General features: G+C 42.3%; 1 protein-coding gene across 1 annotated transcript; it reads right to left on the bottom strand.

The window, feature by feature from the left end:
• Positions 1 to 45,118: 45,118 nt before the first annotated feature.
• On the bottom strand, positions 45,119 to 71,169 carry LOC106088553 (probable multidrug resistance-associated protein lethal(2)03659). The gene is made up of 9 exons (XM_059369394.1): positions 71,087 to 71,169; positions 67,178 to 67,263; positions 61,921 to 62,080; positions 61,474 to 61,849; positions 60,686 to 61,416; positions 58,488 to 59,339; positions 57,965 to 58,425; positions 51,332 to 52,110; positions 45,119 to 45,708 (listed from the first exon to the last, which is right to left on the bottom strand). The coding sequence occupies exons 1-9, from the start codon at positions 71,161 to 71,163 to the stop codon at positions 45,253 to 45,255; spliced, it is 3,978 nt and encodes a 1,325-aa protein (XP_059225377.1). The 5' UTR covers positions 71,164 to 71,169; the 3' UTR covers positions 45,119 to 45,252.
• Positions 71,170 to 72,089: the final 920 nt, after the last annotated feature.

Raw genomic sequence — 72,089 nt, 5'->3', positions numbered from 1 at the left:
TTTCCAGTTCTCTGCGTCTTCGATTATCCCCTCTCAAAGTTGACGACATTTGTCCGTGTCCAGACCTTCACATTCATACTCAACGACGCTGCGTCCGTCTTCCTCCTGCGCAGTACTTGTTCGGCGTATCTCATCACCACCTCCCAGTTCTTCTTGGCCTCCAGCATCCTCTGGATTACAGTCCCAGGCGAAACGACGCCAATCTCTATTTCCAGTTCTCTGCGCCTTCGGTTATCCCCTCTCAAAGTTGACGACATTTGTCTGCGTCCAGACCTCGACATTCATACTCAACGACGCTGCGTCCAGTTCTCTGCGTCTTCGGTTATCCCCTCTCAAAGTTGACGACATTTGTCTGCGTCCAGACCTCCACATTCATACTCAACGACGCTGCGTCCGTCTTCTTCCTGCGCAGCACTTGTTCGGCGTATCTCATCACCACCTCCCAGTTCTTCTTGGTCTCCAGCATCCTCTGGATTACAGTCCCAGGCGAATCGTCGCCAATCTCTATTTCCAGTTCTCTGCGTCTTCGGTTATCCCCTCTCAAAGTTGACGACATTTGTCTGCGTCCAGACCTCCACATTCATACTCAACGCCGCTGCGTCCAGGTCCGTCTTCTTCGTGTGCAGTACTTGTTCGGCGTATCTTATCACCACCTCCCAGTTCTTCTTTGCCTCCAGCATCCTCTGGATTACAGTCCCAGGCGAAACGTCGCCAATCTCTATTTCCAGTTCTCTGCGTCTTTCAACCCAGAACTCAGAGTGAAAAAAATTTGTGTTCTACATCGTTTGCTACCTCTAGCTCCTCATAATGACATTTTTAGAAAATAATTTTTCCATTCTATGCCTATCAACATCTGCTTAATATAATATCTGACGTCACCGTGCTTCCTATCTCTCCACATCGGTACATATAGTGTAAGTCGTCGCGTACCCCTTGCCTCATTCTCAATTTGCAAATTTTGCCCATGAACATTCCACTAAGGAACAGGGCCAAACTTCTCACTCATACTCAACCCATACCCATTCTCAATTGTCCACCTTTATTAACATCTCTCAATAGTCTCCACTCGTATAACCAGTGTATGATCAGTTGGAATCTCACCCTGTCCTCTCTGGGTGTTGAACTTAGCGGTGTAGAGTCTGGCGTGCTCCATGGCCTGTGGGGTCAATCAGAACCATTGTGGCTATTAAAAGGGTTGCGGGTCTCTCCACTAGGATTATATGACCCTGAGAATCGCTGTCCTCTGAACCGAGAACAGGAATTTCGCTTGGCATGCAGTCTGCAATGCTATTTCACGTCTCCATTAAGAATCTGCGCCTGCTTCGGAGAGGCCCACCTATGTTGCCATCAGTCGGCTTAGTTGCGGCCTTTGTTGTCTCCTGTCGGATTTGCTATGCATAGGTCAGCTTTGTATCCAGTCGAATCCCTAGATAGATCAGTTGGTCTTCACCAAAATGTCGTCTATCCGCATAGCCACTTCCACTGGGATATTTTGTCGCTAGGAGTAGTGACCCCGTCCTCTGCATGCATGGCAATTTGCAAGTCGTGAGATTTCAGCCAGTCCTTAGCCCTTTACATCACCTTTCATACTTTGCGCTCTGCTTCTTTCGCATCTCTTGCTGTGATCACTGCAGCGATGTCATCAGCATATCCTATGGCAAATTGCAAGTCGTGGGAGTCCATCCAGTCTTTTGCCCTTTACATCACCTCTCATAGTTTGTGCACTGCTTCTTTCGCATCTCTTGCTGTGATGATTGCAGCAATGTCATCAGCATATCCTACTAGAAAGGTTCCATCTGGCCTTTCTGCTCGCAGTATTCCATCATAACTGTCATTCCAAAGATCCGGTTCAAGTATGGAGCCTTGAGCCTCTCCTAATGTGCTGTCATATTCACTCGTTTCATCGTGGCAGTTATATTAGATAGGAGCCCAGGTATGCAAGTAACTTCTCATTATTCTCATCAGAAACTTCTCATTATGCTCATCTGGGTGCTTGGAGGAGGTCAGACCAAATGCGTTCCTTACATCCAGTTTGGCCACAAGGATAATTGTCCTAGAGTAATGCTTTCTTTACCTAACCGCTTCTACTATCTCCACCAAATCTCTCAGAGCTCCAATCGTGGAAATTCCTGCCTAGAAGCCATGTTAGCTCAAACAGAGTCCACCTTCTTCAGTGATGGTGTCCTGAAGCCGTGGCTTTATAAGGAGCTCCAAAAGAAGCCAGCCGTATCCAGCATGCACCGGGCCCTGTTTGTGGATGGGGGATCACTTTTGCCCTTGATTATGATCACCAACTTTTTAAACCATCTGTTAAACCAAACTCTTTAAACCATCTGTTAAACATTCTGAGATGAAATTTAGGTCTGTTTTCAGCTATCTGCCTGATGACCTCCTCCGGTTTTCCGTCGGAATCGGGGGCTTTTTTGCTTGGGAGGCAGAAAATCTAGAAATCGTTTTCTTGATTAAGTCGTCGACATGCCCCATTCTATAGCTCGAGAGATTAATTCACCAGCTACTATGTTATGCCCGTCTAACTTTATGTCTTCGATCTCATCAAGTTTTGCCTCGAAGGGGTCGATACTGTCACTAGGGGTAGGGAGATAGCAGCTAAACAACGTGAAGTGATCTAGCTACACCGAGGTGTTTCCGTTTCCATTTCCGCTGCTTCTTAGTTGGCATCTCACCAGTATAGAATCCAAATAGGAGCTTTCTTTGTGGGAAAGTTAAACTTGGACTCTTGATCAATTGCAAATATTGCGCATGAACATTCCACTAAGGAACAGGGGCAAACTTCTCACATATCAATGAGTGGAGTCCGATTCAAGTTTATGCTCAATGATAAGGGGCCTCCTTTTTATAGCCGAATCCGAACGGCGTGCCGCAATGCGACACTTCTATGAAGAGAAGTTTTACATGGCATAGTACCTCACAAATGTTGCCAGAAACATTTAGCGCTGAAAATTTTTTCTGATGGTCTCATAGGATTTGAACCCAGACGTTCAGCGTCATAGGCGAACATGCTAACCTTTGCGCTACGGTGGCCTCCGATCTCTCTTGATCTCTTCCTCCACATTGTTCGCTTATAACCACGATGTCAGACGACGTTGTTCTGCGACCATTTGCGATAGGAAATCAAATGTGATTTTAATCTTGTGCATGTTGCCCTGCAGTATTCTTAGCATGCCTCCTTTGCATCTTCCTGAGCCAGGAAGGTAATCCATTATGCCTTTTCTTACAGAATTTCAGAGGGCTAGTGCACTCCTATCGGTTCCTTTACATTCCCATTGTAAATGGCCTGCTTGAAAACACCTGAAGCAGCGTTTTCTCTCATACCGATATTTCAGCCGACAATTCGTCATTCCAATCAGGAAACTGCTGGACTTCAGCAGCTCGTTGGCGCATCTAGCTGGTAGAAAGATGTGACGACGAAAATCGGCATACCCATACATTGAAGTAAAACGACGATGGCGCATCTCTATCATGGGTGGAGATGTTGTTGTTGTAACGTCAGTTAGCAACTGTTTGCGTGACGCCCACACAACACGTGGCCGGCGATGAGTATAAAAGGGGGACACCCAAGCAAATGGAGACAGTCAGTGCGCAGCAACGAAGCATCGGACAGCGGAAGGTTCTAACATTCTCATAGTATCCTTGGAGTACTTACACAGGTCTCCATAACACGTAGCCTTTGATCCTTTTCGTACCCTGATTGGAGGCCATACCACGGTCTGCTGGCTATCCTGTAGAATTCATTCATATCCGCACTGGAGTACTTACCACGATCTCCTGTAGAATCCTTGCGTATCCTTGCGGGAGTACTTACCACGTTCTCCTGCCTTTCCTGTAGAATCGCTTTCCTACCCTCACTGGAGTACTTACCACTGTCTCCAGTCTATCTTTTCTTTCATATTCATTCATATCCTTACGGAAGTACTTCCCACGGTCTTCTGCCTTTCCTGTAGAACTCTTTCGTATCCTTGGTGGAGTACTTACCACGGCCTCCTGGCTATGCCGCTAAATTCTAGCATATCCTTGCTGGAGTACAATCCACTGCCTCCTGGCTACCCTATAGAATCCTAGCATATCCTTGTTGGAGTACTCTCCACGGTTTCCTGGCTATCCTGTAGAATCCTTACAGTAGTTCCCCGCATTGTCCTGGCTTGAGTACTTACTAATGTCTCTTGCTGTAGTTTTCCTGATTGTCCTTGCTTGAGTACTTACCAAGGTCTCTTGCCGTAGTTTTCCTCCTTGTCCTTGCTTGAGTACTTATTAAGGTCTCGCGTTGTAGCATTCAACCCTAATGCTCACGGCTTGACCCTACGTTTCCTTTATCCAACGATCGGTTGCATTGACAATCGCCGAGTCGTGGAACCCCGCGCCCTTTCCGAGTTCTACTAGAGTACTTATCAAGGTCTATATTTCCGACAAACCCGAGAGTTCCACCGTCAACCCACCGAAAGGGGCCCTCCGAGATGGAGTACTTACCAAGGCCTCTATAATCAATCTCAGGACATTCCAGGAAGAAAGCTTACCCAATTGACTGGATCAACACCCTAGAGACTTGTTCTATATTTTCTCCTAAAAATAAGTAGCCTTAAGTCATCTCATACCAATAAAGATTATTGGTATGATCTTTCTGTCTCACAATCAATAAATTTCTGTGACGAATCCTCGGCCCCGACGAGCTTACTCCAGCGCTAAGGGAAACTTGTCGTTACAGGGACGAAGGCCCTTCTCTGCTCTCTGGAATTAAGTACAGTTAGCTGCACAGTCACTTTTACAGCTGTTCCCGTTGCCTTGATCATTCTCTCTTCGGCGGTGGAGCGGGAATCCAGGTCGCGGATCTCTATCGGTCCTAAGAGTACCCTTGAGCGACTCGCAACACACTTCCTTATTTCCACCTCTGCCCATCACGAGGAGAATCGTTCCCGTTTTTGTTTTCTGGACGGAGCGGATGGCGACTTCAGCTTCCTCCGCTTTCGCGTTTCGTCTGAAGTCCCTAAGCACGTTTGCGTAGCTATGCCCTTCAGTCAGCATTATTATCACGCCCTCCATCGCTGCTTAGGTTTCCGTGGTTTCCCAGCTCACTGTTTTCGCCGCTGAGTCCTCTTTGTCGCTCTTTTTCTTTTCAGCCACTTTGTCTGGTGGTCTCACCTCTACAGTTTGTCCTGCTACTTTTTGTCAAGGTTTTCATCGACTGGAGTCGGTGTCTTTGCCCTTTTGTTGCTCTTTTTCTTTTCAGCCACTTTGGCTAGTGGTCGCATCTCTCGACTGGACTCTGTGCGCTTCTTTTGTTTTACGCCGTAGAGGGCTTTTACATGTCATTTGAGGTCGTTGGAGCTTCTGCTGTTCTTGGTCTGCTTACCTGCTTCTGCTTCTCGCGGATTTTCCAGTTTGTGCTTTCCAGTCTCGCTTTCTTGAAGTCCAAGAGTTTCTCTATCTCGGACACATCATTTTGTACTTCCCTGCTCATATTTTTTTGCCTTTCTATAGCCAGTCGCATTTGGCGAAGGACTTTCGTGCATTCTCCAAGCGCTTATTATTCTGAAAGCAACATCTTTGAGATGAACTCTTGTCGAGAAGAAATGGTGCTGTTCTCGCATGCTTCTGCCATATTCTCTGCTAGGGTCTAGTCTTACGCCATACTTCTTACTTCCTTTTTTTTCTCGACACTGGACCGAAGGCTGGTGGAACACTCACCGGTGTACTTTCTATTGATTCCATCTCTTCTTGCTGCACAGTCACTTCCTCAGCTTTTGTTCCCGTTGCCTTGATCACTGCATCAGTGATATCTTCGGCGGTGGAGCGGGGTTCCAGGTCTCGGATTTCTATCGTCGCCTTTGGTCTAAGGTTCTGCACGACTGCAGCCACCTTAAGGGTACCATTGAGAGACGCGCAACACACTTTATTTTTTCCACCTCTGCCCAACACGAGAAGAATCGCATCCGTTTTTGTTTTCTGGACGAAGCGCATGGCGATTTCGGCTTCGCCCACTTTCGCGTTTCGCCTGAATTCCCTAAGCACGTCTGCCCTTCTTTCGGCTTTATTATCACGGCCTCCGGCCGATGCTTAGGTTTCAGTCGTTACCGAGCTCACTGTTTTCGCCGCTGGGTCCTCTTTGACGTTTTTGCCTCATTGCCGGTCTTTTTCTTTTCAGCCACTTTGGCTGGTGGTCTCACCTCTACAGCTTTGTCCTTCCACTTCTTGACAAGGTTTTCATCGATTGGACTCGGCGTCTTTGCCCTTTTGTCGGTCTTTTTCTTTTCAGCAACTTTGGCTGGTGGTCTCATCTCTACAGCTTTGTCCTTCTACATCTTACCAAGGATTTCATCGAGTGTACTCAGTACGCTCCTCTTGTTTTGCGCCGTGGAAGGCGTTGACATGTCAAATGATGTCGTGGGAGTCTCTGCTGTTCTTGGCATGATTACCTGCTTTTGCTTCTCTCGGGTTTTCCAGTTTTTGCGGTCGCTTTCTAGAATGTCCAAGAGTTTATCTATCTCGGACACATCATTTTGGACATCCTTGTTGATATTTGTCTGCTTTTCTATGGCCAGTCGCATTTGGCGAAAGATTTTCTTGCACTTTCCAAGCGCTTCTTCCTCTGAAAGTTACATCTCTCAAGGTAAATTCTTGTCCAGAAGAACTGGTGCTGTTCTCGCATGCTTTTGCGTTATTCGATTCGATTCCATCTCCTCTGCTGTTGTGTTGGTTGGTGTCTCCAGTTTGATTAGAGCCGTTATCTGCGTCTGAAAATGTAGTTGCCCTTTATGTTGATATCGAGGTGCCTTCGCAAGCAGTGAGGTCCTCGCGAGGGTTAACGCAAGATCTTATGAGTACTTTCGTTCAGAGCCAGGTCGGGCATTAATCTGGATATCGTGTCAACAGATATGGTATCAATCATGATCAACTTAATGGTTATGAGGCACAGAGAACTCTCTAAGCCCTGCCAGGGGTTTAGCGGCATTAGCCTGAAAGCCATTTCGTGGGGGATGTCACTCCCTCCTACTCAGGACCCAGAATTCCACAGCTGTCAGCTCGTAGCATCAAACCAAATCCGTTATCAGAATCATATTCCAATGAACGCGCTAGGGTTAGTGTCTCCCGGATTGGGTAATCCAGGGGAACATCACTCCCCAGACTACATCTATCTGTAGAGCACCCCTGTGGATGGATTCAACTGGCGGCATCCGTGCACCATGTCGCTAAGACGTCGTCGTGTATAAATGCCTTTTTGTAGCTTGTCCTCGATCTTCGACGCTCGTGGTCGGCGCTAACAGCTGACCTGTAAGTCGTTCAGCTATCCTTCGCCACCTGGTGACCCCGATAGTAGCCTTCGCTCGGCGTTACCTCACATTACATTTTAAATCCCTCTATTGATGGCCGTTTATCCCTCCTTCACCTTATGTCTGATCGCCGATTCAATTGAAATTTTTAACAACCATGGTGGTGAGTGCAGAAAGTTCGGCGACTTAACGCCTTTGTTGACTTGTTTTCGTTTTTCTTTTTTCAGTTTCAAATTGTGAAGGCCTTTGGCGGTTTCGAGAAGATGGCGTTTTGCTTGTATGCAAATATTTTGAAATTTGACCCATAAACCCAGAAAATGTTTATTCCACAAAATATGAATTTGTTCATGTAGTACTTCATTTATCAAAGATTCTTTGTGGATGACTGGCGGGGCTCTCTTCAATCCGGTTTTTTTTTATTCTTTCTCTCTTTTCTTCATAAATCCATGCACACAAATCCTATAGGCTGGGCTTGAGTATGTTTTGTGTTTGAGTGAATGATTGCATGTGCCTGTGTGTGTGTGTGTGCGTATGTGTTTGGTTGTTTGATGGGTAAATAACAATAACAACATTCACATCGACGTCCGTTTTAAACACAAAGCCCACAACATCGTCGGCGCTAAAGAAATGGGCTGTGAAAGGATTTAATGGCCTGTAAATATGCGAGTTGAAACTCGCACTCATACATGCAGGTGCCTTCAAACACACGCATACACCAACACAAAGCACTACATGATCTCAAGTATGCCCGTCTCTATATTTATGCAAAAAAAAAAAAAAATATAAAAAATCCATACTCGTCTGCTTTGCCGCATTATTAATAGGAGGCAACATGTTTTGGGGTTAAGCAGATGAATATTTTTCGAGCTGAATAACAAAATAAAAAAAATAGTGTACAAAGTCTAGCACAAATTGCATTCAGTTATTAAGTATAGCGTTAAAGCAATTCATTGCGAAACTTGAATCCTTCATTTGTTTCGAGAGAAACGTTTTTTAATTAAACCTTCAGTTGATAGTTTGGTCTAAATGGCCAGGAAGCCCAACCACTTGGGTAATAGAAAGTCTAAGAGGTGGTAATTTAACACCAAACCATTGGCATTGGAATAAGCATATACGATTGTACGATAAAGAAGAAATTGCGCTAAACGGTCACGATAGTCTGCACAGGATATGGGAATAGTATCCCGCTGTTCCTAAAGTTCCTAATGGTAAAGTTTAGCTCAGGCACGGGACACTTTAAATTATTTTTTCTAAAGACAAAAAATTAAATTTTTTTATAATGACGGATTAATAAGCGGGTTAATATCTGCATACTCTTTTCAACCTAACCTAATGACAAAATTTCCTATAGGCGTTACTTCAATGAAATTTTCGTTCAAATTACAATAAAACTCAATTTTCTAAAGTCGAAAATGCAAAAATATATAAATTGAATGCAGAAAATTGTAGAAGTCATATATTTCAGTCTATTGGGATAAGAATCGCGCCTTGTAGGGGCTCCAGAAGCAAACTCGGGAGATCGGTTTATATGGGAGCTGTATCAAGCTAATGATCGATTTAGACCATATTGGACACGTATGTTGGTCATAGGAGAAGCTGTTGTACAAAATTTCTGCCAAATCGGATGAGAATTGCGCCCTCTAGAGGCTCAAGAAGTCAAGATCCGAGATCGGTTTATATGGCAGCTATACCAGGTTACAAACCGATTTGAATCATACTAGGCACAGTTGTTGGAAGTGATACTAAAACACCACGTGCAAAATTTCACCCAAATCGGATAAGAATTGTGCCCTCTAGATGCTCAAGAAGTCAAGATCCAAGATCGGTTTATATGGCAGATATATCTGGCTATGTACCGATTTCAAACATACTTAGCACATCTATTGAAAGTCATAATAAAACACATCATGCAAAATTTCAGCCAAATCGGATAAGAATTGCGCCCTCTAGAGGTTCAAGAAGTCTAGACCCCATATCGGTTTATATGGCAGCTATAACAAGTTATTAACCAACTTCAACCATACTTAGCACAGTGGTTGGAAGTGGTACCAAAACACCACGTGCACAATTACAGCCAAATCGGATAAGAGTTTCGCCCTCTAGAGGCTCAAGAAGTCAAGATCCAAGATCGGTTTATATGGCAGATATATTGGGTTATGTACCGATTTCAGTTATTGGAAGTCTTAATAAAACACCTCATGCAAAATTTCAGCCAAATTGGATGAGAATTGCGCCCTCTAGAGGCTCAAGAAGTCAAGACCCAAAATCGGTTTATATGGCAGCTATATCAGGTTATGAACCGATTTCAACCATACTCAGCACAGTAGTTGGAAGTCATAATAGAACACAACGTGCAAAATTTCCGTCAAATCGGACAAGAATTGCGCCCTCTAGTGGCTCAAGAAATCAAGATCCAAGATCGGTTTATATGGCAGATATATCAGGTTATGAACCGATTTCAACCATACTCAGCACAGTTATTGGAAGATATACCAAAACACCAAGTGCAAAATTTCAGTCCAATCGGACAGAATTGCGCCCTCTAGAGGCTCAAGAAGTCAAAATCCAAGATCGGTTTATATGGCAGCTATTCCAGGTTATGAACCGATTTCAACCATGCTCAGCACAGTTGTTGGAAGTCATAATAGAACACCTCATGCAAAATTTCGGTCAAATCGGACAATAATTGCGCCCTTTTGAGGCTCAAGAAGTCAAGATCCGAGATCGGTTGATATGGGAGATATATCAGGTTATGTACCGATTTCAAACATACTTAGCACAGTTGTTGGAAGTGATACCAAAACACCACGTGCAAAATTACAGCCAAATCTGATAAGAATTGCGCCCTCTAGAGGCTCAAGAAGTCTAGACCCCATATCGGTTTATATGGCAGCTATACCAGGTTATACAATTGTGCCCTCTAGAGGCTCAAGAAGTCAAAACCCAAGATCGGTTTATATGGCAGCTATATCAGGTTATAAACCAACTTCAACCATACTTAGCACAGTTATTGGAAGTCATAATAAAACACCTCATGCAAGATTTCAGCCAAATCGGATAAGAATTGCGCCCTCTAGAGGGTCAAGAAGTCAAGATCCAAGATCGGTTTATATGGCAGCTATATCAGGTTATTAACCGACTTCAACCATACTTAGCACAGTTGTTGGAAGTGATACCAAAACACCACGAGCAAAATTTCAGTCAAATCGGACAAGAATTGCGCCCTCTAGATGCTCAAGAAGTCAAGACCCCATATGGGTTTATATGGCAGCTATACCAGGTTATACACCGATTTGAATCATACTTGGCACAGTTGTTAGAAGTCATAACAAAACACCCCATGCAAAATTTCAGCCAATTCGGATAAGAATTGCGCCCTCTAGAGGCTCAAGAAGTCGAGACCCCATATCGGTTTATATGGCAGCTATATTAGGTTATTAACCAACTTCAACCATACTTAGCACAGTTGTTGGAAGTGATACCAAAACACCACGTGCAAAATTTCAGTCAAATCGGACAAGAATTGCGCCTTCTAGAGGCTCAAGTAGTCAAGATCCAAGATCGGTTTATATGGATAACAATGGCGCCCTCTACAAATCTCAAAAAGTAAAGACCCAAGATCGATCATGACAATCAAGATCATGACAATCAAGAAGACATACACTTTATGGGGTCTTAGACGCAAATTTCGAGGTGTTACAAACAGAATAACGAAATTAGTATACCCCCATCCTATGGTGGAGGGTATAAAAATTATATAAAAAGCGGGCCGAACCGGGCCCGCTCTGCTGCGCTTTCTTTATCTTTTTATGGTGTGGACACTTTACCTGGAATGTGGATATGGAATTTGTGCCATTGTAGCCTATGTCCGCCTACGACGCTGAACGCCTGCGTTCGAATCCTGGCGAGAACATAGGAAAAAAATTACAGCTGTGGTTATCCCCTCTTAATGCTGGCGATATATTGGGTTGCCCAAAAAGTAATTGCGGATTTTTCATATAGTCGGCGTTGACAAATTTTTTCACAGCTTGTGACTCTGTAATTGCATTCTTTCTTCTGTCAGTTATCAGCTGTTACTTTTAGCTTGCTTTAGAAAAAAAGTGTAAAAAAGTATATTTGATTAAAGTTCATTCTAAGCTTCATTAAAAATGCATTTACTTTCTTTTAAAAAATCCGCAATTACTTTTTGGGCAACCCAACATGTGAGGTACCATGTAAAAATTCTCGCCAAAACGCTGACCTGAACGCAATATTTAGTTAAAATATTCATTTTATTTTTCTAAGAGCGTTATCTTAAGACAGAAAACAAACAACTTGTTGTTGCCTCTTGCTAAATAAATTCAAGTTATCAAAACTATTTTCAAGTCTCAACTCCAACAGGTCATTTCACAAGTGACCCCTTGGAATCGAGGCATTTCCATCCAATGACTTTACAACCGTGATAACAAGTGAATCAAATCTTAATCAAAATGCATGATGTTCACCAACTCATCCACCAAATACTCATCGTCACTAACATTAATTTGCGTGCGAAAGTTGATGGTACTTTCCAGCAGCTGACAAGTCACCCAGCCAGCCACACTGTTAACATGGAGCAGGACAATCTACAGAGCGAAAGGCTAAGAGGAAGAAAGAACGGCAAATGTCAAACAAGTTTTCTAAAGCATAAACTTGCATACAATTTGAAATTTTACAAACTACGTTTTACTAAAAGCATTCACCCACAACGATGTTATGCTGAGGAAGAATTGTTGTAGTGTAAGATTGCCGGAGTTGTTGAGCAAACTAAGAGTTATGAAGCTAAACTGAGAAGGATATTCAACAATATGAGTTTTTCAGAAAATTGGAAAGGAGAAAAGTTTTCGTATATGACAACCAAAATTGGCTGTAGTGCTATGGCAAGCCAATAAATTTTTAACTATTGCCACAATAGGTCACCTACACTGGACAAACATTTAAAGTGATCACTACACGGGGTACGGATTCATTTGGCGCTGTGGTGTAGGGTTTGAAAATGCATGTATCTATTCCCCAAGGGATAAGGAAGGTTTTAGAAGACATTGTATAAGACCTTATTATACAGGGTAGCTGACACAAAGTGTTAGCAATAGGTTAGGTTAGGATTAAGTGGCAGTCTGCCATCAGATTCACTTAGAAGTTTTTGTCCGTAGTGATACCACAGGAACAGAAGAAGGAAGATGCCTTCTATTGGGTTGCCCAAAAAGTAATTGCGGATTTTTCATATAGTCGGCGTTGACAAATTTTTTCACAGCTTGTGACTCTGTAATTGCATTCTTTCTTCTGTCAGTTATCAGCTGTTACTTTTAGCTTGCTTTAGAAAAAAAAGTGTAAAAAAAGTATATTTGATTAAAAATGCATTTACTTTCTTTTAAAAAATCCGCAATTACTTTTTGGGCAACCAATACTTCCTACCGATGAACCATCCAGATCACTTTAAAAAGCCCAACAACTAAATCACACAGGTTCTCAAAGAAATGAGAACCTAAAGTGGAACTCCCTCTGACTGCTAGTGCGGGACACCCACACAAAGAAGGTGTTCTATTGTCTCTTCCTCTTCGATGTCCTCACAACTTCTGCAAAAGTCGTTACTGGCAACCTTCAGTCTGTCAGCATGTTTTCCGATTAGACAGTGACCTGTCATGACGAACAGGATAACTGAGACGTGTGTTCAAGCCAGTGACAGCAAAGCGGTAGACCTCTTCAAGTCTAGTCACAAAGTCTTGGAATGCTCATAGCCTCCTCTTTGTGACCATCTAACATTCGTTGCCCTTCGAGCCTGGTATTGAAATCTTAGCTTACATGTCGCTAGAGGCATACCCACAGATACCAGTGTCCCTGGAATGTGTAGGGTAAATTCCTAATCTCGCAAGCTCGTCCCCTTTACAATTCCTTGGGATATCTCTGTGGCCCGGCACCCAGAATAGGTGAAGTTCTCGTTGAGAGATCTGCGAGGGACGTGAGAGATCTGTTCAGAAATACGTTCTCCAGGGATTTATTGGCTGCCTGGCTGTCTGAGAAAATATTTATGCCAATCGTCGTAATGGCATTAAATCTTAGCCATTCCACCACTTCCTTAATTGCACGGATCTCCGCTTGATACACACTGCAGTGGTCGGGTAACCTTAATTGCAAGGATCTCCGCTTGATACACACTGCAGTGGTCGGGTAACCCTTTCGATATGACCAGTTCTAGATATTTAGAGTACACCCCAAAGCCCACTTGGTCGTTTAGTTTGGAACCATCTGTATAGAAGTCTATGTAACTTCTGCTACCAGGGAAATGGTAGTTCCAATCGTTTATATCGGGAATAGTGGCACAGTATTTTTTATCAAAAAGCAGCTTAGGTGGGGTGTAATCCACATTGCCTGGAATCGGATATTGTATCAAGGATAAAACAGTGTCCGTAGCCACCACATGACCAATGTGAAAGCTCCCTTAACTTCACGGCAGTGGTAGCTGGAATTTGTCTTGCCACAATGTCCAGAGGCATAAGATGTAGCATTACATTTAGTGCATCAGATGGTGTCGACCTCAGTGCGGCTGTGATGCACAAACAAGTCATCTTTTGGCTTCGGTTAAGTACTGAGCGCCAGGTGGATCTTTGAAGCGCCGTCCACCAGACCACAACACTATATAGCATTATAGGTCTGACAACTGCAGTATATACCCAAGGCATGGCACGCGCTCTAAACCCCCTACTTTTGCCAATGGCTCTCTTGCAGGTGTATAGGGCAAGGGTTGCCTTTCTTGCCCTTTCCAAAATGTTGGAATTGAAGTTCATTCTCCTGTCCAGTAAAACATCCAGGAATTGTGCGCTTTCTGCAAATGGAACATTCTCTCCATCCAAAGAGACAGGATCCACTGTAGGCAACTTGTATCTCCTGCTGTAAAGAACTACTTCTGTCTTGCACGGACCACTTTCGGTAGCCCTCTTTGCTGTTGCACTTAGAGCTTCCTGAAGTATATCTCTTAGAGTGCTGGGAAACTTTCCCCTAAGCGCAATAGCCACGTCATTAGCCTACGCGACCGCTGCAAATTTGGCCATGAACATTCCACTAAGGAACTGGGGCAAACTTCTCGCATATCACTGAGTGCGGTCCTATTAAATTTTTAAGCTCAATGATAAGGGGTCTTCTCTTTATAGCCGAGTCCGATCGGCATGTCGTATGTGGCTCCTCTTTGGAGAGAAGTTTTGAACATGGCATAGTTCCTCACAAAATGTCGGTAGCATTAGGAGAAGATAACCACTGCTGAAAGTTTGTTCTGATGTTCTCGCTAGGATTCGAACCCAGGCGTTCAGCGTCATAGGCGGATATGCTAACCTCTGCGCTACGGTGGCCTCCGCGACCACTTTTACACCTTTTTCTTCCATAGACAATAATATATATTGTTAATGGCTATATGCCAAAGCAGAGGAGACAGTACACCTCCTTGAGGAGTTCCTCTGCTGACCCATCTGTTTAGATCCACAGATCCCAAGCCTGTCGTAATGCATCTTTTAGTAGGAAAGTTACTAATAAACTTTCTTACGGTAGAGTCGGTGCCAAGAAACTCCAACTCCTTCATGGTTGACGTCGGTTTTGTATTATTGAAAGCACCTTCAATGTCAAGACATGCTACCATTCTATATTCCTTGACAGCGAGAGAACCCTCTATGTAGCCGACTAGGTCGTCAAGGGCTGTTTCAGTGGATTTGCCATGCTGCTGCCGCGACAGGCGATCTCCAGGGATCTCTGCCCTAAGATATGTTTCTATCAACTTCTCAATAGTCTTCAGCATAAAGATTGACAGACTAATGGGACGAAAACCTTTCGCCTTCGTGTGGTAGGACTTTCCTGCTTTCGAAATGAAAATGACCTTCGTTTCCCTCCATCCCATAGGTATGTATGACATTCTGATACAAGCAGAGTATATCTCCCTAAGCCAGTAACCAGGCCACAGCTTGTAATTCAACAGGTGATACATCATCCGGGCCTGGTGACTCTTAAAGGAGTCGAAACTTCTTATCGCCCAGTTACTCGGCCTATCAGACACAGCTTGTAATTCAACCGGTGATACATCATCAAGGCCTGGCGACTTAAAGGAGTCGAAACTTCTTATCACCCAGTAACCCGGCCTATCAAACACAGCTTGTAATTCAACAGGTGATACATCATCCGGGCCTGGTGACTCTTAAAGGAGTCGAAACTTCTTATCGCCCAGTAACTCGGCCTATCAGACACAGCTTGTAATTCAATGGGTGATACATCATCCGGGCCTGGTGACTTAAAGGAGTCGAAACTTCTTATCGCCCAGTAACTCGTCCTATCAGACACAGCTTGTAATTCAACCGGTGATACATCATCTAGGCCTGGCGACTTAAAGGAATCAAAACTTCTTGTCGCCCAAAGGATTTTCGGCTCAGACACAATTTCCCTAATAGCCTCCGATGAATGCATATCAGTGACAACCTCTTCTGGCGCCACGTTGTTCGCTGGAGAATTTCCCGGGAAATGTGTACCAATGAGTAGTTCTAGTTTTTCCTCACTAGACATTATATTGGGTTGCCCAAAAAGTAATTGCGGATTTTACTTTTAGCTTGCTTTAGAAAAAAAAAGTGTAAAAAAAGTTCATTCTAAGTTTTATGAAAAATGCATTTACTTTCTTTTAAAAAATCCGCAATTACTTTTTGGGCAACCCAATATTATCCATATATTCTCTGACTTCTGGATATACCCCACCGTAATAGGTTTCGAGGACAGAATCTTCCCTAGCCAAGAGGCCTCAGATGTATTCTCCACGTAGCTATATAATTCTACCCAGGATTTCTTCTGAGCCTTTCTAAGCTCGCCCTTATATTGTCTTAGCTCAGCCTTATAGATGTCCCAATCGTTCGGTGCTCTTGTGGCTTCTCCTCTGTTGGAGTGTTTTCGGCAATCCTTTCTTAGACCAACCAGCTCTGAGTTTCACCATGGCGGTCGCCATTTGCCCCTTGGCACAAGGCATGCAGACGCAAGCGAGTCATTCAGGGCCTTCGTGATCCGCTTGACCACTATGTCTATATCCCCCGTTGTTTTCACTTTTTTTTCTAGTCTAGAGGGGATAGCCGTGCAGAATTTGTGCCAAAACTTATGCCAATCCGCCTTTCTTCTATTTAGCGAGGGACCAATACTTCAGTATTTTTATCCAAGGCTAAAACAAATACAACAATGATCAGGGAAGCAGTGGTCATCCAACACTTAGACCATACTTAGCACAGTTGTTGGAAGTCATTCTTCAACGATATGTGCAAAATTTCAGTCAAATTGGATAAGAATTGCGCCCTCTAGAGGATCAAGAAATCTAATCGGCAGATCGATTTATTGTATATGGCAGCTATATCGGGCTAACATAGACCAAGTATGGTCTATGTTAGCCCATATCTTGTCATTCTTCAACGATATGTGCAAAATTTCAGTCAAATTGGATAAGAAGTTCGCCCTCTAGAGGATCAAGAAATCTAATCGGGAGATCGGTTTATATGGCGGCTATATCAGGTTATGGGCTGACTAAGACCATACTTGGCACAGTTGTTGGAAGTCATACCAAAACACCACGTGCAAATTTTCAGCCAAATCGGATAGGAATTGCGCCCTCTAGAGGCTCAAGAAGTCTAATCGGTAGATCGGTTTATATGGCGACTATACCAGGTTATAGGCTGACTTAGACCACGGTTGTTAAAAGTCATTCTTAAACGATATGTGGAAAATTTCGCTCAAGGAGTCTAATCGGGAAATTGGACTTCTCCCGCAATTCTTGCCCGATCAGCCAGATCGGATAAGAATTGTGCCCTCTAGAGGCTCAAGAAGTCAAGACCCAAGATCGGTTTATATGGCAGCCATATTAAAACATGGACCGATTTGGTTCATTTACATTCCTAACCGACCTACACCAATAAGGAGTATTTGAGCATAATTTCCATCCTATGGTGGAGGGTATACAAATATTTATTATACCCACCACCGACGGATGGGGGTATATTCATTTTGTCATTCCGTTTGCAACACATCGAAATATCCATTTCCGACCCTATAAAGTATATATATTCTTGATCAGCTTAAAAATCTAAGACGATCTAGACATGTCCGTCCGTCTGTCCGTCTGTCTGTTGAAATCACGCTACAGTCTTCAAAAATAGAGATATTGAGCTGAAACTTTGCACAGACTCTTTTTTTGTCCATAAGCAGGTTAAGTTCGAAGATGGGCTAAATCGGACTATATCTTGATATAGCCCCCATATAGACCGATCCGCCGATTTAGGGATTTTGCTGAAATTTGGGACAGTGAGTTGTGTTATGGCCTTCGATATCCTCCGTCAATTTGGCCCCGATCGGTTCAGATTTGGATATATCTGCCATATAGACCGATCCTCCAATTTAGGGTCTTAGGCCCATAAAAGCCACATTTGTTATCTAATTTTGCTGAAATTTGGGACGGTGAGTTGTGTTCGGCCCTTCAACGCCCTTCTTCAATTTGGCCCAGATCGGTTCAGATTTGGATATAGCTGCCATATAGACCGATCCTCCGATTTAGCGTCATACGCCCATAAAAGCTACATTTATTATCCGATTTTGCGGAAATTTGGGACAGTGAGTTGTCTTAGGCCCTTCAACATTCTCCCTCAATTTGGCTTAGATCGGCCCAGATTTGGATATAGCTACCATATAGACCGATCTCTCGGTTTTAGGTTTTGGGGCCATAAAAGGCGCATTTATTGTCCGATTTTGCCGAAATTTGCGACAAAGAGTTAAGTTAAGCCCCTCCACATATTTCTGCAATTTGGTCTAGATCGATCAAGATTTGCATATAAATAGCTGCCATACAGACCGATCTCTCGATTTAAATTCTTGGCCCCATAAAAGGCGCATTTTTAATCCGATTGCACTGAAATTTGACACACTGACTTATGTTATGCTTTTCGACATCCGTGTCGTATGTAGATCAGATCGGTTTTTTTTTAGATATAACAACAAAAAAGACCAATATTTTGTTATACACAATTAAACAATGATTTGTACTTATCAGCATTTGGTCCAAATTGGATTATATTTCGATATAACTGCTGTATGACATAAAATATGCAATTTTCACCGAATTTTGATGAAAGGTGGTTTACATATATACCCGAGGTGGTGGGTATCCAAAGTTCGGCCCGGCCGAACTTAACGCCTTTTTACTTGTTTTTTAAACGTTTTCCCTTGCTTTTTGAAATATTGTTTCCGCTTTAATTTACTTGAACTATTTGTTAACGTTTTGTGTACAACACAAATATAGAATACACATAAACGCATTCATGCTATGTTAAGTGTTTTTTATTCGCAATTCTGTGCCCTTTGGGTTGGTTCATTCATCAGTTTACATGGGAGTGTAATAAAGTATAGCCATGTCTGAAAATATAGCACAATTTTGAATAGGTATCAAAATTACTTTAAAACCAACATAAGTTACAATGGACAATTTTTGTAGAAAATTGAGTCAAGAGCAATAAATTCAGCTCTAGTAGGATTTTTTCAATCGGTTGCAATGTAAGAAAGCGCTTTCTGGTAAGGGGAACATTGCAAATGCAAATTTTGCCCATGAACATTCCACTAAGGAACTGGGGCAATGCACTTTCTGGTAAGGGGAACATTTCAAATGCAAATTTTGCCCATGAACATTCCACTAAGGAACAGGGGCAAACTTCTCACATATCAATGAGTGCAGTCCGATTTAAGTTTTCAGCTCAATGATAAGGGACCTCCTTTTTATAGCCGAGTCCGAACGGCGTGCCGCAGTGCGACACCTCTTTTGGGGAGAAGTTTTACATGGCATAGTTCCTCACAAAATGTCGGCAGCATTAGGAGAAGATAACCAACGCTGAAAATTTTTTCTGATGGTCTCGCCAGGATTCGAACCCAGGCGTTCAGCGTCATAGGCGGACATGCTAACTTCTGCGCTACGGTGGCCTCCAGGGGGAACATTAAAAACGAGAATTTGAGTGAAATTTCGTTCATCTAGACTTATTCGTGCCAAAGTAAGCATGGTGGACGAAGTGAATATAGGAGCGTGATATGGCGAAGGGAGAAAAATAAAATGTTGGCATTTTTTCATTTGCTTCCACATTGCCTCTAAATCATTCCAAATTGCCTTGGCTGCCCTTTTTTTGTTTCACACTGCTCTTTACCATTCATGCAAAAATTCAACTTCAGCTTCTGAGTTCATTCACTTGCAAAAGAAACTCCTTAGCCTCTCTGTTGTTGTCCTATTTACCATTTTATTCCTATTTTGTGTTTCACTCCATTCTTCTCGAGGGTATTTTTTGGTGAAAGTGCATAGCCAACTGCAATGCATATGTGTGAGCAACATGCTAACAGCATCCTTTTACAGTTTATGCTCCGCATCTTGCTATGTTTTTTGATGTTTACGGAAGAGTTTAACAAATGCATATAAACTGTTGGCATTAAGAAGAGCAAACGCAACAGCAAGAACTTCAAACTCATAATAAACAAGCGAAAAGTAAAATAGTAAACAAGTAAAAGAGCGTTAAGTTCGCCCGGGTAGAATCTTATGTACCCTCTCGCCAGGATTACATGTGAAAAGTTCTTTGAATGACTATTTCAAATAAGTTGATCGGTTTGTATAGGATTCAGGGACGTAGCCAGTGGGGGCTATCAGATTATGTTAACTTATTAACCGATTGTCACAGGTATGCATTCGTCGGAGATTATTGGGGAAATTGTGTCTGAGCCGAAAATCATTTGGGCGGTAAGAAGTTTCAACTACATAAAGTCTCCAGTCCCTGATGATGTATCACCGGTTGAATTACAAGCTGTGTCTGATGGACTGGTTCACTGGCTTAGGGAGATATACTCTGCTTGTATCAGAACGTCATGAATGATATCCATTCGTCGGAGGCCATTGGGGAAATTGTGTCTGAGCCGAAAATCCTCTGGGCAATAAGAAGTATCGACTCTTTTAAGTCGCCAGGCCTTGATGACATATCACCGGTTGAATTACAAGCTGTGTCTGATAGACTGGTTCCCTGGCTTAGGCAGATATACTCTGCTTGTATCAGAATGTCATATATACCTGTGGGATGGAGGAACACGAAGGTCATTTGCATTCTGAAAGCATGAAAACCCTACCACACGAAGGCGAAAAATTTCCGTCCTATTAGTCTATCATCCTTTATGCTGCAGACACTTGAGAGGTAGATAGAAACATATCTTAGGGCAGAAATCCCTGGAGATCGCCTGTCGTGGCAGCAGCATGCATATAGTAAAGGGAAATCCAATGAAACAGCCCTTCACGACCTAGACGGCTACATAGAGGGTTCTCTCGCTGTTAAGGAATATACAATGGCAGCATTTCTTGACATTGAAGGTGCTTTCAATAATGCAAAACCGACGTCAATTATGAAGGAGTTGGAGTTTCTAGACATCAACTCTACCATAAGAAAGTTTATTAATAACTTACTTACTAAAAAATGCATTAAGGCAGGCTTGGGATCTGTGGATCTAAAAAATGGGTCAGCAGAGGAACTCCTCAAGGAGGTGTACTGTCTCCTCTACTTTGGAATATAGCCATTAACAATATTTATTGTCTCTGTAAGTAAAATTTGTAAAAGTGTTCGCGGAGGCCACCGTAGCGCAGAGGCTAGCATATCCGCCTATGACGCCGAACGCCTGGGTTCGAATTCAGGCGAGTACATCAGCAGAAATTTCAGCGGTGGTTATCCACTCCTAATGCTGCCGACATTTTGTGAGGGTGCCATGTTCAAAACTTCTCCCCAAAGAGGAGCCACATGCGATATGGCGATCGGACTCGGCTATAAAAAGAAGGCCCCTTATCATTGAGCTTAAAATTTGAATTGGACAGCACTCAGTGATATGCGAGAAGTTTGCTCCAGTTCTTTAGTGGAATGTTCATGGGCAAATTTGCAATGGTCGCTTATGCTGATGATGTGACTATTTCGGTTAGGTAAAAGTTTCCCAGCACTCTAAGAGACATACTTCAGGATGCTCTACGTGCATGGGCAAAGTGGGGTACCGAAAGTGGTCTAGGCAAAAATCAGTGCCAAACAAAATCAGTTTTTTCAGCAGGAGCACTAAAGCACCCCCTAAACTGAACTTCATTTCCTTTGGTAACAAAGAACGAATTCGATATCTATTTTTAGTGCAAAGTGCATTTGGTCGCCCCTGCCCCAAAGCACCCTCCAAACGGTTCATATTTACCGGCCATAGCAATATGGAGCTCAAATTAAAGGGACTTGGAAGTGCAGCACGAATTTTATATCCATATTTGAGTCGAAATGTCTGAGGTGTTATCCTTCCCTTAATGAGAACATTACCCTAAGGAAGAACGTTACCACCAGGATCCGAGAAGGAGCAAATTCTCACACACCAATGAGTGTTTTCCAATTCAAGTTTAAAGTCAATGATAAGGAACCTTTTTTTATAGCCGAGTCCGAACGGCGTCCCGCAGTGCGACACCATTTTGGGGAACATTTTTTTAAATTACCATGCTTGACGTTGTACCTCGCAAATGTCCCGAACATTAAGAGGGGATAAAGACCGCTTTGCCCGATGTTCCCGCCAGGATTCTGGCGCGTTCAGCGTCATAGGCTACAATGGCACGAATTCGATATCCGCATTCAGGGCGGAGTACTCCTATAATGATATTGGAGAATTAAAGAAGGCGCAGCGGATCTTGCCCGGTTCGGCTAGTATGCCATATGCAAGACCCTTTCGGCCCTTCTGTATAGCTCGTTCGGATCCTTGCCCCTTACTTGTATTATAACATCGTGTGCATAGCAGACGGGTTCAAATCCCTCCTCAGTCAGCATCCGGTCATTTATGGTGCTCACCCATAGGAGTGGCGATAAAATGCCACCCTGCGGCGTGCCTTGTGCCACTTTCTCCCTTATTTGTGTGCCATGGGACACGCAATTTATCCACCTATTCCTTAGCATATGGTTTATCCAGTCTCTAAGGACCGGATCCACCCGGTACCGGTCTAAGGATTGGATCAGAGTGTCGTTCTGCACATTGTTAAATGTCCCCTCGATGTCAAGGCATACCGCCAGAGTGTACGTTTTGTCATCGAAGGATTCTTGTATTTTATGCACAACCTCGTGCAGGTCAGTCTCCACCGACCTTCCCTTGACATAGGCCTGCTGTTTGTAGTTGAGCAGTTCGCTGGATGTCCCACTTTTTATCATGATGTCCACAATACGTTCCATGGTTTTGAGTAAAAAGGACGTAAGGCTTATGGGTCTGTAGGCCTTTTGATGTCCATAACTTGCCTTGCCGGGCCTGGGTACAAAACACCACCTTTGCCTCCTGTCAGGCTTTCGCAGTATATGCAAATCCTAGGGACGTTGTGAAAACTCTGCCTCGCCGGAAATATTCCACCAGTTCCTCAATACTTCAAAGGTTTGAAGATCCTCAAGGATTTCTTCACTAAAAAAAATGCAAATTTTGCCCATGAGCATTCCACTAAGGAACATGGGCAAACTTCTCACATATCAATGAGTGCAGTCCGGTTCAATTTTAAGCTCAATGATAAGGGACCTCCTTTTTATAGACGAGTACGAAGGGCGTACCACTGTGCGACAACTCTTTGGAAAGAAGTTTTGCATGGAATAGTACCTCACAAATGTTGCCAGCATTAGGAGAGGAAGACCACCGCTGAAAATTTTTTCGGATGGTCTCGCCAGGATTCGAACCGAGGCGTTCAGCGTCATAGACGAACATGTTAAACTCTGCGCTACGGTAGCTTGAAGCTCCTCGAGGATTCCTTTACTAAAAAAAAATGCAAATTTTGCCCATGAAAATTCCACTAAGGAACAGGGGCAAACTTCTCACATATCAATGAGTGCAGTCCGGTTCAAGTTTTAGCTCAATGATAAGGGACCTCCTTTTTACAACCGAGTCCGAATGGCGTGCCACAGTGCGACACCTCTTTGGAGAGATGTTTTACATGGCAGTTTTGTAGAATGTTGCCAGCATTAGGAGGGGAAAACCACCTCTGAAAATGTTTTCTGATGGTCTCGCCAGGATTCGAACCCAGGCATTCAGCGTCATAGGCGGACATGCTAAACTCTGGGCTACGGTGGCCTTACTTTAAATTCGGTAATTATAAATCTTCGATCAACCTCATTATTCTTAGATTTCAGTGTCTCCGTGAGTCCCGTCATATCCTGTGGAAAATGGGTTTTCATCAAAAGCCTCAACTTATTCTCCATTGTCTCTGTTCTCACTCCAATGTCGTCTACTAAAGTTTCAGTTTGGACATGGTTTTTTGAGAGAAACTTTTTTTATCTTGTCGGCGTCATTAACGCTATCGACCTGTTCGCAGAAGAGCTTCCTAGGGGTAAGTTTTGCCGCTTTGGTAATCTTATTCCTTGAGCCGTGTGCAATACTGTCGTAGACCTTTCTTTTAATTGACATATTATCCCGATCGAACTACAGGTCCTATTAAGGGTATTTAGCGGGTGGACCGGTCCCAGACTCTGTCCTAATTGTAAATACGAGATTCGTAGTCAACCCACAAAGTCCTTTCATTCGATACCCATTTTGTGACGTTGGACATTTATGAACGTTTTGAGGGTTTTTAGGGTTGGGGAGGCCCCGATCTACACACCTTGGACCAAATTCTTATAACAAATTCCAAATATCTTTCGTTTGATACCCATATTGTCTCAATTGCTAAATATAACCTGTTTTGGGGTTTTGGGGGAGGGAGGAGACACCAAGGAATATATATTTACATCAGCATTGGACTCCACCTTTAAATAGCTTTCATTTGATATACATATTGTCCCAATCGGTTAATTTGTCCTGCTGGGTGGGTTTCGGAGTGCGGGGAGGGCCCTCAGACACCAAAAAATAAATTTTTGTGTCAGATTTGTATTCTACTTTTGAATACCTTTTATTTGATACTCATTTTGCTCATAGTGGTTAAAGTGTCCTGTTGTGTGCTGTTTTTTGGGGGGGGGGGGGGGGGGGGGGGGGCACCCACAAAAACAGCACACGACACTTAGGGTAACATTTTAATGCCAAGTTCGTACTCTACTCTTAAATATCTTTCATTTGATACCCATATTGCCCAAAGCGGTGAAAGTGTCCTGTTTGGGTCTTTTTAGTGGGTGGGGTTATCCCCCCGAAAATTGACAGTGAAATTTCTATACCAAATTCGTACTTTACTCTTAAATACATTTCATTTGATACCCATATTGCCTTAATCGGTACACATGTCCGTTCGGTTGGGTTTTGGGATGGGGCGTCCCCCTGGTTATTTGACCCGAAAATTTTTTTATCAATTTCGTGTTTTTGGGGTACCATTAAGAGGCATACAAAATTTCGCTTAAATCGGTGCACGCATCTCCGAGATCTGGCGTTTTTGAAAATTCGGTTATAGGGGAGGGTCCGTCCCCTTCGGATAGTACCCTATTTTCACCTCAAATAGGGTACTCTACCAATTATGAAAATTTCATGAAAATCGGTTCAGCCGTTTTTGAGTCTATACGGAACAGACAAATAAACAAAGCTTAAAGCCTAATAGGTGGGATCTTAGATCAATATTTCGAGGTGTTTCAAATGGATTGACTAGATTAGTATACCCCCATCCTATGGTGATGGGCATAAAAGCAACATTAGGGGGAAATATTCATTTTCGCATTCAGTTTGCAACACATCGAAATATCAATTTCCGACCCTATAAAGTATACATATTCTGGATCGTCATAAAAATCTAAGACGTGCTCTGTTAAAAAGGATATTAGGGGCCTTGTTGTTGTTACCACACAAAATTTCCACACAATGTATAAAAATCTAGTTTTCTGAGCTCACAATTTTTTTCTTACCTTACGTGGACGATGAGAAGTAATCCCATCATTGAACACAAAAAGTGACCAAACATTAAAAATATTTTCCATGGTCTTAAGTATGAACCCAAAATTCTGAAATTTCTTATTTGCCATTGATTTTACCTTCTTCGGAGAAGAAAATAAATGATGGAAGAAAAACGCAACAATGCCAATTTCTTGTAATTGATTTCTTTCACTTTCTCATGGTAAATGAAACTGTCACAATGGCTGCCAGCATATCCTTTCTCCATTGCAAAATGTGACATTTGCGTGTTGAGCGCCCAAAAAAAGATGCCTGCATGTTTCCTTTTATGAAATATGTGCATATTTTGGTTCGTTCCTGCCACCACCACATCAGCCATTTTTCTACAACACTGTCAGCGACAGTTCCCTGTTTCAGTTGGAGACCAGCTGCGAAGCTGGTACCCCAAAGTAAAGTAATGATGAAATTATTTACCATTCATTATGGGAAATTTGCATTTGCCAGCACACTTTTTGGGCGCAATGACAAAGTGTGCAATATTTTGTGCATGCAATCGGGTGTCAGGTTCCCTTTTAGGATGCCTTCGAGAAGGATCTGTAGCAACAAGTTGTTGTGATAAAATTTAACAGTGGCATTACCAAAAGCCCTGCTGCCAGGACTCATTAAAAATACGATGGGTGGGGAAAAAAATGCAAAATATGCAAATGTTGGGGGAATACATGTCGTCATGCAAATAGTAAGGTTTATAGAGGAATAACAACAACAAAAAAACGAGTTCAGCCTTCTTTCAATGTTGCTCAAGATGCAGGAAAATGTGAAGAATTACAATATGTAAGGAGCTCCTAATTGCAACCAATTAGAAACTTTTGTTTCTAAAAACTTAACCCCCAACATAACGAACGAAAGCCATAGACTCTGGCTAAGTTGGCCCATAGCAAAAGGGGTAACAAATTAAGGTCAGATGAACCTATAATTAGTGGCAGCAGCAGCTGGCAATAGCCTGCCTAGTGAAACACTTGGTTGCTTGGCCTGGATTTGTTAGAATAGTGTTATGCCAACTTATTTTGTTACAGCTAATACAAACTTCTCTCTCCCTATATAGAGTTTCAGATCATAACCCACTTCTGCGGTAAAGCGTGGGTCATTTATAGGGTTGCCCAAAAAGTAATTGCGGATTTTTCATATAGTCGGCGTTGACAATTTTTTCACAGCTTGTGACTCTGTAACTGCATTCTTTCTTCTGTCAGTTATCAGCTGTTACTTTTAGCTTGCTTTAGAAAAAAGGTGTAAAAATAGTATATTTGATTAAAGTTCATTCTAAGTTTTATTAAAAATGCATTTACTTTCTTTGAAAAAATCCGCAATTACTTTTTGGGCAACCCAATAATATTACATTGACTTAAAAGTTTCCTTATTGGAATATATTTTAAAACTGCTTCCTTCACGCAATTACCCATTTGCCTTCTCATTTACATTGCTCTTTAGTAAAATTAAATGCTCCTTTTATTTGAATGGCATCCTCAATTGCTTTGAATTTCTGCGAAGAAAATTTCCTTGGTATTTCTTGTAGGGAAGGACGATAGGGCAAAATTACAATGCATCCTTGACAATGAAACCATAGAAAGAAAAACCACAATAAAACGTGCTGGTAAAGGAATTTAATGTCAACTGAGACCCATATCGATGTACTATTGATGTTAATGTTACTTCACAAACGCGAATGCCATGGTCAAAGTTTTGTCTTAAAGGAAACTTTCATTGAAATGTTTTCTTTGAAGAAAATTTCATACAAATTTAACTTTGAAGATGGTTCTATTGAAGATTTTTCTTTGAAGAAAATTTCATTGAAATTTTTCATTTCATTACAACTCTAAAATTCTGATAAAAAATACACTATCGAACTTAGCTATAATGTAGCAATTACTTGCCCAAAAAGTAATTGCGGATTTTTCATATAGTCGGCGTTGACAAATTTTTTCACAGCTTGTGACTCTGTAATTGCATTCTTTCTTCTGTCAGTTATCAGCTGTTACTTCTAGCTTGCTTTAGAAAAAAAGTATAAAAAAGTATATTTGATTAAAGTTCATTCTAAGTTTTATTAAAAATGCATTTACTTTCTTTTAAAAAATCCGCAATTACTTTTTGGGCAACCCAATACGTTGTAGAGGATCTTCTTCACAGAGAAACTGGTCAAATGTAGGTTTAATTTGCAAAAACACCAACCACAGTGGGATAGAATAGAAACCAGTAGGGAAAGACAAAAGTCGGGTGGAGCCCCTACACCACCTTGTGTGCGTTGTACTTTTTATATGTAGAACTTATCTGGAAATCTAGTCAGACTTCAATTTGGATAACTATTGAAATATCGAATAGAACCTTGTAAGATTTTTCTACGATAGGACAACAAATTTGGATTTCCACATCCTTAAAAGGTCTTTTATCCTTAGGATAAAAGATTATATGGTAGATATTGGTTGCCCAAAAAGTAATTGCGGTTTTTTTAAAAGAAAGTAAATACATTTTTAATAAAACTTGGAATGAACTTTAATCAAATATATAATTGCCATTTTGTTCGATAACCTTTTGCCATCTTCCTGGCAAATTTAATATTCCACGCTCATAGAACTTCTGGCCTTTATCTGCAAAAAAACTGAACCAAGTGCGATTTTATAGCCCCATCATTGCCAAAAGTTTTACCATTTAAGGAGTTCTGCAAAGATCGAAATAAATGGTAGTCTGATGGTGCAAGGTCAGGGCTATATGGTGGATGCATCAAAAGTTCCCAGCCAAGCTCACTCAGTTTTTGGCGAGTGACCAAAGATGTGTGCGGTCTAGCGTTGTCCTGGTGGAATATGACACCTTTACGATTGACCAATTCTGGTCGCTTCTCCTTGATGGCTGTATTCAATTTGTCCAATTGTTGACAGTAAACATCCGAATTAATCGTTTGGTTCCTTGGAAGCAGCTCAAAATATACCACACCCTTCCAATCCCACCAAACAGACAGCATAACCTTCTTTTGGTGGATATCAGCCTTTGAAGTGGTTTGAGCTGGTTCACCATGCTTGGACCATGATCGTTTTCGCCTAATGTTGTTGTAAGCAATTCATTTTTCATCTCCAGTTATGATTCGTTTTAAAAACGGATCGAATTCATTGCGTTTAAGGTGCATATCACAAGCGTTGATTCTTCGGTTTGTTAAATGAATTGAAATGTGGTATCCATATTAAAATTGACGCCAAACAAACAACTGTAAACAAAATTTCGCGCACTTTTTTTCTAAGGCAAGCGAAACGTAACAGAAGAAAGAATGCAATTACAGAGTCACAAGGCGTTGAAAAAATTTGTCAACGCCGACTATATGAAAAATCCGCAATTACTTTTTGGGCAACCATAACATCTAAACTTAAACGACCTTAAATCCTCTGAGGAGGGCGTTCAGTGCCTATGACGCTGGGTTTGAATCCTGGCGAGACTATCAGAAAAAATTTTCAGCGGTGGTTTTCCCCTCCTAATGCTGGCAACATTTATGAGGTACTATGCCATGTAAAACTTCTCTCCAAAGAGGTGTCGCACTGCGGCACGCCGTTCGGACTCGGCTATAAAAAGGAGGTCCCTTATCATTGAACTTAAACTTGAATCGGACTGGACTCATTGATATGTGAGAAGTTTGCCCCTGTTCCTTAGTGGAATGTTCATGGGCAAAATTTGCATTTATTTTAGTGAAGAAATCCTTGAGGAGCTTCAACCATTTAAGTAATCCGGACCGGATGGAATATTTCCGGCGAGGCAGACTATCTGGCGCCTCATCAGGCAACTATTTTAAACCAATAGCAATATGGGGTTTAAATAAATGGTATGTGAGAGCTGAGCACGATGCTGATATTTTTTTCGGGGCTAAGTGTCGGGGGGACCTCCTCACCCCAGAAAACACCCTAACTTGAACATAATTGGAGAAAATTTTCTAACCATGGCCATATGGGGCTCAAGTGAAAGGTATTTGGGAGTAGAGCACGAAATTCAACCTCACTTTCGGCCATGTTTTTGGGGGTCCACACCACCCCTTTAACCAACCAACCACAACCCTGGGGTCCTCCCGCATCCATAAGATCCACACTTAAACGACCTTAAATCCTCTGAGGAGGGCGTTCAGTGCCTATGACGCTGGGTTCGAATCCTGGCAAGACTATCAGAAAAAGTTTTCAGCGGTGGTTTTCCCCTCCTCATGCTGGCAACATTTATGAGGTACTATGCCATGCAAAACTTCTCTCCAAAGAGGTGTCGCACTGCGGTACTCCGTTCGGACTCGGCTATAAAAAGGAGGCCCTTTTTCATTGAGCTTTAACTTGAATCGGAACCGCACTTTAAAAAATAAGCAAATTTTGCTTTTGTCCGGTTGTCACTTTCAAATATAAGTTAAGTGCCTTTTTTTTTCAAAGTGTATATTGCATTATCGCCAATGTCGTTATACATTATTCAACATTTTCATAAAATTATAAAGGCTGCTATCTGACAACAACAACAGCCCAAAGTTAAGGACAGCGAAAAGGAAAAAAAAGTCAATACAGAACTTTGCATTGTGTGTACGTACATGGTGTTGATGGCTTAATAGTCTGAGAACGACGACGCTGTGGGAAAGCAAAAACAGAAAGCTAGCATCAAAAATGCATTATCTTCGCACAGTACAAATGCAACTTTTGTGCCACAGCATTCATCTGGAAACAATTCGACTGCGAGAGAAAAGGGGACAGCATGAGTGAGAAGAACCAACCCAGAATTAGCGTATCGTTTGTGTCTATATATGTGGCAACAATGTCATGGCCATTGTAGACAATACAGACACTAGTAAGCACATTGAACGCCACTCCAAGCAATCCTTCATTCCACGCAAATGCAAGCTAATATACGAAGAACTGCAACATCAGCAATACAATGGTCTTAATGTTAAGGTTCAAATAAATGTCAATGCCAAATTATGGTGTTAATGATGTTAAAAAAGAAAAACAAGTAACAAGTAAAAGCGTGCAAAGTTAGGTCGGGGCCGAATCTTGGGTACCCCACCCCCATAGATTCCACTAAAAATGTATCCCTTTGAACTGAGTTTGTATTTGTATCACCATATTGACCGATTCGCATAAAACTTGGCACTGATGTTGTAGGTCATAAGAGAGGTTTTTGGGCCAAACTTCAGGCGAATCAGTTGAAGATTGAGGCTTCTAAGTGTTGAAGAAGTCAAATCCGGTTTATATGGGGACTATATGTATTTATGGACCGATTCGGATCATACTTGTCATGGATGTTGGTATTCATAGCTCAAGCCTTTCTTTTAAATTTCAACCAAATCGGATGAAAATGGGGTCTTCTAAGGGCTCAAAAAGTCAAATCTGGGGATCGGTTTATATGGGGGCTATGGATGTTGGAAGTCATAATTCAAGGCCTTGTTCAGAATTTCAGCCAAATCGGAAGAAAAGTGAGGCTTCTAAGTGCTCAAGAATCCGGGGATCGGTTTATATGGGGGCTACATCTGTTTATAGACCGATTCGGATCATACATAGCATGGATGTCGTAAAATATAACTCAAGTCTTTGTTTAAAATTCCAGCCAAATCGGGTGAGAAAATTGAGGATTTTAAGCGCTCAAGAAATCAAATCCTGGGATCGGTTTATATGGGGGCTATATCTGTTTATAAACCGATTCAAATCGTACTTAGCATGGATGTTGGAAGTCAATAAGTCTTTCTTCCAAATTTCACCCAAATTGGATGAAACTTGAGACGTCGAAGGGCTCAAGAAATCAAATCCGGAGATCGGTTTATATGGGGGCCATATCTGTTTATAGACCGATCCAGATCATACCTGGCATGGCTGTTGGAAGTCATAGTTCAAGTCTTTGTTCCAAATTTCAGCTAAATCGGATTAAAATTGAGACTTCTAAGGGCTCAAGAAGTCAAATCGTGGAAACGGTTTATATGGGGGCCATATCTGTTTATAGACCGATCCAGATCATACTTGGCATGGATATTGAAAGTCATATCTCAAGTCTTTGTTCTAAATTTTAGCTACGTTAGGTTAGGTTTAAGTGCCAGTCTGCCATCAGACTCACTTAGACGTTTTCGTCTATTGTGATACCACAGGAACAGAAAACGGAAGATGTCTTCTAGTTCCTACCATTTAACCATCCAGATCGCTTTAAACAGCTCAATAACTTGCGAATGTTTACATCCGCTAAATCAGACATGTTCTCAAAGAAATGAAAACCTAAAGTGGAACTTCTTCTGACTGCTAGTGCGGGACACACACAGAAGGTGTTCTATAGTTTCTTCTTCGTCGATGCCCTCACAGCTTCTGCAAAAGTCGTTGCTGGCAACCTTCAGTCTGTCAGCATATTTTCCGATTAGACAGTGACCTGTCATGACCGACAAAATGACTGAGACGTTTGTTCTAGCCAATGACAGCAAAGCGGTAGACCTCTTCAAGTCTAGATTAGGCGACATAGTTTTGGAATGCTCATAGCCCCCTTTTTGTGGCCAGTTATCATTCGCTGTCCTTGGGGCATAGTCCTGAAAACTTAGCTTACTTGTCACTAGAGGCATAACAACAGATTTCAGACTCCCTCTAATGTGTAGGGTAGTTCCTAGTCTCGCTAGCTCGTCCGCTTTACAATTCCCTGGGATAACTCTCTGCTTGCAACCTTCAGTCTGTCAGCATGTTTTAGCCCTCTTCAAGTCTAGATTAGGCCACATAGTTTTGGAATGCTCGCAGCCCCCTCTTTGTAACCATCTATCATACGTTGTCCTTCGGGCCTGGTCCTGAAAACTTGGCTTACATGTCGCTAGAAGCATACCCACAGATTTCAGTATCCCTAGAATGTGTAGGGTAGTTTCTAGTCTCGCAAGCTCGTCCGCTTTACAATATCCTTGGATATCTCTGTGATCCGGCACCCAGAACAGGTGAATTATGAACTGTTCAGCCATCTCGTTGAGCACACTGCGATAGTAGGGACAGTTTTTGTATTCAGAAACACGTTCTCCAGGGATTTAATGGCTGTCTGAGAAGATATTTTTGCCAATCGTCGTAATGACATTATATCTTAGGCATTACGCCACTTTTCTTAATTGCAAGGATCTGCGCTTGATATACACTGCAGTGGTCGGGTAACCTTTTCGATATGACCAGTTCTAGATCTTTTGAGTACACCCCAAAGCCCACCTGGTCCGTAGAGAAGTCTATGTAACTTCAGATACCTGGGATATTGTAGTTCCAATCCGTTCTATCAAGAATAGTGGTACAATCCTTTTTATCAAAAAGCGGCTCAGATGTAATCCACGCTGCCTGAAACATCGGATGTTGTATCAAGGATAACAAAATATCCGTGTCTGCCACATGACCAATGAGAAAGGTCCCTTAACCTCACGGCAGTGGTCGCTGCAATTTTTCTAGCCACAATGTCCAGCGGCATAAGATGTAATTCAGTGCATCAGATGGTATCGTCCTAAGTGCGGCTGTGATGCACAAACAAGCTATTCTTTGGATCCGGTTAAGTATTGAGCAGTAGGTGAAGCTCCGTCCACCACACCACAACACCATATAGCATTATAGGTCTGACAACTGCAGTATATACACAATGCATGACACGCTGTCAAAACCCCCAACTTCTGCCAATGGCTCTCTTGCAGGTGTATAGGACAAGAGTTACCTTTCTTGCCCTTTCTGAAATGTTGGATTTGAAGTTCAATTTCCTGTCCAGCAAAACACGAAGGTATTTTGCGCTTTCTGTAAATAGAAAATTTTCTCCTTCCAAGGAGACAGGTTCCGCTGTACCCAACTTTTATCTCCTGCTGAAAAGAACTACTTCTGGCCCTGCAAGGATTTATACCTATACCACTTTCGGTAGCCCACTTTGCTGTTGCACGTAGAGCTTCCTGAAGTATATCTCTTAGAGTGAAGGGAAATTTTACCCTAACCGTAATTGCCACGTCATCAACATACGCTACCACTTTTACGCCTTAACAATAATATATTGTTAATGGCTCTGCTGACCCATCTTTTTAGATCCACGGATTCCAAGCCTACCGTAATGCTTCTTTTAGTACGTAAGTTATTAATAAACTTTCTTACCGTAGAGTTGATGCCTAGAAACTCAAACTCCTTCATGATTGACATCGGTTTTACACTTTTGAAAAACCTTCAATGTTGAGAAACGCTACCATTGTATATTCCTTGACATCGAGAGAACCCTCTATATAGCCGTCTAACTCATGAAGGGCTGTTTCAGTGGATTTGCCTTTACTATATGCATGCTGCTGCCGCGACATGCATAAAGTCAGGAATTTTTGCCCTAAGATATGTTGCTATCAACCTCTCAAGAGTCTTTAGCATAAAGGATGACACAATTTCGCTAATAACCTCCGACGAGTGCATACCAGTGACCTTTGTTACACTTTTCGACATTCGTGTACTATATTTGGATATAGGTTCCAAAATGACCTATATTGAACCAAAATTGAAAGGTGACTTGTATTTATTGGACCACTCAATGCATAAATAATGCATTTTTCATCAGATTTTGACAAAAGGCAGTTTACATATACAACCGACGTTCGACCTGGCCGTACTTAATGCCTTTTTATATGTCTTATCTGTTTTTTCAATAAAAGCTCTACAAAAGTTTTTTAAACCCACCACTATAGATATTCCGTTTCCGAAACTTTATACCCTCCACCATAGGATGGGGGTATACTAATTTCGTCATTCTGTTTGTAACTCCTCGAAATATTCGTCTAAGACGCCATAAAGTATATATATTCTTGATCGCCATGACATTTTAAGTCAAACTAGCCATGTCCGCCCTTCCGTCTGTCCGTCCGTCCGTCTGTCCGTCCGTCTGTCCGTCTATCCGTCCGTCTGTCTGTCGAAAGCACGCTAACTTCCGAAGGAGTAAAGCTAGCCGCTTGAAATTTTGCACAAATATTTCCTATTAGTGTAGGTCGGTTGGGATTGTAAATGGGCTATATCGGTCCATGATTTGATAAAGCTGCGATATAAACCGATTTGGGGTCTTGACTTCTTGAGCCTCTACAGGGTGCAATTCCTATCCGATTTGGCTGAAATATTGCATGACGTGTTTTGTTATGACTTCCAACAACTGTATTAAGAATGGTTAATATCGGTCCATAACCTGATATAGCTGCCTTGTAAACCGATCTGGGGTTTTGACTTCTTTAGCCCCTAGAGAACGCAATTATTATCCGATTTGGCTGAAATTTTGCTTGAGGTGTTTTGTTATGACTTTCAACAACTGTGCTAAGAATAGTTGAAATCGGTCCATAACCTTATATAGCTGTCATATAAACCGATCTGTGGTCTTGACTTCTTGAGCCACTAGAGGGCGCAATTATTAACCGATTTAGCTGTAATTTTGTACAACGGCTTCTCTTATGACTTTTAACATACGTGTCGAAATGGCATGAATGGATTGATAGCCTAATGCAGCTCCCCTATAAAGCGATCTCCCTATTTTACTTCTTTAGCCCCTAAAGTGCGCAATTCTTACTAGATTTGGCTGAAATTTTACACAACGACTTCTACCATGGTCTCCAATATTCAGTTCAATTATGGTGCGAAATGAACCATAACTTGATATTGTTCCAATAACATAGCAATTCTTTTCTTTTATCTTTTGTTTGCCTAAAAAGAGATACCGTGGCAAGAGGTCCACAAATGAGATCCATGGCGGAGGGTATATAAGATTCGGCCCGGCCGGGCTCAGCACGCTTTTACTTGTTTATCTTGGCGGCGTCATTAACGCTATCGACCTGTTGGCAGAAAAGCTTCCAGGAGGCACTTTTTGCCGCACTGGTAATCCTATTTGGTTCCTTGAGCCCAATAAACTTCAGCTTTTTTACGATGTGCTCTGTTAAAAGGTTTGCCAACCTCTCTCCCAATATTGCGAATGTCCCCGGTTATCCAGGGTTTTTCTTGTGTTGATTTCCTTTCCCGAAGAGGATAACTATCTTCGAAAGACCCCACCAGTGCAGTCGTTATCCTGTTGAAATTTTCGTCAAAGTCTTCTATGCATGGATAACCAGATATAGCTTCCATATATATTGGGTTGCCCAAAAAGTAATTGCGGATTTTTCATATAGTCGGCGATGACAAATTTTTTCACAGCTTGTGACTCTGTAATTTCATTCTTTCTTCTGTTAGTTATCAGCTGTTACTTTTAGCTTGCTTTAGAAAAAAAGTGTAAAAAAAGTATATTTGATTAAAGTTCATTCTAAGTTTTATTAAAAATGCATTTACTTTCTTTTAAAAATCCGCAATTACTTTTTGGGCAACCCAATAGTTTTATTTGCTATAATCTTATGCCCATATTCACAAATATTAAAAATAGCTTTAAAGTAGGCTTATTTGACAGATTTCCTTAATAGAAGTGTCAAGTTAGCCTACATTAAAACTGTTTTAAGTTTTGTGAATATCGATGTTAGCCTATGTTGCTATCTTACATAGTTTAATATCATTTGCTCCTTTCATCTTTTCCTTCAAAACTAACATTGTAGTCTCAAAGTAAGGTAGCAATGACAGAAAAGTTCTTGCTTTCACACTCTGCAAGAATTTTTATTGACTTTGACAAGAAGAAATAATAAATTGTGTAAAACAAAAAAAAAAAAAAAAAAAAACTGAAATTTACTGCAAAAATGCACTGCAGTTTGCAATGTAATGGATTTTCATATAGAATTTCTTTCTTCATTTGTTGAAAGAGAGTATAATTGTTAACCCTACAATTTCTTTTATGTCATTCTATATACTTTATTCTATTCTATACATATGTGACCATGTTTATACAGAACGCTTCTAACAATGCCTTTGAACTATGCTGTGTTTTTGTTTGGCATTACACAAAGATATCAGTTCGAGACGTTATTTGTTGTCCTTATTCATTGTGTGTGTGATGTGATTGCTGTGACACAATGTGATGCAAATGTCTTATCTCAATGCATATTGAAATTTTATCACAAATATTGTCGCAAGACAAGTATTCAAATTGCTGTACAAACAACTGGCATTATGCATCAACAACGACAGCGAAAGGATATCAGTCATCTGTATGTAATCCATTGATCCATCATCCATTGTGGGATGTTGGCAATGAATGAATTTTGCTTCTGCTGTTTGGAATGATGTTTGAGGGTAGTTTATTGACCACAATGTTCCAAGCGCCAACTATAGATAGAACATGGAGATAGATTTATTCATATTTGTAGCCACCACTTAAAGTGTATCTACGTATTGATGTGATGCTTCTTAAGAGATGTTCTTCATCTGTATAACGTTGTACCGGAGTGGTTGTCGACAACTATGTATGGGCAGGTGGATACAGTGAAGAAGTCGACTGAATATGATATAAAGGTTGATTTTTTAGCTATTATCTTTTTGGCAACACTGGCACATTTCGTGTTTTATTTCACTATCAAACATCTTCAGTTTGGTCTATAATTTAACCATGAATCGTCTTACAAACGAACAACGCTTGCAATTTGTAAGAATTTTCCTGTAACTCGTAATAGGTCATTATTTTTGGAAGAAAAAAACTAAAGTCACTCAAGGATAGCTGCGATAGAGGTATTCATTAGATGGTTAATGATCTGCGTCTGTTTCCGGTGGAGCGGCAAATCTAGAGCTCGGGATTAGGTTTAGAATGGACTCCAAAGATCCAATAGCTGCGGTGGTGGTATCAGGCCGTAGCATGATGTCTGCTACTGAAACCTCGACTGGTGGAGCAACTGCTCCACTGGCAGACAGACAACTGTTCAGCAGGGGCTTTTGACGAAGACACCTGGGTCGAGGCTTAAGGACAAGGCCAAACCTATTCTTTCTTCGTATGCCTATAATTTGCCTTTAAGAGGTTCGAATAATATCAGACGGATCGCTTTCAGGTTTATTGAGAGGCTTGGTGCGAATGATCCTAAGACTCTCACTAATAGGGAGACAGACTCCCTAAATTGGGTTCGGGGATTCGCTGCATAGGCTAACCCAAAAACTACAAGTCTAGATTCAGGAACTGCACTGCAGTCAGCCAAAAGGCTGCGATCACCTGGAGGGCATCCCATGCCTAAAGAACTAGGGCAAACAACAGTAAGATGGGTCCAAGAACCTTTGCTAATGTCGCTAGGGCCAGTGTGGTGATGGCAGTTGTCGACAAGGGGAAGAAACAGACTTAAGAATAATTAGAATGGGATAGTCAATGGACTGTGTTCAGTATACTCCGATGTCCTTGCGGAATTTCCTGGGCCGATACAGACTAATTGCCTTCGGGGATCAACACTCAATTTAAATTCATTATTGCCCGCTAAAATAGATTGGTGAGCTCTGTGCAGGTGCAGCACTACATTTAGTCAAGAAGGAAGATATTCTTATCGACCAATGGCACATGCTTGGATACCAGGGATTCCCTCAGATCCTGTATCGATACTTAGAAGACTAAGGGAATGTAATCCCAATCCTTCAACCACCGACTGGAAGATTGGATGATTGGGTCTCCTCTAGTTTGTGACGATGCAGGTTGGTATCGGGGCCGATACAGACTAATTGCCTTCGGGGATCAACGCTCAATTGAAATGTATCGTTGTGCGCTAAAAAAGATTGGTGAGATCTGGCCAGGTGCAGCACTTGATTTAGTCAAGAAGGGTAGATATTCCTTCTCGACCAATGGCGCATGCTTGGATACCAAGGACTCCCTCAGTTCCTGAAGCGATACTTGGAAGGCTAAGGGAATATAATTCCAATCTTTCAACCAACGACTGGAAGATTGGTAGATTGGATGAGGCTGATGGAGACATGAAGTATTCGTACTAAACTCCGGCTGACCTCAACAAGGCTGAAGGGGTTGTATCCTACGGATTCAATAAGTTAAAACTGAACGTCTATAGAAGCGGTGGGGTTGGGAAATCAGGAGACGACTCAGCAGTTGTTGCTGAACACTTGCCTGAGGAACTATCAGCCACATTGCTAAAGTCTGGCGGATGGCAGGAGACTGAAAATCCCCCTGCCACAATCGAGACAGGATGGGATGACATCGAAACGGGACCCAACAAGCCCTGTGTGGGTAGGTCACAAAGTTGGACTGGGCTCAAAGTGTGCTCCAGCGGGACAGCACGGAACTTAAAAAGCACTGCGACAGCAGCAGATAGTGAAGCATCTAAGGAGGAATCGATCTGAGGAGCAAGTGTCCAGTGTTCTGTGGAAGAGTTGTTCCACAGCTTTTTCACCTGCCCCTGGATGCGTACGGAAGGTCATCATAACAAGTTCTAACAAATCTTGTGAGGAAGAATAAGGGAATGTAACCCCAATCTTTCAACCACCGACTGGAAGATTGGTAGATTGGATGAGGATGATGGTGACCAGAGACACGCAGTATTCGTACTAAACTCCGGCTGGGAAAACAGGAGACGACTCAGCAGTTGTTGCCTGAGGTACTTTCGACCACATCGCTAAAGTCTGGTGGAATGCAGGAGACTGAAAATCCCCCTGCCACAATTGAGACAGGAGGGGATGACATCGAAACGGGACCCAACAAGCCCTGTGTGAAGTAGGTCACAAAGTTGGACTGGGATAAAGGTGTGCACCAGTGGGGAAGTACGGAACTTAAAAAGCACTTCGACAGCAGCAGCTAGTGAAGCATTTAAGGAGGAATCGATCTAAGGAGCAAGTGTCCAGTGTCCTGAAAAAGAGTGGTTCCACAGCTTTCTCACCTGCCACTGGATGCGTACTGAAGCTCATCATGACAAGTTCAAACCAATTTTGTGAGGATGAACTCCTGGTGGAATCAGAAGATGAGGCTAACACAACAATGGTGGAAGTTCTAAATCCTGACTATGGTCCGGTTTCTACAGATAAATCACCACCATTGTAAGGCCGCTTCGGTGGCACCAAAAGTCCTCCTGATGGCAGGGGTATTTGACTTGGTTCTTATCGAGGAACCATGGAAGTGTGGAGGAATGGTTCGTGGACTAAGAATTCCAGAATTTACACTACTCAAGGGCACGGGGAATGGGAGACACAGAATCTATATTCTTGCAAAGAGTAGTCTAAATTTTCTTCTTCTTCCGTCGCTAAGCACTGAAGACTTAGTAGTAGACAGCCTTGAAATAAACAGGTCTCAATACTGGCTGGCTTCCCTATATACGACACACGATTCAGAGATGCCGACTTCAAATCTTAAGTCGCTGGTTGAAGCCTCTTCTGTAGGGAAGAAGAGCCTCATTGTAGGAAGTGATGCTAATGCTGATCACCAGATATGGGCAAGTTCGGATGTCAACCAAAGGGGTGAGCTGCTTATTGAATATATTATAAGTTGCCATCTGGCGATTTGTAATGAAGGAGATAAACCGACTTTTATTACCAGGAACAGGCAGCAGGTGTTAGATATTACCTTGTATCGAAAGATATAAGTGGAAGAATATGCGGCTAGGAAGTGTTGGATGACCACATCTTCTCTGATTGATTCTCTCATTGATTGGGATTCTCTGATTGATTGGGATAAATTTCGGCACAAATTCCGCACGTCTTCCCTTTCTATACCAGAAAAGGAAGTGGAAACTACGGAGGATATAGACATAGTGGTCAAGCTAATCACGAAGGCCCTGAACGACTCGCTTGTGTCAGCATGTCCTAGTGCTAAGCCAAGGGGCAAATAACGACCGCCATGGTGGACGCCAGAGCTGGTTGGTATAAGGAAGGACTGCAAAAAACTCTTCAATAGAGCGAAAGCCACAAGAGCACCACACGATTGGGACATCTATAAGGCTAAGCTAAAAAAATATAAGGGCGAGCTGAGAAAGGCTCAGAACAAATTCTGGGTAAATTTTTGCAGCTCCGTGGAGGATGCATCTGAGGCCTCTAGGCTAAGGAGGAGTTTGACTTCGAGACCTATTACGGTGGGGTATATTCAGAAGTCAGAGAATGTGTGGACAATGTCTAGTGAGGAAACCCTAGTACTACTCGTTGATACACATTTCCCGGGAAATTCTCCAACGGACAACATGGCGCCAGAAGAGGTTATCACTGGTAGGCATTCGCCGGAAGCTATTAGGGAAATTGTGTCTGAGTCGAATATCCTTTGGGCGATAAGAAGTTTCGACTCCTTTAAGTCGCCAGGTCCTGATGATGTATCACCGGTTGAATTGCAAGCAGTGTCTGATAGACTGCTTCCCTGGCTTAGGGAGATATACTCTCCTTGTATCAGAATGTCATACATACCTATGGGATGGAGGGAAACGAAGGTCATTTTCATTCCGAAAGCAGGAAAGTCCTACCACAAGAAGGCGAAAGATTTTCGTATTATTAGTGTGTCTCTTGAGAGATTTATAGAAACATATCTTAGGACAAAGATCCCTGGAGAGCGCTTATCGCGCAAGCAGCATGCATATAAGGCAAGTCCACTTAATTAGCCCTTCACGACCTAGTCGGCTACATAGAGGGTTCTGTGTCAAGGAATATTCAATGGTAGCGTTTCTTGACGTTGAAGGTATTTTCAATAATGTAAAACCGACGTCAACCATGAAGGATTTGGAGTTTCTAGACATCAACTCTACCGTAAGACCGTTTATTAATAACTTACCTACTAAAAGATGCTTTAGAGCAGGCTTGGTAACTGTGGATCTAAAAAGATGGGTCAGCAGAGGAACGCCTCAGGGAAGTGTACTATCTCCTCTACTATGGAATATGGCCATTAACAATATAATATTGTCTCTGGAAGAAAAAGGTGTTAAGGTCGCGGAGGCCACCGTTAGCCGGCCAGGTTAGCATATCCGCCTATGAGGCCCAACGCCTTGGATTGAATCCTGTAGAGAATATCAGAGAAAAAAATCCTGGAGAGAATATCGGTGGTTATCCCCTCCTAATGCTGGCGACATTTGTGAGGTACTGTGTCATGTTAAAAACTTCTCCCCAAAGAGGTGCCCCACTGCGGCACGCCGTTCAGACTCGGCTATCAAAAAAGGCCCCTTATCATTGAGCTTAACATTTGAATTGGACAACACTCAGTCATATATAAAAAGTTTGCCCCAGTTCCCTAGTGGAATGTTCATGGGCAAATTTGCAGTGGGCAAATTCAGCGTATGGTGATGACGTGGCTATTGCGGTTGGGAGAAAGTTTCCCAGCACTCTATGAAATATACTTCAGGAAGCTCTACGTGCAACAGCAACGTACCGGGCTACCGAAAGTGGTCTAGGTATAAATCCGTTTCAAGACAGAAATAGTTTTTTTCAGCAGGGGATAGAAGTTGCCTACAGTGGAACCCGTCTCCTTGGATGGAGAGAATGTTCCATTTACAGAAGGCGCAAAATACCTGGGTGTTTTGTTGGACAGGAAGTTGACCTTCAAATCCAACATTTGGGAAAGGGCAAGAAAAACAACTTTTGCCCTTTACACCTGCAAGAGAACCATTGGCAAACAATGTCCGGAGGCATTAGATGTAGCATTAAATTCAGTGCATCAGATGGTGTCATCCTTACTGCGGCTGTTATGCACAAACAAGCCATCCTTTGGATCCGGTTATGTATTCAGCAGTAGGTCGACTTTTGAAGCGCCGTCCACGAGACCACGACACCATGTAGCATTATAGGTCTGACAACTGCAGTATATACCCAATGCATCCTGAAGGATTTAGACCGAGTGTCATGCTGAAGGATTTAGATCGAGTGTCATGCTGAAGGATTTATACCGAGTGGCATGCATTGGTTATATACTGCAGTTGTCAGACGTATTATGCTATATGGTGTTGTGGTCTGGTGGACGGCAAAAATCCCCCTACTGCTCAATACTTAACCGGATCCAAAGGGTGGCTTGTTTGTGCATCACAGCCGCACTAAGGACGAAACTATCTGATGCACTTAATGCTACATCTATTGCCTCTGGACATTGTGGCTGAACACATTGCAGCGACAACTGCCGTTAGGTTAAGGGAGCTTTCTCATTGAATATATGGCGGCTACGGATACTGTGTTATCCTTGATACAATATTCAATGTTCCAGGCAATGTGGATTAGACTCTACCTGAGCCGATTTTTGATAAAAAGTACTGTACCACTATTCCTGATAGAACCGATTGGAACTAAAGAGTGATTTGTTAAGAGCTTGATAACTTTTTTTTAAAAAAAACGCATAAAATTTGCAAAATCTCATCGGTTCTTTATTTGAAACGTTAGATTGGTCCATGACATTTACTTTTTGAAGATAATTTCATTTAAATGTTGACCGCGGCTGCGTCTTAGGTGGTCCATTCGGAAAGTCCAATTTTTGGCAACTTTTTCGAGCATTTCGGCCGGAATAGCCCGAATTTCTTCGGAAATGTTGTCTTCCAAAACTGGAATAGTTGCTGGCTTATTTCTGTAGACTTTAGACTTGACGTAGCCCCACAAAAAATAGTCTAAAGGCGTCAAATCGCATGATCTTGGTGGCCAACTTACCGGTCCATTTCTTGAGATGAATTGTTCTCCGAAGTTTTCCCTCAAAATGGCCATAGAATCGCGAGTTGTGTGGCATGTAGCGCCATCTTGTTGAAACCACATGTCAACCAAGTTCAGTTCTTCCATTTTTGGCAACAAAAAGTTTGTTAGCATCGAACGATAGCGATCGCCATTCACCGTAACGTTGCGTCCAACAGCATCTTTGAAAAAATACGGTCCAATGATTCCACCAGCGTACAAACCACACCAAACAGTGCATTTTTCGGGATGCATGGGCAGTTCTTGAACGGCTTCTGGTTGCTCTTCACTCCAAATGCGGCAATTTTGTTTATTTACGTAGCCATTCAACCAGAAATGAGCCTCATCGCTGAACAAAATTTGTCGATAAAAAAGCGGATTTTCTGCCAACTTTTCTAGGGCCCATTCACTGAAAATTCGACGTTGTGGCAGATCGTTCGGCTTCAGTTCTTGCACGAGCTGTATTTTATACGGTTTTACACCAAGATCTTTGCGTAAAATCTTCCATGTGGTCGAATAACACAAACCCAATTGCTGCGAACGGCGACGAATCGACATTTCACGGTCTTCAGCAACACTCTCAGAAACAGACGCAATATTCTCTTCTGTACGCACTGTACGCATTCGTGTGGTTGGTTTAATGTCCAATAAAGTAAACTGAGTGCGAAACTTGGTCACAATCGCATTAATTGTTTGCTCACTTGGTCGATTATGTAGACCATAAATCGGACGTAAATCGCGAAACACATTTCGAACCGAACATTGATTTTGGTAATAAAATTCAATGATTTGCAAGCGTTGCTCATTAGTAAGTCTATTCATGATGAAATGTCAAAGCATACTGAGCATCTTTCTCTTTGACACCATGTCTGAAATCCCACGTGATCTTTCAAATACTAATGCATGAAAATCCTAACCTCAAAAAAATCACCCTTTACTATATCCCTGCTAACAGAAGTTACATAGACTTCTATTCGGATGGTTCCAAACTAAACGACCCGTTGTGCTTTGGGATGTAATCTAAAGATCTAGAACTGGTTATATCGAAGAGGTTACCCGACCACTGCAGTGTGTATTAAGTGGAGATCTCATGTCATTACGACGATAGGCAGCCTGACAGCCATTAAAACTCTGGGGAAAGTATTTCTGAACACAAAAACCGTCCTCGACTGCCCAGATCTCTCAACGAGATTGTTGAACAGTTCAAAATTCACCTATTCTGGGTGCCGGGCCACAGAGATATCTCAGGGAGTTGTAAAGCGGACGAGCTTGCGAGACGAGGAACTACCCTACACACTCCAGTGATACTGGAATCTGTGGGTATGCCTCTAGCGACATGTGAGCTAAGTTATCAGGATCAGGCCCAAAGGACAACGAATGATAGATAGCCACAAAGAGGGGACTGTGAGCATTCCAAAACTATGTGGCCTCATCTAGACTTGAAGAGGTCTATTGCTTTGCTGTCATTGGCTATAACAAACGTCTCAATCATTGTGTCCGTCGTGGCAGGTCACTGTCTAATCGGAAAACATGTTGGCAGACTGAAGGTTGCCAGCAACGATTTGTGCAGAAGCTGTGAGGACATCGAAGAAGAAGAGACTATGGAACACCTTCTGGGTATGTTTAAAGCGATCTGGATGGTTCAACGGTAGGAAATAGAAGGCATCTTCCTTTTTCTGTTCCTGTGGCATCACAATGGACAAAAATGTCTAAGTGAGTCTGACGGCAGACTGCCACTTAAACTTAACCTATGCTTACGCCTCGATTTGAACCCAGGCGTTCGGCGTCGTTGCCAGGTAAGATACCATTTGCCCCACTGTGGATTCCCACACTTTAACTTGTATATAATAAGTTTATGTTTGGTTCCACCCTCCTTGAAACTTTGCTTTCTTTATGGATCTGCAAACCTGAAAGGAAAGTTTTACGTGCGAGGGCGGTCGCAGATGTAGACGGCCTGTCTTATAGATGGCGGTAGTAGTATCAAAATAAATACTTTCGTGAACAGTGGCAACCATCTCAAACTTATTGCTGTAAATTTCAAGCCTATAAAACAGTCTACGTATATCGCATTTTGAAGGAAAATTTGATGATGGGAAAGATGAGCGAAAGGTGGGTGCCTTGTTTGCTCTCAATGCAAAAGAAATGGGGCTGTTCATAAATCCGACATTGCGATGGCAAAGATTAATGAATTAAAGTTCAAATTGTTGTAGCACCTACCTTATTCGCCAGATTTAGCTCCTTGGGATTATTTATTGTGTTCAAACTAAAAAAGAATGAGTCAGCCGTAATGGATCCGCCTAAAGAGAATTCCGAATTTATTTTTGTTTTTTATTCCGAAGAACTGAATCCAAACAAATTTTATTTGTATTTTTGTACTACTTATTTGTATTAAGGTCAACCAAATTATTTTTGTATACTTTGGTATTTCTGATTCTATTTTTGTTCATTACAACTGAACTCTTGAGTCGTGCCTTAGCCTAAAAAATTTGAATTTAAAATACTTAGAATAAATATTGCACCATCATAATGCTGCCATTTCTAGAGCACTTTTTCGCTATGCCTTGCCCCAGCGATGACCAATGAGAGTGTTTTCTGTCTGTTACAGAACATTGCTAAAGGTCCTTTTTGCCACGCAAATTATCCTTATGTGCCTTTTGGGCAACTTTAAATAAACTCTCAAAGGTGGCATTGCCCGTCTGCTTAACCATGCCGTGGAAAATCCCTGTTTTGGAGTCGGTGAGTAGTTCATAGGGTGAGCCAAACTCCAAGGCACGTCCAGCATCCATGACCAAAACTTTGTCCGAATCCATAACGGTATGCAGGCGATGGGCAATGGTGAGCACTGTACAGTTATGGAATTTATGACGTATGGTGGTCTGTATCAGGGCATCCGTTTGGGGATCCACATTAGCGGTGGCCTCGTCCATAACAAGTATGCGATTCTCACGAAGAATGGCGCGAGCCAAGCAAACCAATTGGCGTTGACCCACACTGAAGTTGGTGCCACCCTCGGTGATGGTGCTGTGCAAAGCATTGGGCAAATCGGTAACAACTTCCTTGAGTTTAACCTAAAAAAAGACCAAAAAAAAGTGAAAAATCATTCAACAGTGGAGAGTCTTATCTCATGATCAATTAGTGCTGTTAAGTTTTTTTCTTTTACTTATAGCCTTGTCCGAAAGGTGTGCCGCAGAGCAACTTGCCACAAATTATTAAAGCACAATATTCACTTGTAAAAGCGGCAGCATTTGGTGAAGTTTTGACAAACACTTATCAATATTTTGATGTTCTCGCCAGGATTTGAACCAAAATGTTGAGCGTCATGGTTGCCCATTCTATGATAATCACCCCTTAAGGCTTGCAACTGAATTTAAGTTTTAATTCAATGATCAATGGCTTTATACATAAAGCCACACACAAAATAATAACTGATTAGCCATAATCGAACTTTTCGACAAGTAAACTTCTTTTACGAAAAACGTTGAGACTTTGTGTAACGAGTCAATTTGGACTCTTACATTATATGTTATCTTGCCCATTGTGCTTCATTAGCACAGTGCGGCACCTCTTTGTGGAGAAGTTTTTACATGGCTGCCATACAATATGGTACAGTACCTCCCAAATGTCGCCAGCATTAGGAGGGGATAACCACCGCTGAAAAATTTCATGATGTTCTCGCCAGGATTCGAACCCTGGCGTTCAGCGTCCTAGGCGGACATGCTAACCTCTACGCTACGGTGGCCTTCATAACTAGAGGTTATACATGAATAAAAAGAAAACAAAAGACACGAGGAATGGAGAAACCCTAGCGGGAGGTGAAGAACCGCCCTTCGCTACGCAAGCACGGACCTACCTGCGCCGTCGGAACCCTCCTGTTCCCTCAACAAACCTCAGGAGAGATACCAGAGGTATGTTCGCAAGTTCACCCAGATCATAGAAGAAACGGCTCCCCAAAAAGCAGAGCCTACGTCTCTGCAGACCCAAACAGGAACAAAGCGCAAAGTGCTCAATAGTCTTCTCCTCATCGTCATTGAGGCAATTCCTACAGAAGTCATTGTGCGGTATCCCCATGCGCCCCGCCGTGCGGCCTATGGCACAGTGTCCGGTTAAGACCCCTGTCGAAGTACTCATCCACCTCTTATCGAAAGCCAGCAATTCCCTCGTCCTCCTCCAGTCGGTGACCAGCCATAGCGGCTTCGCAGTCCCGCAACCTTCTACCATGTCGCACCTCGCCACCGACGCCGCCCTGACCATCCCCTCTACTGTGTTCAGTAGCTCGACAAATGGCACGTGGGCAAGACCGATGACTGGTCCGCCCGGCTCAGACAAACCCCTCCTGGCGCACTTGTCCACCCTCTCATTTCCTGGAATCCCCTCATGCCCAGGAACCCATGTCAGCATCACATCGTGTACACGGAGTCTATCCAAGGATTTCAAACAGTCCACCACGGAAGACTCCGACCTCACCATCCTCGACCCCAAGGACTTGAGCGCCTCCATACTGTCCACAGAGATTTTGAGTTTCTAGGGCGGTAGGCCCCTTGCCAGAATTTCTCTTGCGGCTATTGCAATGTCACAGATCTTTGCCTGAAAGACCGTACACTTGTCCGGCAGTTTCAGAGACATGCTGATAGTTCATCAGAGTAGACCCCCAATCCAGTCCCTGACTCCATCTTGGAGCCATCTGTGTAGATCGAGGTCGCATCCTTCTCAAGTACACCATCCGCCCTCCATTCGTCCCTCTCAGGAAAACGAATGGCTAATGCTTTCACTCGAGTAGGCACTGGTGCCAGGTAATAGGAGATCCTCCTCAGTCTACCCTCCGTATCCATAACACTCTGAATCGAACTGTGGCCGCAACCATCCTCCTCCAGCATGCTAAGCTCTCTCAGCTTAAGCGCGACCCTGGCGGCGTAGTTTCAAATAAAGGCCCCAATGAGCTGTATATCCAGCATCGCCTCCAGGCCTGCCTGCGGTACACCACCACTTTTCCTGATAGAACCGGTTTGAACTACGATTTCCCTGGTAACAGAAGTAACATAGACTTCTATACGGATGGTTCCAAACTAAACGACCAGGTGGGCCTTGAAGTGTACTCTAAAGATCTAGAACTGGTCATATCGAAAAGTTTACCCGGCCTCTGCAGTGTGTATCAAGTAAAGATCTTTGCTATTAAGGAAGTGGTAGAATGGCTAAGATATAATGCCATTACGACGATTGGCATAAATATCTTCTCAGACAGCCATTAAATCCTTGTAGAACGTATTTCTGAACACAAAAACCGCCCTCAACTGTCGCAGATCTCTCAACGAGAAAGCTGAACAGTTCGAAATACACCTGTTCTGGGTGCCGGGCCACAGAGACATCCCAGGGAATTGTAAAGCGGACGAGCTTGCGAGACTTGGAACTACCCTACACATTCCAGGGATACTGAAATTTGTGGGTATGCCTCTAGTCACATGTATGTTAAGTTTTCAGGACCAGGCCTGAAGGACAACGAATGATAGATGGTCACAAAGAGGGGCTGTGAGCATTCCAAAACTATGTGACCTAATCTAGACTTGAAGAGATCTACAGCTTTGCTGTCATTGGCTAGAACAGACGTCTCAATTATTGTGTCCATCATAACAGGTCACTATCTAATCGCAAAACAAGCTGGCAGACTGAAGGTTGCCAGCAACGACTTGTGCAGAAGCTGTGAGGACATCGAAGAAGAAGGGACTATAGAACACCTTCTGTGTGAGTGTTCCCCACAAGCAGTCACAAGGAGTTCCACTTAAAATTCTCATATCTTTGAGAACCTGTCTGATTAAGCGGATGTGAACATTCGCAAGTTGTTGGGCTTCTTTAAAGCGATCTGGATGGTTCAACGGTAGGAAATAGAAGACATATTTTCCTTCTTCTGTTCCTGTGGTATCACAATGGACGAAAACGTCTAAGTGAGTCTGATGGCAGACTGCCGCTCAAACATAACCTTTCCTAGATATATATAGTTCCCATATATATATTTCATCCTATAGGCCCCTTTAAAGCTGGAGAAGCCACAATTTTTGTCTGATCTTTACCAAATTTGATACGAGTTGTTTTTTTTGCGTTTTACTATGTCTGTTAAAATCGGTTCAGATTTAGACATAGTATCCACAATTTTCGTCCGATCATTACAAAAATCAGCATGACATGTTTCGTGCGTCATATTAATGCCTGTGGAAAATTTCATTAAAATCGGATCAGAGTTAAATTTAGGTTCTATATATATCTTTCATCCAATATGATCTTTTAATACTGTAAATGGCACAGTTTCGGTCCGATCTTTATAAAGTTTAGTATGAGGTGTTTTATTTAACGTTCTAATACGAGTTCTAAATTTTATCAAAATCGGCCCAGATTAAGATATGATACAAGATACCGGAGTTCAAATTCTCTCTTTGGACGGGGTCACCCTGCGGCGGTCGAAGGAGGCGAAGTACCTAGGCATAGTCCTCAATTCGAAACTGTCCTGAAAGAGGAACACCGAGGAAAGAAGCCGTAAGGCACCCTTGCAGGAGGATGTTCGGTAGGAAGTGAGGGGTAACTCCCAAGATGATTTATTGGATGTATACTGCCATTGTGAGACCATTACTGGCCTATGGAGCACTGGTATGGTGGAATGCCGTAGAGAAGAGGACGCGTGCTAGGCAGTTCGAGAAGGTGAAGAGACTGGCCTGCGTCGGAAGCATAGGGGCACTGAGATCCGCACCGCAGGCAGGCCTAGAGGCGATGCTGGATATGATATTCGGAACTGCGCCTCAAGGGTCGGGCTTGGGCTGAGGGAGCTCGACATGCTGATGGATGGTGTTATGGATGCAGAGGGTAGACTGAAGATGATCTCCGACAACCTGGCACCAGTGCCGACTGGAGTGAGGGCATTCGCAGTTCGATTTCCTGTGAGGGACGAATGGAGGGCGAATGGTGTACTTGAGGAGGATGAGACCTCGATCTACACAGACTGTATTGGGGGTCTACTCTGATGCACTCTATATCAGCATGTCTCTGAGACAGCCGGACGAGTGTACGGCCTTTCAGGCAGAGGTCTGTCATTGCAGTGGCTGTAAAAGAAATTCTTGTAACGGATTTACCGCCATCGAAACTCTGAATTTATGTGGACAGTAAGGCGGCGCTCAAGGCCTTAGGATGGAGAATGTTGAGGTCGAGATGAGTGGCGGATTGTTTGGCGTCCCTGGATAGGCTCTGGGCCCACGATGCGACATTGACATGGGTTCCTGGGCATGAGGGATTCCATGGAATGAGAGGGCGGACGAGTGCGCCAGGAGGGGTTCGCCGGGCAGACCAGTCATCGGTCTTGCCTACGTGCCATTTGTCGAGCTACTGAACGCAGTAGAATGCATGGCGAGGGCGGCGTCGGTGGCGAGGTGGGACACGATAGATGGTTGCCAGACTGCGAAGGCGTTATGGCCGGAGGAGGAAGAGAGAGCTGCTGGCGTTCGATAAGAAGTCGATGAGTACCTTTGCAGGGGTCATAACCGGACATTGTGTCATAGGCCGCATGGCGGCGCGCATGGGGTTACCGCACAATAGCTTCTGTAGGAGTTGCCTCGATGAGGATGAGGAGGAGACTGTTAAGCACTTGAGCTGTTTTCCTATCCGGGTCTGCAGGGACGTAGGTTCTCCTTTCTGGGAGAACTTGCGAACGTACCTTTGGTATCTACCCTGATACCAGAGGTACGTTCGTTCCTGTTCGAAAGAACGAACCCACTCTCCTCCGACGGGAGGGTGACACAGACTCCGACGCAGATAGGTCCATGCTTGCGTAGGGAAGGGCGGTTCATCGACTCCCGCTCGGTTTTCTCCACTACTTCTCTCTCTTACTTTTTATTCGTGTATAACCTCTAGTACGAGGTTTCAAATTTTCCTTGTTCTTCCCTTTCTCTCTCTAGGGTACCACAATGGGCCAAACTGGGCTGCGAGTGAACTCACCTTTTGTGGGCGACCCATTCAACCTAACCTAACCTAGATATGTCTCCGATATATTTTTCATCCTATATGGCCCTTAAAGTCTGATGCAGCGACCATTTAAATCCTATCAAAAAATAATCTTAAAAGGCAAATGATAGCATGTGTAGTGCATGCGGGGAAGATGATGAGACGTTGGAGCATTTCCTTTGTCATTGGCCGGCTTCTTTCGCTGCTATCAGATACCGGCACTTAGGTGGGGACACAATACCAGACATGAACTCGTATTTTACTGTAAATATAGCATTTTTGGCTTAGAAAAAGGTTCGAATTTTTTCGTAAAACAGCCATCCCTTATCACAGACGAAGTTCATAAAAGTTTTAACATAACTGAAGTGACTCTAACATCAAAATGTCGCAAATTCAGGACTAACGATCAACGGGGAGGAACATGAAGCACAGTCACTATAACATTTGAAAATCCCCAATAAAGCAGACATTTTAAGCGTTTAATGTGTTTTTTTCGTGCAGTTCCAAGATGAGTGCTGCAGAAAAAAAACTCTTTCAAGATAAGTTCCTTAAAGCAGTAAAGATAACCAACTCTGAAAAAATGCTCAATGTTCTCCCCCCGTTTCGAACACAAATGTTCAACATCATAAGCAGACAATATTTCACAAGCGCAACCGCCGCCTTGAGTAACCAGGCTACAATTGTTTACTTTACAATGGTTTTCCTTTTACTTACCTCATCTAAGGCTTCCCATAACTTGGCATCTGAGTATTCCTCAAATGGATCCAAATTATAGCGCATTGATCCGGAGAATAGCACTGGCTCTTGGGGTATAATCGATATTTTAGATCTTAAATCATGTAAACCCATTTCTTGGGTATCTCTTTGATCGATCAGAATGGAGCCATCATTGTAGGACAATCTGAAAAGGGCATTTATCAACGAAGACTTTCCAGCTCCTGTTCTACCCACAATACCGACTTTTTCGCAAGGTGCGATGACGAAATTCAAAGACTTGAGAACATTTTCTGTTTTAGGATCTGGCGCATAACGTAAACTCAAATCATCAAAGGCAATGTTACCCTTCTCTGGCCATGATTTGGGTGGTTTCTTATCCGGCTTCGATTCCAATTCACCTTCGGGTTCTAAATCTTCATATTCCACAATACGTTCCACCGATGTCATGCTGTTTTCCAATTCGGCTGATTGTCGCATACCCCATTGCACCATGCCGGTTAAACCCATTGCCTGGGTAATAGCCAACCCTACATCTCCACCATTTTCGGGGGCAAATATGAAGAAACTCAGCGTTATTATGGACAAATAGATGACACAGCACCAGTCAAGCCAGTAACCATACGAACGACTTGTGGTGATAAATAGATAATAGCCCGAACTGTGTAGATCCTGATAATTGTCGAATTCTTGTATGAGAATATCTTGGGCCTCGAAAGCCCTTATGGTGGAAAGGCCATTCAGAGAGGCCGCCATATGTGTATAGATGGGAGAACGTGCTGTAAGGAGAGTAATGAATGATTAATGGAAGACAAAAACAAATAATTTTTACAATCATGGCATATAGAGGTGGATGGAGGATGAGGCTTCATCTGTTCATATTCGACCGTCTTTTTACACTAGAAAGGCCAAAATTTCGTATATGTCTAGTGAGACCAAACCTGTCAAAATGAGCGGTTTGACTTTTAACCGGACCATTTTAAAATTTAAAAATTTTTTTTAACTTTGTTCGTTTGACAATACTGCCGGACCGAATCTTGGGAACACACCACCATGGATTCTGCAAAAAATTTATACAAAAAAAATTGAGTTGAAGAGCATAATTTTTTTCTTCATACCACACTCCTGTCACACTAGCAAAAATTAAAGTTTCTGGGAACCGAACAACGATGATCGAGAGACGGATTTACATGGACGCTATTTTGCATCAGTTGTTGGAAGTCATAACACAATTTCAAACAAATTGGACTAAAAATTGCGGCTTCCAGGGGCTTAAGGAGTTAAATCGGGAGTTCGGTTTATATGGGAGCTATATCAGGTAATAGACCTATTCAGATCGTACTTGGCGCAGTTGCTGGAAGTCATAACAAAACACTTCGTGCAAAATTTCAGCCAAATCGGGCAAAAATTGCGGCTTGTAAGGGCTCAAGAAGTCTAATCGGGAGATCGGTTTATATATGAGCTATATCAGGTTATATACCGATTCGGACCATACTTGGCATAGTTGTTGGAAGTCATCACAGAACACTACATGCAAAATTTCAGCCAAATCGGAGAAAAATTGCGACTTCCTGAGGCTCAAGAAGTCAAATCATGGGGTCGGTTTATATGGGAGCTATATCTAAATCTGAACCGATATGGCCCATTTGCAATCCCCAGCGATCTACGTCAATATTAAGTATCTGTGCAAAATTTCAAGCCGCTAGCTTTACGCGTTGTTGTTGTGTTCTATCTTTCGTCTGCTTGATATTGTTGAGTGTCAAGACCCAGGAACTCTGCGACTAAGTTGGGGTGCGTTCACAAGGATCTGGATGTGTGTCGAGTGGGTCTGGCTGGGCAGTTAAACAGGTGACGTGTATCGTGCCGTCCCTGCTTACAATAGGGACATACACCTTGCACGTCACGGTCTAGATCATCTCATCTACCTTAAGGCTTCTAGGCGGTGGATATCTATCCATCAGATGATGATTTGGATGGTCTCTGCGATAACAGCCCAAAAGGTATTGTTAGACAGCATGTAGTTATGTCTTCGCACTGGTAGCATCTTTGTCTCCTGATGGAGGTGATCCACATGAGAACTCAGGAGACAGCCCGTCACAGTTTGGAGGGCGACATTCTGACAGATCTGAATATTATTCCACTGCGTGTCACAAAGCTGACGAGACCACACCTGGCGCTGCATAACTTTTCACAGACCGACCAATTGCTTTGTACGTGGTCAGCAACACTTCTTTGTCTGCACCCCAAGAACTGCCAGCAAGTGACTTGAGGACCTTGTTTCTACTTTTGACTTTATCGCAAATTGCTGAGGCATGTGGGAAGAATGTATTTTGGGACACTTGATGTGCGGAATCATTTCTCCATCGACCATCACAGTCAGCTCAGTATTCATATCGCGAGTATTTGTAGTGAACAATGTGGCTGAAGATTTGTTGTCAGATATCTTCACATTTCTTGCAGCGAAATATCAGGCAAGTTCGTTGAGGTAGACATTTAACCTATCGCAGATGTCAACAATGGGTGGATACGATATCAATGCCGTCTGGAAGGGGTGGAATGGAGGATAGGTAGAGGTTAAACAGTGCCGGAGGTATCAACCCACCTTGGGGAACTTCCTGTTTCACTCTACGGTGCTTCGACTTCTTATCCCTAAATTCCACAAATAACTGGCTACCACACAAATAATTCGCGACCCATCGTTTGCGGCCCGGCTGGAGGGACGTGTTGGCGATGTCCTCAAATAATTTGCATGGCTGACGAATGCCTTCGATAGGTCCAGTGCCACGAGGACCGTCCTGTCATATGGCCTGGGCTGATTGAAGCCACGGCAAATGTGTGCGGTGATGGCATGCAAAGCTGTTGTTGTACTGTGCAGTTTTCGAAATCCATGTTGATGCTCGGTGAAAGGAAATTCACCGCGCGTTCGACCTCTGTTGTGAGTTCGACAGACGTACGGACATGTCTAGATCGACTCAGAACGTCGAGACGTTCAAAAATATATATACTTTATGGGGTCTTGGACGAATATTTCGAGGTGTTACAAAAGGAATGACTACATTAGTATAGCCCCATCGTATGGGGGTGGGTATAAAAATGGAAAAATCTAACGCGTTTTATTTATCTAACGGCATATTAGATGCATTGCTTGAAAGTTCTTCATGCGAAGACGAGTTTGCGATTTTTAAATCCTCCACCATAGGATGGTGGTATACTAATTTCGTCATTCTGTTCGTAACTCCGCGAAATATTCATCTCAGACCCCATAAAGTATATATATTTATGATCGCCATGACATTTTATGTCGATCTCCCCATGTCCATCCGCCCGTCTGTCCGTCCGTCCGTCTGTCTATCGAAATCACGCAAGCTTTCGAACGAGTAAATATAGCCGCTTGAAATTTTGCTCTAACACTTCTTGTAGTTGTTGGTCGGTTGGGATTATAAATGGGTCATATCGGTCCATGTTTAGATATAGCTGCCATATAAACCGATCTTGGGTCTTGACTTCTTGAGCCAATAGAGTGCGCTATTTTTGACCGATTTGACTGAAATTTTGTACGTGGTGTTTTGGTATCACTTCCAACAACTGTGCTAAGTATGGTTCAAATCGGTCCATAACCTGATATATTGTAGCTGTCATATAAAGCGATCTGGGGTTTTGACTTCGTGCGCCTCTAGAAGGCGCAATACTTTTTCGATTTGGCTGACATTTTGCACGCGATGTTTTGTTATGATCTCAACAACTGTGCCAAGTATGAGTAAAATTGGTGCATAACCTGATATAGCTGTCATATAATCCGATCTGGGGTCTTGACTTCTTAAGCCTTTAGAGGGCGCAATTCCTGTCCGATTTCGCTGAAATTTTGTATGACGTATTTCGTCACAACTTCCAACAATTGTGCCAAGTACGATTCATATCGATTCATAACCTGATATACTTGCCATATAAACCTATTTGGGGTCTTGACTTTTTGAGCCTCTAGAGGGCGCAATTCTCATCCGATTTGGCTGAAATTTTGCATACGGTGTTTCGTTATTACGTCCAACAACTGTGCTAAGTACGGTTTAAATCGGTTCATAACCTGATATAGCTGCTATATAAACCGATCTTGGATCTTGACTTCTTAAGCCTTTAGAGAGTGCAAATCCTATTCGATTTCGCTGAAATTTTGCATGACGTGTTTCGTTATGTCATTCAATAACTGTGAAATTTATGGTTCAAATCGGTTCTTAACCTGATAAAGCTGTCATATATACCGATCTGGGATCTTGATTTCTTGAGCCTCTATAGGGCGCAATTATTATCTGATTTGGATGAAATTTGTACAACATGACCTTCAACATTCGTGTCAAATATGGTCTAAATCGGTCTATAGCCTAATACAGCTCCCCTATAAAACGATTTCCCTATTTTACTTTTTGAAATCCAAAGGGGCGCAATTGTTATTCGATTTAGCTGAAATTTTACACAATGACTTCTACTATGGTCTCCAACATTCATTTCATTATGGTCCGAATCTGACCATAATTTGATATAGCTTCAATAGCATAGCAATTATTTTCTTTTATCCATTCATTTACTTTGTTTGACCAAAAAAAGGGACACCGGGAAAAGAACTCGACAAATGCGATCCATGGTGGAGGGTATATAAGATTCGGCCCGGTCGAACTCAGCACGCTTTTACTTGTTCTATCTAGGTATAGCACATACCTATCTCCTTAATTTTTGTTTAATAAAGGAGGGTTAGGTTAGGCTGAAAGGAGATATTAATCCGCCCCATTTCACTAGGGACATACACCTATGCCCGTAATCGGCTTTTTGTGCGCTCTAAATACTAAAAAGTAACATCGAGAAAGAAAATTTAGGTTAGAAATTCCGTGATACCACGCCCCTAAATTGGTTGACACCGGAAAGGCTCCAATGTCTCATCATCTTTCCCACTTGCTCTGCACATAATATCACTTGCCGCACCTGCTCTGCATAAGTGAGCTTGTAATCCTATCTGTCCCTTTAAGACACCATAAGTTATACTGACCTCCTTCTTGCTACCTTCCAGTAAAAGCCTTGTCTTCTCAAGATCCGAATCACTCCATTGGATTTTCGTCCTTCTACCGACCGTTTCGCTACTCTACAGTGTTACTTGCGTTCATCGCCCATGCCCTTTACTCAGACTTATTTACACATACTCTTGTTGAAAGTTTTTGGGATAGGAAAAGGGCCGTTTGAGTTCAAATTTAGTTTATCGCCTATATAAGCTGAAACTCTAGAGTTTGGCTCTGGAGCCACTAAAGGCATCAATTTGTGTCCCTTACGATTAAAATATGGTATGTCAGATACAATTATTTACTCTCACACCTCTCCCACGTACTGCCTAGAGGGGCCCAAAATTAGAATAAGTTTTACAAAAATACACTTTCCGACTAGATTTCCTTATTTGCCCGATTTGTTACTTTGGTTTTCCAACAACTATACCAAAGACATGCCATATCCATCTACCAGATATAGCGCACCTATAAAAGAGTCCTTAGTTATACACTAGTCCCTAGTATACACCCTCACCACAAAAGGATGGGGGAGTATACTAATGTAGTCATTCCGTTTCCAACTCCTCGAGATATTGATTTATGACCCATTTTTGAGAAGCCCATCTTAGCATAGAGATTAGCGTGTCCGCCTATGACGCAGAACGCCTGGGTTCGAATTGGAGCGAGAACATCAAAAAAAAATTTCAGCGGTGGTTAACTCCTAATGCTGGCAATATTTATGTGCTACATTGCCGTGTAAAATCTTCTTCCAAAAGAAGTGTTTCACTGCTGCACATCGCTCGAAGTGGGATATAGAAAGGAGACTCCTTATCTTTGAATCAGGTCCGAATCAGTCTATAACCTGATAGGGCTGCCATTTAAACCCATATCCCGATTTGGTATCTTGAGCCCCTGGAAGCCGCAATTGTTATACGATTTTGCTGAAAATTTGCACGTAGTGGTCTATTATGAATTCCAGCAATCGTGACAACTTCGATCCAAATTGGTCTATAGCCTAATAAGGCTCCCAAATAAACCATTCTCCCGTTTTAACATCTTGTGCCCCAAGAAGCCGGAATTGTTACCCAATTTACCTGACATTTAGCACCTAGTGTTCTGTTATGACTTCCAACAATCGTGCCAAGAATGACCTTAATCGGCTTATAACCATTTTTGGTTGATTTAGCAGAAAATTTTGAAATGTGGTCTTCAACCAATTGCCCAAGATTCAACCCGGCCGATATAAGCACGTAGTTGCTTGTTTTTTTTGATCCTCAAAAAACTATTGGGCTGCCCAAAAATTAATTGCGGATTTTTCATGTAGTCGGCGTTGACAAATTTTTTTACAGCTTGTGACTCTGTAATTGCATTCTTTCTTCTGTCAGTTATCAGCTGTTACTTTTGCCTTGCTTTAGAAAAAAAGTGTAAAAAAAGTATATTTGATTAAAGTTCATTCTGAGTTTTATTAAAAACCCATTCACTTTCTTTTAAAAAATCCGCAATTACTTTTTGGGCAACCCAATAGGTCTGTAGGAACGTCGGGCAAACCAAATAAAAAATCAATCTATCCCCCATCCTTCAGTGGTAGTTACACAACTCGCTTACTTACTTATTGCCTCCAAACGCTTCACATCCCTCGATGTCTTCAAGTAGAAGGAACGCAAAAGGTAGAATATGGTCATTAGGATGACTGTAAACAAAACATTCCAAGGATTGATCAAACACAAGACGACGATGATACCAAACAAAGCGAGAAATATTTGCATGCAATCATTCATGACTTGAGGCAAGATTTCATCGACTTGACCCATATCTTTGGAAAAACGATTCAATATACGACCCATCGGATTGGTGTTGAAGAAATACATAGCAGACCTCGTGACGCCCAGGAACATTTGATTATGCATCTTGGTAGAGGCATTCATGGCCACATTGAAGAACAGGGCACTGCGTAGCAAAGCGAACAGCACTACACCCACATTTAGAGCAGTAAAAATGTAAATGTCCACAGGATCGGTTTTTACACCGACATCCCCAGATTGCTGAAGTTGATTTTCATTTTTGTTGACCCTAAAATTGAAATTAAAAATGAATAGGACAACTATAAAAAGAAAACTTTTGCAACATCTCACCAATATGAAAGGAAATAATCGGCAGAAGAAGCCAACACTTGAGCCGCTATATAAAAGAAGACCATGGCAAATAGTATGAGATAATTGCCACTGCTGGCGAAATATCTTTTGTATATGGAGAAACCGATTTTTCCTTGTTCCCTTGATTCCCGTGTTTGTTGGAGTGCCTCTTCCTCGTCTTGTTGCACAGATTCGGCATTCGAACCCACTGAGCTAACACTTATTTGTCTTTGCTTCATGATGCCTTTTCTATTCTCCGAATCACCTTCCTCGCCTTTGGTTTCCACCTTCTTTTCCCCTCCATTCTCATCGTGCAACAATAATTGGGCATAGTCTATGCCACTGTTACGCATGGATTCATAAGTGCCCACAGCACGCACCTGTCCCTTGTCGAGGATGACTATGAGGTCGGCCTCCTCTAGGAATTGCAGTTGATGTGTTACCAATACCACAATATGATCCTGTAGGTAACCACGCATGCACTTATCGAAAAGGTGACGCCCCACATGGGTGTCCACAGCACTCAAAGGATCATCCAGCAGGTAGATATCTGCCTGACGATAGACAGCTCGGGCTAAATTTATGCGCGCCTTTTGACCACCTGACAATGAGGCACCACGTTCGCCCACAATGGTCTTATCACCATAGGGTAGCAACTCAAAATCCCTCTCCAGAGCACATTTCTTAATGGTGATATTGTAACGCCTCCGATCCATTGGTTGACCAAAGAGAATATTTTGTCGTACTGTACCCGTGAATAGCCAAGGCTCCTGAGAGGCATAGGAAACTGTACCATTTACAGAGATCGAGCCAGAAACTGGGGGTAATTCACCCAATATTGTTTGTATTAAACTGCGGAAGAAAAAAAAGTTTAGAGGCATTAGTCATGAAGGTGATAAAAAACAAGTAAAAGCGCATTATGTTCGGCCGCGCCGAATATTATGTAGTCTACTAGCCGAACCGGGCCCGCTCTGCTGAGCCTTCTTTAACTCTCAAATATCTTTTTAGGGTGCGTATCGAATTCATGCCTTTGTAGCCAATGACGCTGAACGCGTTCGAATACTGTCGAAAACATTGGACAAAGCGGTGGTTATCCCCTCAGCCATGCATGGTCATTTAAAAATTTTTTCCCAAAAAGGTATCGCACTGCGGGACGCCATTCGGACTAGGCTACAAAAAAAAAGGTCCCTTATCATTCAGTTTAAACTTGAATCGGAAAGCACTCATTGTTTGTTTGCCCCTACCCGGTTGGGGTAAAAAGAAGTGCTTTTGAGGGAAGGAATGGCATGTCAGACATTTCGAATCAAATATGGATATGCTGCACTTCCAAATCCCTTTAGCTTGAGCCCCATATCGCCATTGTCGGTAAATATGAATCGTTTGGAAGGAGTTTTGGTACTGTGGCGAACACCAGCACTTTGCGCTGATCATTGCTATTAAATTCGTTCTTTAGAACGTACCCCCAAACACTTGGCTTCAAAATTGGATACCAAATTCGTTTTCTACTCTCAAATACCTTTCATTTGAGTCCCATATTGTCATAATGAGTCAATTTCACCCCTTATCTTTATCTTTAAGAGGAAAAGCGCCACCTAGACTTGAACGCAAATTTTAATGTCATATTCGTAATCTACTCCCAAATACCTTTCATTTGAGTCCCATATTGAAATGAACGTCCAGTATGTCTGTTTGGCTCATATTGTCCTTATCGGTCCATTTTTGAATTTGGGTGGTGTTTTTGGGGTGACGAGGAGGGACCGCCCCCTTCCAATATCAATAAATTATAAAGCCTATTCCTACTTCCTCACCATAGTCGTAATCTACTCCCGAATACCTTTCATTTGAATCCCATATTGTCATGATTGTCAAATAAACCTATTTTACGAGGATTTGGGCCTATGGCGGCCCCCTGGTACTTGGACCCAACTTTTATTATGAAATTCGTACTCTACTCGTGAATACCTTTCATTTGAATCCCATATTGTCCCGATCGGCACTGTTTTATTTTTGGGTAGTGCTTTTGGGGTAAGGGGGAGGGTCCGCTCCCCTCTTGATATCAAAAAATTATATAGCCTACACAATCTGTGAAAATTTCAAGGTAGTCAGTTCAGCCGTTTTTGAGTCTATACGGAACAAATAAACAAACAAACAAACAAACACAATTGAATTTTATATATAAACTTAGACTTAAAACTTACGTGGATTTGCCCGATCCCACTGTACCAATAACTGCTATCAATTGTCTGGGCTTAAACTCCAAGGTTACATTATCCAAATTATTCTCCAGCGCTTTTCTATCCCATTTGGCAGTCATATTGGCAATAACAACTCCTGGCTCCTTTTCTGCAAATGGTTTGTCAATTTGCTCCAAACTTTTTCCATTTTCATTAGTTATGGCTGGTACAAAACCATTATCTGTCTTCTGCCTCTCCAGCAACTCGGTTTCTTCCAGTAGCATGAAATTCTGAATTCTCTTAAATGATACCAAAGTCTCGGCCACCTGGGTAATGGCTACGGGAAATAAGGCTGTCATTGTGTTTCTCAAAATGCCATAGAAAGCAGTGACAGCGAAGGCCTTCTCAGCGCTAAGGAATTGTCCCAAAAGAACATAGCCCACCAAACTGCTGAATACCGATATTCTGGTAAGGAACATGATGAACGAGCCCACTATGCCACGTATGTAGTTGACCACGCGAATGGCCTTCATTTCCTTGAGACGGGCATGGGCTACCATTTTGCCAAAGGGAATTTCCCAGGCATACATTTTTATTACCTGTATACCCGTTATGATTTCGTTCATCAAACGCACACGCTCATCGGTGCAGAGGGCAGTGCGTAAGCGCAATACAGATGTCTTCTTGCCCAAATAGCCTTGCAGGGGAACAAAGAAAAGCAAGACGGCTACACCAAACAATGCACTGGGTCCAATCTGTCAAATCGATGAAAAGCTTAATTAAGATATTTTTGTTAATAAACAAAAACTTACCTCCCGGTACATGAAGAAGCTAACCAATATGAGTTCCAAAGGTCCCAACCACACATAATGCATGACCATTATCGAAGTATCTAAACGACCTATGTCGTTCGATATTAAATTCACCACCTGACCCGTAGTGGTTTTGCCCAAGGCTGATCTACTCAAACGCAAAGTTTTCCGATAAATCATACTGCAAATGGCCACACGAACTTTCATACCAATATGGACTATGCCTAAGTTATTGGGATACATGAAAAATACACTGCCAGCATTGGTCAAAATAACTCCCAGGGCATAGAGATAACCCTTGGACTGCTCCCCATCACTACTCTCCGAGTTGGCATAGTAGGCCACCAGAGATCCAAGAAACAAAGGCTGAGAACACCTAGATGGGTGAAGAGTTTTCTGCAGTGTTATTTTTTTAGCAAATTTTCCTTTATTACTTGGATTACTTACCTTAGACAAATTTCAAGGACAAAGAATGATATCGTCAATAGCATATAGTATACGCCAAATACCTTGATGGAGGCTTTGATGAGACTGGGTTTTTTGCCAGTGTGTCGGCTATTGGTAAGTTCTTGCTCCCAAGCATAACTAAGTTTTTGGCCCAGGGTATCTGCAAATGATAACAAGCATATTTTTGATATAAATATTTTTTTAACTTGAAACCCAAAACATTTATTCGTGACCGATGTCGATATCCAAATATAGTCCGATCTAGACCATATAAGGCCTCGATCTTCTGCGCTCATTCTAAAAACTCTGACACCAAGTTTCGAGATGTCTCCCAATACTTGATATTTCAATCGGGTTTTTGGTTTTTCCCGGTTTGCGTGTATTCAAAAGACTTCTTTGCTGGAGCTTCTTCATCCATTCTGACAACATGACCTAGCCAACGAAGCCGTTGCGTTTTGATGCGTGTAAATATGCTATCGTCATCATACAGCTAGTGGTTCATAGGTCGCCTATATTCTCCATTAACGCAAACTACTCCATACATTTTACGAAGTATCTTTCTCTCAAATACTCCAAGCACTGCCTCATCTGCATTCACAAGTACCCATGCCTTAGAATCATATAACAATACGGGTAGTATCTTTTTTAATGGCTAAGACAGAATATTTGTTCCACTAGCCGAACGTAGAATAGCTTTCCAAGCGCCTCGATCTTCTGCGCTCATTCTAAAATCTCTGACACCAAGTTTCGAGGTGTCTCCCACCACTTGATCTTTCCATCGGGCTTTTGGTCTTCCCGGTTTGCGTGTACCACCGTGTTTGCCTTCAAACAACTTCTTTGCTGGAGCTTCTTCATCCATTCTGACAACATGACCTAGCCAACGCAGCCGTTGTATTTTGATGCGTGTAACTGTGCTATCGTCATCATACAGCTCGTGGTTCATACGTCGCCTATATTCTCCATTAACGCAAACTGGTCCATACGTTTTACGAAGTATCTTTCTCTCAAATACTCCAAGCACTGCCTCATCTGCATTCACAAGTACTCATGCCTGAGAATCATATAACAACACGGGTAGTATCAGTGTCTTGTATAGCGTAATCTTCGTCTGTCGAGAGGTGGCCTTGTTTCTAAACTGCTCACCTAGTCCAAAGTATTGGGTTGCCCAAAAAGTAATTGCGGATTTTTCATATAGTCGGCGTTGACAAATTTTTTCACAGCTTGTGACTCTGTAATTGCATTCTTTCTTCTGACAGTTATCAGCTGTTACTTTTAGCTTGCTTTAGAAAAAAAAGTGTAAAAAAAGTATATTTGATTAAAGTTCATTCTATGTTTTATTAAAAATGCATTTACTTTCTTTTAAAAAATCCGCAATTACTTTTTGGGCAACCCAATAGCATCTATTTGCCAGAATTATTCTTCGCTTAATCTCAAAACTGGTGTCATTCGTTTCGGTTACGACGGTGCCGAGGTAGATAAAGTTGCTGACTATCTCAGAGTAATGATTCCCAACTTTCTCCATTTTCTTTGTCTGTTTGGATAATTTTGTCTTATCCCCATTGACTGCCAGACCCATTTTCACTGTCTCTCTTTCAATATCTTCAAAGGTTGCAGTTACTACTGCCGGTGACCGACCTATGATGTTGATGTCGTCGGCATAGGAGAGCAGCATGTGTTCCCTTGTGATTAGGTGTGCCACACCTATTCACATCTGAATCTCGTATAATATTCTCCAGCAGGATATTAATGAGGTCACGCGATATGCTGTCTCCTTGTCTGAAACCTCGTTTGGTATTGAATGGTTCGGAGAGATTCTTTCCTATTCTTACTGGGGAACGCGTATCAGCAAGTGTCATCCTACAGCGTCTTACTAATTTTGCAGGGATACCCAACTCAGACATGTCTTGAAATACCTTTGAATGTAAAAGAGTATCGAAGGCGGCTTCTTTAGTCGGGTCACTGCTACTTGGACCTCATTCTGGCTAGGAGGTAAACATTCTATACCATCATCAGGGATTGGTTTTGTGGTATCCTCTTCGCCGCCATCGTCGAACACTACCAGATTTCCTTCTTTGTCTTTGCAGGTGCCCACACCAAACCCATCGGTTTGATGTTTAATTCTTTGGTAGAATTTTCGGACTTCATTCTGACTCCTGTACATCTCAATTCGCTCACACTCACGTCGTTCCATTTCCTTTTTCTTTCTGCGGAATATGCGATGGGGAGGAGATTAATTCATCTGTAGTTGGCACATTCCGACTTGTCTCCTTTCTTGTGTACGGGACATAGTATGCTGTGATTCAAATCATCGGGTACGCATTCCTCTAGCCAGATTGCGCAGATAAGCTGATGCATACGCTTTATCAGCATGTCGCCTCCGGTCTAAAATAGTTCAGTGGGTAACCCGTCGGCTCCTGCTGCCTTGTTGTTCTTCAGTCGGATCGCCGCTACTTGGTCCTCATTCTGGCTAGGAGGTAAACATTCTATACCATCATCAGGGATTGATTCCGTGGCATCCTCTTCGCCGCCAGCGTCAGACACTAGCAGTTGGGTAAAATGTTCTTTCCATATCCTCATGCTATCTGTGTCAGTTATCAAGTTTCCTTTTTTGTCTCTGCAGGAGGATGGGCCTGCACCAAAGCCATCGGCTTGATGTTTAATCCTTTGGTAGAATTTCCGTACTTCATTCTGACTCCTGTACATCTCAATTCGCTCACACTCACACCATTTCCTTTTTCTTTCTGCGGAATATGCGATGGGGAGGAGATTTATTCCTCTGTAGTTGGCACATTCCGACTTGTCTCCTTTCTTGTGTACGGGACATAGTATGCTGAGGTTCAAATCATCGGGTATGCGTTCTTCTAGCCAGATTGCGCAGATAAGCTAATGCATACGCCTTATCAGCGTGTCGCCTTCGCTCTAAAATAGTTCAGTGGGTAACCCGTTGGCTCCTGCTGCCTTGTTGTTCTTTAGTCGGGTTACTGCTACTTGGACCACATTCTATACCATCATCAGGGATTGGTTGTGCGGGATCCTCTTCACCGCCAACATCGGACACTGGCAGTTGGGTAAAATGATCTTTCCATATCCTCAGCATGTTATCTGTGTCACTTACCAGATTTCCTTCTTTGTCTCTGCAGGAGGATGTGCCTGCACCAAAGCCATCGGTTTGATGTTTAATTCTTTGGTAGAATTTCCGGACTTCATTCTGACTCCTGTACATCTCAATTCGCTCACACTCACGTCTTTCCATATCCCTTTTCTTTCTGCGGAAAAGACTTTCCTCCTCTCTCCTTTTCTCCCGATACCTCTCCTTCATTTGGCGCATTGCTACTGATTGTAGGGTTGCTCTATATGCCGCATTCTTGGCTTCAGTAGCATCTCGACACTCTTGGTCGTACCATGGGTTTCTTGGAGGAGTCTTACGGCACACAAGTACGGATTTCGCGGCATTTTCCATGGAGTGGGCAATGGTTTGCCACTGCGACACTCTTGGTCGTACCTTGGATTTCTTGTGGAAGGATTCTGGTACCCAAGTACGGATTTCGCGGCATTTCCCATGGAGTGGGCAATAGTTTGCCACTGCGCCATTATATCATAGGAACAAGGAGTGCTTTCATCAAGCAGTTGGTTCAGTTGAGTGGAGTATGCCGCCGCCATTTGTTGTGTCTGCAGCTCAATGTCCAGCTTCCGTACTTTCCTCGCTATGTTCAAACGGGTGCGAACCTTTGCTGCAACAAGTTAATGATCCGAATCTATATTCGCTTCATGGATCGATCGTACATCTAACACGCTGGATGAATACCTTCCATAAATCACAACGTGATCAATTTGTTTCTTCGTGTTTTGATCGGGTGACTGTCATGTGGCTTTGTGAATATTTTTATGTTGAAATTTGGTGCTACTAACAACCGTGTTTTTTGCCGCAGCGAAATCCACCAGACTTAAACCATTACTGGACGTTATCTCATGGAGGCTAAACTTTTCGACTGTCTTCCTTCCCTATCTTCGCATTAAATTCTCCCAGAACGATTTTAATATCATGGGCGGGACAGCGGTCATATTCTCTCTCTTGGCGCTCGTAGAAAATATCCTTGGTCTGCTCGTTTTTGTCTTCCGTCAGGGGATGGGCACAAATAAGGCTGATGTTGAAAAATTTGGCTTTAATGCGGATTGTGGCTAGCTTCTCACCCGCCGGAGTAAAGCTGGAGACTAGGTGTTTCAGTCTTCGACTAACCACAAATCCACAGCCAAATTCATGCCTCGTGAGAGGTTCGGGAGATCGGTTTATATGGGAGCTATATCAAATCTAAACCGATATAGCCCATTTGCAATCCCCAACGGCCTGCATCAATATTAAGTTACTGTGCAAAGTTTTATTCGGCTAGCTTTACGCGTTCGACCGCTATCGTGATTTTGACAGACGAACGAACGGACATGGCTAGATCGACTCATGTCGGGACGACCAATAATATATTGGGTTGCCCAAAAAGTAATTGCGGATTTTTTAAAAGAAAGTAAATGCATTTTTAATAAAACTTAGAATGAACTTTAATCAAATGTACTTTTTTTCCACTTTTTTTCTGAAGCAAGCTAAAAGTAACAGCTGATAACTGAGAGAAGGAAGAATGCAATTACAGAGTCACAAGCTGTGAACAAATTTGTCAACGCCGACTTTATGAAGAATCCGCAATTACTTTTTGGGCAACCCAATATATACTATATGGGATCCTAGATCAATATTTCGAAGTGTTACAAACGGTATGACTAGACTAGTATTCCCCCATCCTATGGTGGTGGGTATAAAAAGTAAACACATTCGCGGTAAAAAAACCAACATTTCAGTCAATAAGATGCAACAATTGATTTAAAATCGTTGATAACAATAGTTTATTAAAAGTGTAGGCAATTAGCATTACTCGCAGCCTTTCCTTAATCGCAAATGTGATAAGGAAATCGGTAAGTCTTTTGTCGCTAGACACATTGGAATTATAAATTTGTTATATGCGTAATGAGTTTTCAAATCGTGCAGAAATGGGGAAACCCTTGGCTGGGCATTGCCATGACGAATCGCTATTGCCGGGTGAATATATTTTGGATATAAATAGAACTCAAGTCATAACTCATAACAACTATTAGCCATGCATGCGGATTGTTTTCAATCCATTTTAAATCATTCAGCCATTCTTCAATCTTTTAGTTATTAATGAAAGGTTTCCTTATATTTACTTGACATTTTAACAGACATACATCTTACCTGATTTATGCTCCTTTAATGCCTTGTAAAGATCCTTTTCATCCAACTGTTTTTTACGGCCCTTGAAAAAAGTTGGCATTGTGTAACTAAAAAATAGAGAGATCGAATTATATGGGAGCTGTATCGGGCTATAGACCGATTCAGATCATAATAAACACGTATGTTGATGGTCATGAGAGGATCATGTACTACGGATCCTCTCATGACCATCTGAATTTCAGGCAAATCGGATAAGAATTGCGCACTCTAGAGGCTCAAGAAGTCAAGACCCAAGATCGATTGATATGACAGCTATATCAGGTTATTCACCGACTTGAACTATACTTGGCACAGTTGTTGGATATCATAACAAAACACGTCGTGCAAAATTTCATTCCAATCGGATAAGAATTGCGCACTCTAGAGGCTCAAGAAGTCAAGAACCAAGATCGGTTTATATGGCAGCTATATCAGGTTATGAACCGATTTCAACCATACTTGGCATAGTTATTGGATATCATAACAAAACACGTCGTGCAAAATTTCATTCCAATCGGATAAGAATTGCGCACTCTAGAGGCTCAAGAAGTCAAGACCCAAGATCGGTTTATATGGCAGCTATATCAGGTTATGAACCGATTTCAACCATACTTGGCATAGTTATTGGATATCATAACAAAACACGTCGTGCAAAATTTCATTCCAATCGGATAAGAATTACGCACTCAATAGGCTCAAGAAGTCAAGACTCAAGGTCGGTTTATATGGCAGCTATATCCAAACATGGACCGATACGACCCATTTACAATACCAACCGACCTACACTAATAAGAAGTATTTGTGCAAAATTTCCATCGGCTATCTTTACTCCTTCGGAAGTTAGCGTGCTTTCGACAGACAGACAGACGGACAGACGGCCGGACATGGCTAGATCGACATAAAATGTCGCGACGATCAAGAATATATATACTTTATGGGGTCTCTGACGAATATTTCAAGTAGTTACAAACAGAATGACGAAATTAGTATACCCCCCATCTTATGGTGGAGGGTATAAAAAAACAAGTGACATGTCAATACGTGCTAAGTTCAGCCGCGCCGTATCTTTTTAACCCACCACCATGGATTCTTCTAAAAACCAGTAGGGAAAGGCTAAAGTCAGGCGGAGTCGACTATATTATGTGCAGATCGGTTGAAAATTTCAGTTACTATGGTCACATAAGTGACCAAAAAAAATTTTCAGATCGAAACAATACCTGCTAACATTCGTGCAAATCGGTTAAAAATTGTGTTTATTAGGGCCGAAGTAATGCAAATCGAGCCATGCGTACATATGGGAGCTATATCTTAACCTGAGCCGATTTTTACCAAAATCAATAACTTCGTCCCTGGCATGCAAATGCAAATTTTGCCCATGAATAGTTCATTAAGGAACAGGGGCAAACTTCTCACATATCAATGAGTGCAGTCCGATTCAAGTTTAAGCTCAATGATAGGAGGCCTCCTATTCATAGCCGAGTCCGAACGGCGTGCCGAAGTGCGACACCTCTTTTGAGGAGAAGTTTTTACGTACCTCACAAATGTCGCCAGCATTAGGAGGGGATAACCACCGCTGAAAGTTTTCTGATGGTCTCGCCAGGATTTGAACCCAGGCGTTCAGCGTCATAGGCGGACGTGCTAAAATTACGCTACGGTGGCCTCCTCCGTGCGTGGGACAAATCCACAATAAACACGACCCTTGATTACAAGAATATAACATCGTCTGCGTAGCTGACGGGTTCAAATCCCTCCTCAGTCAGCATCCGTAATGGGTCATTTATGGTGGTCACCCATAGATGTGGCGATAAATTGCCCCCTGTGGCGTGCCCTGTGCCACTTTCTCCCTTATATTTATGCCATGGGGCACACAATTTATTCACCTGTTCCTTAGCATAAGGTTTATCCAGTCTCTAAGGACCGGTTCCAACCGGTACTGGTCTAAGGACTAGATCAATGTGTCGGTTCGCACATAGTTAAAAGCCCCCTCAATGTCAATGTATACCGCCAGGGTGTACGTTTTGGCATCGAAGGAGTTTTCTATTTTATGCACAACCTCGTGCTGGGCAGTCTCCATCGACCTTCCCTTGACATAGGCATGCTGTTTGTATTTGAGCAATTCCCTAGATGGCATACTTATGGGCCTTTTATAGACCGAGAGATCGGTCTATATGACAGCTATATTCAGATCTGGACCGATATGGGCCAAATTGAAGAAGGACGTCGAAGAGCCTAACGCAACTCTCTGTCTCAAATTTCAGCGACATCGGACAAAAAATGCGCCTTTTATGGCCCCTAAACCTAAAATAGAGAGATCGATCTATATGGCAGCTATATCCAAATCTTTACCGATCTCTGCCATATTGCAGAAGTATGTCAATGGACTTAACTTAACTCACTGTCCCAAATTTCGGCGGCATCGGATAATAAATGCGCCTTTTATGGGCCCAAAACCTTAAATCGAGAGATTGGTCAATATGGCAGCTATATCCAAATCTGAACCGATCAGAGCCAAATTAAAGAGAGATGTGGAAGGGTCTAAGACAACTCACTGTCCCAAATTTCAGCAAAATCGGATAATAAATGTGGATTTTAGGGGCCTAAGACTCTAAATCGGAGGAACGGTCTATATGGCAGCTATATCAGAATCTCGACCGATCTAGGCCAAATTGACAAAGGATATCGAAGGGCCTAACACAACTCACTGTCTCAAATTTCAGCAAAATCGGATAATAAATGTGGGCCTAAGACCCTAAGACCCTTTTATGGGCCTAAGACCCTAAATCTGCGGATCGGTCTATATCGGGGCTATATCAAGATTTAGTCCGATATAGCCCATCTTCGAACTTAACCTGCTTATGGACAAAAAAAGAATTTGTGCAAAGTTCCAGCTCAATATCTCTATTTTTAAAGACTGTGACGTGATTTCAACAGGCAGCCGGACAGACGGACGGACATGTCGAGATCGTCTTAGATTTTTACGCTGATCAAGGACATATATACTTTATAGGGTCGGAAATGGATATATTCAGTTTGATGAAGGATCGTAAATTAAACAAATAAGAGCGTGTTAAGTTCGGCCGGGCCGAATCTAGTTCTATGCGCAGTATCTCTTTTAAGGCAAACAAAGAATATTGAATAAGATTATGCTATTGTGAAATATTTCAGTTCATTCATAATAAACATGTATGTTGATGGTCATGAGAGGATCCGTCGTACAAAATTTCTGGCAAATCGGATAATAATTGCGGCCTCTAGATGCTCAAGAAGTCAAGACCCAAGATCGGTTCATATGGCAGCTATATCAGATTATGGACCGATTTCAACCATACTCAGCACAGTTGTTGGAAGTCATAATAAAACACCTCATGCAAAATTTCAGTCAAATCGATCAAGAATTGCGCCCTCTAGAGTCTCAGGAAGTCGAGACCCAACATCGATTTAAAGGGCAGCTATATCAAAACATGGACCGATTTAGTCCATTTACAATCCAAGTCGACCTACCTACACTAATAAAAAGTATTTGTGCAAAATTTCAATCGACTAGCTTTACTCCTTCGAAGTTAGCGTGCTTTCGACAGACAGACGGACGGACGGACGGACGGACATGGGCAGATTGACTTTACATGACATGGCTATCAAGAATATATATTCTTTATGGGGTCTCAGACGCATATTTCGAGGTGTTACAAATGGAATGACGAAATTTGTATACCCCCATCCTATGGTGGAGGGTATAAAAAAAATGTTTCAATCTAGGTATAACAGAAATCTTGGTCTATTTAGTGTTAACAGCATATGGTAGCTGATAAGCATGTAGAACGCGAAATAAAAAAATCAATGAAACTCAATATACAAAACTCGGTCAGAAACCTGAAGTGATCGCGCACTTACCAAAACATTAGAGCCGATAGAGGATTAGAAGTCTCTCGAGGATGCTCAGGTAATTCATCTACCTTAAACGATTGCATTTTGTATGATAGTGGTGTTTGTTAAAGGTATTTAAAAGTAAATTTTTTTAAACTTTCAGATTTTCCGTTTTTTCGTCTTTTTTCCGTCACATATTTTTTGTACTCTTTACCAATTAAATCGTCCACACATACTGCATATGTTAAACTTTAAAAAGGTAGTAGGTAGCAAGCAACCTCCTATTGATAAATTGAAAAAAAGCCCTCTTATCTGTATGTAAGATAAGAAAGTTATCAATGCAAATTTCACCATATGTGTGGGTGTTTTTTTTAATGACAAGTGTTTTTTTTTAATAGGCCCTTCTTATTTAAAACACTTTCCATTTTTTAAACAAATAAGATTAAATAAGAAAGTAAACGCTCTAATAATTGAAAAGAGTTTATTGCGCCGGTTGAGGTGTTGTGTCTTATCTCGCGCTTTAAAAGAGAATACCTCTTTTGGTAGACATGATGAGTATAGCATAGGGATTGCATACATAGATTCAAGTTAGGGATTGCCGGGCGTGACATTTTGGGTATTCCTCCCGCAAAATCGCTTAACATTTTAGATTCATTTCACACAGAGGGATAAGAAAAATATTTACGTGAAAAATGTCTGCCTCTTTGGAACATAAACAACTCACCAAATTTTAGTCGAGTCAAACTTTTTTTTGTGCAGATCGGTCTATATTAGGATATAGCTGCCATATACATTCACCGATCTCCCGATTTAAGTTCTTAAGCCCATAAAAGGTGAATTTTTTAACCGATGAATTTGGTACATTGAGTTATGTTAGACCCTTACATTGCCCTCCTGAACATGATGGAGATCGGACTATATTTAGATATAGCTGCCATATAGAGCAATATTCTGTTTTAACGTCTTAAACACGAAATTGTAGGCCTTCCGTTTGTGACACCTCGAAGTATTGATTTTCGTCCCCTGGCAC

This window comes from Stomoxys calcitrans, chromosome 5 (genome assembly GCF_963082655.1).
Source record: "Stomoxys calcitrans chromosome 5, idStoCalc2.1, whole genome shotgun sequence".
Taxonomy (NCBI): domain Eukaryota; kingdom Metazoa; phylum Arthropoda; class Insecta; order Diptera; family Muscidae; genus Stomoxys; species Stomoxys calcitrans.
This window is presented reverse-complemented; position numbering and strand designations above follow the sequence as displayed.

Excerpts from the sequence above, each read along its gene's own strand:
- LOC106088553 (XM_059369394.1), bottom strand. The coding sequence starts at position 71,163 with ATGCAATCGTTTAAGGTAGATGAATTACCTGAGCATCCTCGAGAGACT. Across the intron at positions 61,417-61,473 it reads GCTTCTTCATGTACCGGGAG|ATTGGACCCAGTGCATTGTT; the intron begins GTAAGTTTTTGT and ends TCGATTTGACAG. Across the intron at positions 59,340-60,685 it reads GTGGGATCGGGCAAATCCAC|TTTAATACAAACAATATTGG; the intron begins GTAAGTTTTAAG and ends TTTCTTCCGCAG.